The 72,089-nt window shown below is 38.4% G+C and overlaps 4 protein-coding genes and 2 non-coding genes across 6 annotated transcripts; 1 reads left to right on the plus strand and 5 right to left on the minus strand.

The window, feature by feature from the left end:
- Nucleotides 1-8,168: 8,168 nt before the first annotated feature.
- Nucleotides 8,169-9,661, minus strand: LOC134328900 (histone H2A-like). Its single transcript, XM_063010137.1, has 2 exons — nt 9,279-9,661; nt 8,169-8,376 (listed from the first exon to the last, which is right to left on the minus strand). The coding sequence occupies exons 1-2, from the start codon at nt 9,659-9,661 to the stop codon at nt 8,184-8,186; spliced, it is 576 nt and encodes a 191-aa protein (XP_062866207.1). The 3' UTR covers nt 8,169-8,183.
- A 614-nt stretch (nt 9,662-10,275) lies between these two features.
- LOC134328839 (histone H1-like) lies at nt 10,276-10,942 on the minus strand. The gene has a single exon (XM_063010069.1). The coding sequence runs from the start codon at nt 10,891-10,893 to the stop codon at nt 10,276-10,278; it is 618 nt and encodes a 205-aa protein (XP_062866139.1). The 5' UTR covers nt 10,894-10,942.
- A 21,652-nt stretch (nt 10,943-32,594) lies between these two features.
- LOC134329690 (5S ribosomal RNA) lies at nt 32,595-32,713 on the minus strand. The gene has a single exon (XR_010014914.1). It is a non-coding gene; the product is annotated as a 5S ribosomal RNA (ribosomal RNA).
- A 663-nt stretch (nt 32,714-33,376) lies between these two features.
- On the minus strand, nt 33,377-33,495 carry LOC134329680 (5S ribosomal RNA). The gene has a single exon (XR_010014904.1). It is a non-coding gene; the product is annotated as a 5S ribosomal RNA (ribosomal RNA).
- A 6,609-nt stretch (nt 33,496-40,104) lies between these two features.
- On the minus strand, nt 40,105-45,611 carry LOC134328420 (uncharacterized). The gene is made up of 5 exons (XM_063009516.1): nt 45,425-45,611; nt 45,173-45,297; nt 44,886-44,909; nt 41,786-41,945; nt 40,105-40,650 (listed from the first exon to the last, which is right to left on the minus strand). The coding sequence occupies exons 1-5, from the start codon at nt 45,609-45,611 to the stop codon at nt 40,508-40,510; spliced, it is 639 nt and encodes a 212-aa protein (XP_062865586.1). The 3' UTR covers nt 40,105-40,507.
- Nucleotides 45,612-69,025: 23,414 nt separating this feature from the next.
- On the plus strand, nt 69,026-69,643 carry LOC134328855 (histone H1-like). Its single transcript, XM_063010087.1, has one exon. The coding sequence runs from the start codon at nt 69,026-69,028 to the stop codon at nt 69,641-69,643; it is 618 nt and encodes a 205-aa protein (XP_062866157.1).
- The last annotated feature ends 2,446 nt before the right edge of the window (nt 69,644-72,089 follow it).

Raw genomic sequence — 72,089 nt, forward strand, 5'->3', positions numbered from 1 at the left:
ATGGTAGTTCAAATAAGAAAATTTAGAGTAAAATTGGAGTAAATTAAACAAAATGTTTTAAAACCTTTCAGGGTTTGTGGAAGTAGCATTAGAAACATGTTAGGGTAAATAAATGTACATGTAAAGCACCTGCATCAGTGTAAGAGTCTTTATGAAAGTAAATAAAATGTCAGGGTAAATACATAATACGTAAATGGACAATGCTTGTGCTTGTTGATTCGTGTGTGTGTGAGCACTCAGCCACGCCCGGTCTCACTCTACACGATTAAACTCTTGCTGTATGCAGATGATCTGGTCCTTCTGTCCCCCAGCGCTCAGGGTCTCCAGCACAAACTGGACCTGCTGCAGCAGTACTGTCAGACCTGGGCCCTGACAGTCAACCTCAAAAAGACCAAGATTATGACCTTCCAGAAAAGAGCCAGATCTCAGGGAACCAAACACACATTTCAATTAGGACATCATGACATTGAGCACACTAAAGATTATACTTACCTCGGACTAAACATCAGTTCCACAGGAAACTTTAACCCGGCAGTAAATGAACTGAGAGAAAAAGCTCGCAGGGCGTCTACGCCATAAAACGTCAAACATTTGTGGAAATTCCGATTTGAATCTGGCTTAAAATTTTTGAATCAATAATTGAACCGATTGCTCTATATGGCAGTGAAGTTTGGGGTTCGCTTACACACCATCAATTCCATAATTGGGACAAACATCCATTAGAGACCCTGCACACAGAGTTCTGTAAAAGCATCCTAAAAGTGCACAGACACACCACGAACAATGCGTGCAGGGCAGAATTACGCCGATTTCTTCTTATTATAAACATACAGAGAAGAGCAATCAACTTCTGGAACCATCTAAACGAGAGCGACCCCCAAACTTATCATTATAAAGCCCTGAAACACCAAGAGCTGAGCAAACATACCAGTCCCCTCATCCAACTGGTCCTGAGTCACTACACCCACACACCACTAACACACACCGACACACTAATAACACACACTGATACACCACTAACACACACCGACACACTAATAACACACACTGATACACCACTAACACACACTGATACACCACTAACACACACCGACTCTAATAACACACACAGATACACCACTAACACACACAGACACACTACTAACACACACAGACACTCTAATAACACACACAGATACACCACTAACACACACAGACAAACTACTAACACACACAGACACTCTAATAACACACACAGATACACCACTAACACACACAGACACATTACTAACACACACTGATACACCACTAACACACACAGACACATTACTAACACACACTGATACAGCACTAACACACACAGACACTCTAATAACACACACTGATACACCACTAACACACACAGACACACCAATAACACACACAGATACACCACTAACACACACAGACACTCTAATAACACACACTGATACACCACTAACACACACAGATACACCACTAACACACAAAGACACTCTAATAACACACACAGATACACCACTAACACACACTGATACACCACTAACACACACAGACACTCTAATAACACACACTGATACACCACTAACACACACAGACACTCTAATAACACACACTGATACACCACTAACACACACAGACACACTACTAACACACACAGATACACCACTAACACACACTGATACACCACTAACACACACAGACACTCTAATAACATACACAGATACACCACTATCACACACAGACACTCTAATAACACACACTGATACACCACTAACACACACAGACACTTTAATAACACACACTGATACACCACTAACACACACTGATACACCACTAACACACACCGACTCTAATAACACACACAGATACACCACTAACACACACAGACACACTACTAACACACACAGACACTCTAATAACACACACAGATACACCACTAACACACACAGACAAACTACTAACACACACAGACACTCTAATAACACACACAGATACACCACTAACACACACAGACACATTACTAACACACACTGATACACCACTAACACACACAGACACATTACTAACACACACTGATACAGCACTAACACACACAGACACTCTAATAACACACACTGATACACCACTAACACACACAGACACACCAATAACACACACAGATACACCACTAACACACACAGACACTCTAATAACACACACTGATACACCACTAACACACACAGATACACCACTAACACACAAAGACACTCTAATAACACACACAGATACACCACTAACACACACTGATACACCACTAACACACACAGACACTCTAATAACACACACTGATACACCACTAACACACACAGACACTCTAATAACACACACTGATACACCACTAACACACACAGACACACTACTAACACACACAGATACACCACTAACACACACTGATACACCACTAACACACACAGACACTCTAATAACATACACAGATACACCACTATCACACACAGACACTCTAATAACACACACAGATACACCACTAACACACACAGACACTTTAATAACACACACTGATACATCACTAACACACACAGACACACCACTAACACACACTGATACACCACTAACACACACAGACACTTTAATAATACACACTGATACATCACTAACACACACAGATACACCACTAACACACACAGATACACCACTAACACACACAGACACTCTAATAACACACACTGATACACCACTAACACACACGGACACTCTAATAACACACACTGATACACCACTAACACACACAGACACACTACTAACACACACAGATACACCACTAACACACACTGATACACCACTAACACACACAGACACTCTAATAACATACACAGATACACCACTAACACACACAGACACTCTAATAACACACACTGATACACCACTAACACACACAGACACTTTAATAACACACACTGATACATCACTAACACACACAGATACACCACTAACACACACTGATACACCACTAACACACACAGACACTCTAATAACATACACAGATACACCACTAACACACACAGACACACTAATTACACACACTGATACACCACTAACACACACAGACACTCTAATAACACACACTGATACACCACTAACACACACTGATACACCACTAACACACACCGACACTCTAATAACACACACAGATACACCACTAACACACACTGATACACCACTAACACACACAGACACTCTAATAACACACACTGATACACCACTAACACACACAGACACTCTAATAACACACACAGATACACCACTAACACACACAGACACACTACTAACACACACAGACACTCTAATAACACACACAGACACTCTAATAACACACACAGATACACCACTAACACACACAGACACACCACTAACACACAAAGACACTCTAATAACACACACAGATACACCACTAACACACACTGATACACCACTAACACACACAGACACTCTAATAACACACACTGATACCCCACTAACACACACAGACACTCTAATAACACACACTGATACACCACTAACGCACACTGATACACCACTAACACACACAGACACACTACTAACACACACAGATACACCACTAACACACACAGACACACTACTAACACACACAGACACTCTAATAACACACACTGATACACCACTAACACACACAGACACACTACTAACACACACAGACACTCTAATAACACACACCGACACTCTAATAACACACACAGATACACCACTAACACACACAGACACACCACTAACACACACAGACACTCTAATAACACACACTGATACACCACTAACACACACAGACACTCTAATAACACACACAGATACACCACTAACACACACAGACACACTACTAACACACACAGACACTCTAATAACACACACAGACACTCTAATAACACACACAGATACACCACTAACACACACAGACACACCACTTACACACACAGATACACCACTAACACACACAGACACTCTAATAACACACACTGTTACACCACTAACACACACAGATACACCACTAACACACACAGATACACCACTAACACACAAAGACACTCTAATAACACACACAGATACACCACTAACACACACAGACACTCTAATAACACACACTGATACCCCACTAACACACACAGACACTCTAATAACACACACTGATACACCACTAACGCACACTGATACACCACTAACACACACAGACACACTACTAACACACACAGATACACCACTAACACACACAGATACACCACTAACACACACAGACACACTACTAACACACACAGACACACTACTAACACACACAGATACACCACTAACACACACAGACACACTACTAACACACACAGATACACCACTAACACACACTGATACACCACTAACACACACAGACACTCTAATAACATACACAGATACACCACTAACACACACAGACACTCTAATAACACACACTGATACACCACTAACACACACAGACACTCTAATAACACACACTGATACACCACTAACACACACAGACACACCACTAACACACACTGATACACCACTAACACACACAGACACACTAATTACACACACTGATACACCACTAACACACACAGACACTCTGATAACACACACTGATACACCACTAACACAAACAGACACTCTAATAACACACACTGATACACCACTAACACACACAGACACTCTAATAACACACACAGATACACCACTAACACACACAGACACACTACTAACACACACAGACACTCTAATAACACACACAGATACACCACTAACACACATAGATACACCACTAACACACACATACACACTAAAAACACACAGACACACTAATAACACACACAAACACGTTACTAACACACACCAACACACCACTAACACAATAAAGACTCAGGAGCAGGAGAAATCTGCTAACACAATTAGAATAAACCAAATTACACAAACACCCAACAAAAATATCTGAATTATTGGGAAACTAAACTCAAAGTAAAATGCAGTGTTATTTGGCCCTAAACAGACACTACAGTGCAGCAGATTATCTGAGCACAGTATCCGACCCTAAATTAAGAAACACCCTGACGAGGTACAGACTGAGAGCACACGACCTGGCTTTAGAGACGGGGCGACACACCCGGTCCTGGCTGCCCCGGGAGGAGAGGTTGTGTCAGCACTGCACTCTCAGTACAGTAGAGACGGAGCTGCACTTCCTCACCCAGTGTACCAAGTACCACCACATCCACGCCCAATCTTCCCTAAATTTAATACCGTCATCCCCAACTTTACCTCCCTCCCAGACCCCGACAAACTGCCCCACCTACTGGGGGAGCACAGAGAGAGCTGCACACTAGCAGCACTCTATACACACACCTGCCACTAGGTGAGGGACAGTGGGTGACCATGTCCCATACACACACACACAAACTGATTGTTATTACTACCTCTTTACTGTAAATATTATAATTTTTATTGTTATTGTTTTGCACTGTTTTTATTAATATTTTATTCTATTTAAAATAATATTTTATTCTATTGTATTCTATTTTGCACATGTAACTGTTTTGTATATATTTGTTCTTATAGGGCAGTTGTAGCCTAGGGGTTAAGGTACTGGACCAGTAATCAGAAGGTTGCTGGTTCAAACTCCACCACTGCCAGGTTGCCACTGTTAGTCCCTTGAGCAAGGCCCTTAACCCTCAATTGCTTAGATTGTATACTGTCACAACTGTAAGTCGCTTTGGATAAAAGCCTCTGCTAAATGCCATAAATGTAAATGTTTTTATTATTTCTCTGTAACTTGCTTTGGCAATACGGATGTCCTTATTTGTCATGCCAATAAAGCTTCTTTTGAGTTTGAGTGTGTGTGTGTGTGTGTGTGTGTGTGTGTGTGTGTGTGTGTGTGTGTGTGTGTGTGAGTGAGTGAGTGACTGAGTGACTGAGGGAGAGAGCGAGAGAGAGAGAGAGAGAGAGAGAGAGAGAGAGAGAGAGAGAGAGAGAGAGTGAGAGAGCGAGAGAGAGTAAAATAGTAAGTGTAAAATAATAATAATAATAATAATAATAATATGACTAATGGATATTGCCTAACCTATAGGCAATCACACTAATAAGTAAAATATGAGTAAAATACTGTGCCACCTGTACTGCTAGAGTCATCTATGTTTTGTTAAATTGAGTGTAAGGGCCATGAATGAGTAAATAACTAAATAAATACATAAAAAAATTAATACCTTAAACAACAAAAAAAAATGTGTAAAACAGTGTTCAGATTATTCTGGAATAAATAATAGTGATGCAAGTCTGTATAAGTTACATCTGTGTTAAAAATGTGTCTGTATATTTCACTTAAAATAGAGGGGGGAACAGTGTCTGTCAGAATTTGGACCCATTCTGTCAAAAGAGCATTTGTATGGCTTCAAATTGATGTTGGTCAGGAGAGCCTCAATCCATATTACCAAAAACTTTAATTCCTCAGCTGTGCAGTGCGATTTCGGTCAGGTCTCTGTGCAGGACACTGGAGTTTTTTGAAGCCGAGCTTCTCTTTATGTGTTTGTGGACTTTGTGCACAGAGGTTTAGTCCTGCTGGAACAGGACAGGGTCTTCCCCTTTAATCTAATTCAGTCATGGTTTTAATCTAACTCGCTTATGACACTTGTTAACACTTATTAGCTATGGTGGCGGCTGAAACACATGAATTTCCAAATTACAACAGGCATCATTGTGAATATGGTTGTTTTATCACCATTATTACTATTACCGCTATTATGGTTAACATTAAATATTCTGCTTATTCCTTATGCCTTCATACAACGTGTTTGCATACTACCAATGTACAGCCATACTGTAGATTACACTACAATCAGTTAATACGATATCTGTGTAAAATACATTAAAACATTGTCCCTGAAGGCTTCAGTGTCTATCTAACTATCCATCAACCAATCAATCAAAGAGTTATGAGGATTTTATCAAGTAAATCTTACTAGTTTGTTTTTTCAGTGTCACATGATGAACAGTTTCTGGGTGTTGGTAAGAGAGAAGAATTCAGGGTGAAGTTTTTGAAATTGGTTTGTAGTAGACCTTTTGTATGTTGAGTGTATTTTGGACAATATGTTAAGAAGTGCAGCTCAGTCTCTGTGGTGTTGGTGTTGCACTGTGTACACACTCCTGGTTCTGTGGGGTCCAGAATTTCTTGTAGTGTCCGGTCTCGATGGCCAGCTTGTGTGCGCTGAGTCTGTATTTTGTCAGTGTGGTTCTGTGTTTGATGTCAGTCACTGTACTCAGGTAATCTGCTACAGTGTGCTGTCAATTTAGGGCCGAATAACACCGCATTTTACTCTGTGCTTGTATTTGGCTTCTCCAATAGCTGATGCAGTGTGGTTTTGTGTTTGTGCAGTGGCTGTTGTTGTTTAAATACACATACATACACATACACACAAACACACAAACACACAAATAGATTTAGTTTGTGTGTTGTCACAGTGTAACCACGAGATGGAAGCCACGCTTCACTAATTGTGTATTGGTTCTCCAAAACATTATAATTAGTTACTAGTACTACTACTACTATCACCAATAATACTATTATTACAACAACTATAATAGAAAAAAAAAATCATAATGAGTAATTATGATTATTTACAGTTAATATTTTACAGTATGTCTTCTAAAATGCCTGTAATTACCCAGTGTTAATTATCTATAATATTTTTTTCATTATTGATAATGATACATTATTCTGAATAATTATTATTGATTATTAATCGTTTATTCTTTCATTTTTTTGGCATTAGTAGCCTACTCATAACGACTATATTACTCTTACTAACTTAATGCTTTATAGAACCCCATAAACATACACCACTATAAACATTATTAATCATGTGTTATAAGACACCACCTGCCAATCTTTAATCAGCTGTACTTATGTAACCTTGTTTATAATTGTTGTAAGAACATGTCGTAAGGTACATCTCTACACACACACACACAACTGTTTTTTCTAATATTCATAACTCTGATAAATTTAACTTTGGAACCGACACACATAAATAAATGAAAAAGTTATGAAAAGTGCCCATTTCAGTGGAAGCATGTAAGTGGCTCTTAAAAGAGCCTTTGGGGATAACTGGATGGAGTGGGTTCGTTTAAGCACGCTCTCCGCGAATACGGCGGGCCAGCTGGATGTCCTTAGGCATGATGGTCACCCTCTTGGCATGGATGGCGCACAGGTTGGTGTCCTCGAACAGACCGACCAGGTAAGCCTCACTGGCCTCCTGCAGAGCCATGACGGCAGAACTCTGGAAGCGCAGGTCGGTCTTAAAGTCCTGAGCGATCTCTCTAACCAGGCGCTGGAAGGGCAGCTTGCGGATGAGCAGCTCAGTGGACTTCTGATAACGGCGGATTTCACGCAGAGCCACGGTACCTGGCCTGTAACGGTGAGGTTTCTTCACACCGCCAGTAGCCGGGGCGCTCTTGCGGGCAGCCTTAGTGGCGAGCTGCTTCCTCGGCGCCTTACCACCGGTGGATTTACGAGCGGTCTGCTTGGTTCTTGCCATCGCGTCTGGAACTCCGTACTTCACGAACTGTAGAACAGAATATGTTAGCCCGCCCAACACGCTCTATTTATGTACCAGAGCCGCTCCGCGCTCATTGGGCGTCTTGATGACGCACTTTTCTCATTGGACGATCATGCTTACGTCAAATGTCGCTTACTGGTCGGCGTTCTGCCGCTGCCTCGTTTCAGAAAACATAATATTTCCTCTATGCTGTTGGCGGGATTTATAATACTTTCCTTTGTTTCTTTGTGCTTTTAAAACACAGCCTACAATCGCACTTAAAGTATATACCTTTTGCAAAATATATATTATTGATTATTTCGTTCATTTTGCTTATTATTATTGTTAACATTATTATTTTTGTTCCATGTGTATTACACAAACACGTTTGTTGCACCACTTTTAATCGTCTATACTGTTGGTTTTGCTACTGCAAGAGATCTGTAACTTCACTTGTGTATACATGCAGTACATAGTGATATATGTAAAGATAGCTAGAGAAAAAAATTTATTGTAAATATTGATTTGTTAATTTTAACGTGATAAATCATGTGTTTTACACCGTGTGAATCTATGAAACGATATTACATTTATTTACACATTATCTGGGGAAATTGCACTTTTTCTGTGGAAATGGGTGGCTTTTAAAAGAGCCTTTTGGTTAGAACACGAGAGCGACTTTACTTGGCCTTGGCTGCTTTCTCGGTCTTCTTGGGTAACAGAACAGCCTGGATGTTAGGCAGCACACCGCCCTGAGCGATGGTTACACCTCCAAGCAGTCTGTTCAACTCCTCGTCGTTACGCACGGCCAACTGCAGATGACGAGGGATGATACGAGACTTCTTGTCATCTCTGGCGGCGTTACCAGCCAACTCGAGGATCTCAGCGGTCAGATACTCCAGCACGGCAGCCAAGTAGACAGGAGCACCAGCTCCCACACGCTCGGCGTAATTACCCTTACGTAGCAGTCTGTGAACACGGCCCACAGGGAACTGAAGGCCGGCACGGGATGAACGAGTCTTGGCCTTAGCTCTAGTCTTACCACCGGTCTTCCCGCGTCCACTCATTTTGATGATCAGATGCGTTCGTGGAACAAAACTGAAGTAAACTAGAAGAGAGCTCGAAGCGGTAAGATATAGGCAAACTGGCCTCTCTCCTATTGGCTTAGAGCGACGGCACAGCTGAGCCAATCCTAAACGCGCCGTCATGTCTCAGAGAAACACATACACGCCCCCTCACATATTGCCCCGCCCCTCCTCCCCTCTTTTCTCCTCCGTTCTCCCGCCCGTGTAATGTATGATACAGAAAAGCTTCTCTTAAGAAACAATTACATTATATTATGTCACAATAACATTTACACTAACAATTACATTATGTAAGGAGCTCATATACGTGAGTGCACATACATATACACATTTATACGGACAGTTTTAAGGGGATGTGTGACAAAATCATTACACATAAAACAGGACCAGACATACTTAGTGTTTTTAACTCCTTGCTTATTACTCTCTCCACAAAATATGTATGTATGGATGGTTGCATGTATGAACAGTTGTATGTTCGCATGCATGCTTATATGTATGTATGTGTTTAGGAAACGCGACTCTTTATGGGAAGATATAGGTGGCTCTTAAAAGAGCCGTTTTAAGAAAACAAATATAATAAAACAGGAACATGTTTACTTCTTCTTGGGTGCAGCTTTTTTGGCCTTGGCCACTTTGGGCTTAGCGGTCTTGGGTTTGGCTGCCTTGGCTTTTTTAGGACTCTTGGCTGCCTTCTTGGGGGTCGCCGGCTTCTTAGCTTTCTTGGGGCTCTTGGTGGCTTTCTTAGCGGCAGCAGCGGGTTTCTTGACCTTCTTGGGGGACTTCTTAGCTGCGGGCTTCTTGGCTGTTACCTTCTTGGGCTTCTTTGCAGCGGCGGGTTTCTTTGCGGCCTTTTTCACTTTAGGAGCGGCGGCTTTTTTGGCCGCGGGCTTCTTCGCCTCGGTCTGCTTCTTGTTGAGCTTGAAAGATCCTGAGGCGCCGGTGCCCTTGGTCTGCACCAGGGTTCCCTTGGTCACCAGGCTTTTGACGGTGAGTTTGACGCGGGAGTTGTTCTTCTCCACGTCGTATCCACCTGCAGACAGAGCTTTCTTCAGGGCGGCCAGGGACACGCCGCTCCTCTCCTTGGAAGCGGAAACAGCTTTGACGATCAGCTCGCCGACGCTGGGACCCGCTTTCTTGGGTTTGGTCGCGGTCTTCTTTTTAGGAGCCTTGGCGGGGGCCGAGCTGGCCGGTGCTGGAGCTTCTTCTACCATCGTTGTTGGAGCTAAAACGGCGCTAAGAAAGAGCGAGTGAAGCGCTGTGCTCTGTTGTACAGAGACTCCTCCCTCTTACGAGAGGGGGCGGGGCTTTATAGCACACATGAGAACTGTGTAGACTCAACTCGCCCAGCGCACCGTCTGTGTGCTTCCGTGACACATGCGCACTTGTGTTTTCTCATGGCAAATAGTGATTAAAATACAAGTCCTGATATAAAATGCGAGGTAATAAAGTGCACGTCGGCCGAACATAAGTTCTCTCGTTCATGTAAAAGCCCGCAAAGGGAACCTAACGATGCTCTGTTTCCTTGTGTTCTGCTAAAACAGCACACCGCTCCTGATGCGTAAAGCGACGCAGCGCACATTTCACATCTTATTACACGTAAAAATATGCTGAGGAAACCCGATCTTCTTGTAGACACAGACTGAAAAGAGCAAACCAGACCTTGGTGTTTTCCACATGTATTTATAAGCGGATGTGAGCTTCCTTTTCTACTAGAAAAATAGGCTGTTTAGTGCGAAGTAAAACACAGCTACCAAGCAGGACTAGGTCGAGTCCAGGGTGCTTAACTGTCATGTAGCTGAAAGAACAAATGTAAGAAAATAATAACCATAACAATTTAGAATAATAATGGTGATAATAAGAAGAATATTTTAATACACTAACATTCATTTCAGTTAAATCTACATATTTGTGCTGTAAGATCTACAGAACATCACCGTGTCAGCTTTAAGTTCACATATACTGACACATTTCTAAAACAACACATGGCTCCAACATTCACATTCCACTGATCTTTCTAACACTTACAAAACAGATTCAAGTCTATTTTAGTTATTTATCTGATACATCTCTTTTATAAAGATGCACTTTTTAATGTTTAACTCAGAAATAGCTTTAACACAGCTAACACCGACACATAAAATGTCTTATTTCACTTATTTGTTTTTTATTGATACACAGCTAAGATCACTTTCACTTTAACCAAGATGTGTCTGACTTTGAAATATGTTTATGAAACGTTATGCTTTAGCAGAATATGACTTATAACTTCCCATTTCTCACAATACAGTGAAATATACAAACACATTTTTAACACAGATGTCACTTATAAAGACTTTATAAGTCAGTATTGTTCAGCACAGAAGAATCTGAAAACTTATTTACTCAATTTGTATTTATTTATTTGTTTAATATATTCATTGTTTATGTAGTTAATCACTCATTCATGACCCTAACACCCAATTTATAATAATAATAATAATACATTTTATTTCATAGGCGCCTTTCTGACACCCAAGGACACCTTACAATCACCACAACAATAAAATACAAAGAAACAAACAAGCAGCAATTAAAACAGTTAAAACTATGACACAGCAAAAGCACCAATCAGGTGTTATAGGCTGTCCTAAACAGGTTAGTCTTAAGTGAGGATTTGAACTGTTGGAGAGAGCTTATGTTCCGTAATTCAGATGGCAGAGAATTCCAAACTCGGGGAGCAGAGCAACTAAAAGCTCTGCTCCCCATGGTGGTGAGACGGGCAGAGGGTACAGTAAAGTGAATAGAGGAGGAAGATCTGAGAGAACGAGAGGGAGTAGCAACAGTGAGAAGATTAGGGAGATAAGTTGGAGCGAGATTATGGATGGCCTTGAAAGTGAGAAGAAGGATTTTGTAATCGATGCGGAACTTGACCGGGAGCCAGTGGAGCTGTGACAGAACAGGAGTGATATGGTGGAAAGAAGGGGTTCTAGTGATAATACGGGCAGCTGAGTTTTGGACCAGTTGAAGCTTATGGAGAGATTTGTGTGGAAGACCGAAAAGGAGAGAATTACAATAGTCTAGACGGGAAGTGACAAGGCTATGAACAAGAATGGCAGTGGTATGTGGAGTAAGAGATGGGCGAAGACGACTGATATTACGTAGGTGGAAATAAGCAGACCTGGTAATGTTATTGATATGGGCTTGGAATGATAGTGTCGAGGATGACACCCAAACTCTTTACCAGAGTTGAGGGGATAACAGAAAAATTGTCAATGTCAATAGACAGACTGTTGGTTTTGGATAATGTTGTTTTAGTACCAACGAGGAGAACCTCAGTTTTATCACTGTTTAATTTTAGGAGATTTGCCGAAAACCAGGATTTTATTTCTGTTAAACAATCAGTAGTGGTGGTGCGTGGGATGTTGAGAGTGGGTTTGCAGGAGAAATAGAGCTGGGTGTCATCCGCATAACAGTGGAAGCTAATGTGGTGTTTACGAAAGATGTGGCCAAGGGGAAGGAGGTAAATGATGAAAAGAAGGGGCCCCAAGACAGAGCCCTGGGGCACACCTGAAGCAACAGGAGAGGGCTGAGATGTAAATGTTTTAAGCTGAATAAACTGAGTGCGACAAGAGAGATATGATTTGAACCAGCTTAGGGGAGTCTGAGTGATACCAATGGAAGAAAGTCTATTGAGGAGGGTGGTGTGACAGATGGTGTCAAATGCTGCACTTAGGTCTAGTAGGATAAGGATGGAGAGTGAACCGGAATCAGCTGCCATGAGGAGGTCATTGGTGACTTTTATCAGAGCAGTTTCTGTGCTATGGAGAGGGCGGAAACCAGACTGGAACTGTTCATACAGGTTGTTATAGGATAAGTAAGTATGTAGTTGAGATGCTACTATTTTTTCTAGAATTTTGGAAATGAAGGGTAGATTAGAAATTGGCCGTAGATTATTGAAATTAGTTGGATCTGCACCAGGTTTTTTCAGAATCGGAATTATTACTGCAGTTTTGAAAGAAGCAGGAACAGTTCCAGTGGAAAGAGAGGAATGGATAATGGAAGAAATGATAGGAACCAGTGAGGGAAGACAGGTTTTTACTAATACTGAGGGGATGGGGTCTAACTGACAAGTAGATGGCTTAAGCTTCCGGATGATGTCTGAGATTTCAGAGGTGGAAGGGAGATGAAAGAGAGAGAAAGAATGAGCGGGAGGAGAGAAATCAGAGGTAATCCTGGAAGTTGGTTGTAAACTAAGATGATGGTGAATTGTACTGATTTTTTCATTAAAGAATGACATTAGTGAGTTACAAAAGTCAACTGAATGCAGGTGAGATGGAAGAGAGTCCGGGGCTTGAGTAATACTTTTGTACAATGAAAATAGTGACTTAAAATTACCTTCGTTTGAATGGATTATGTCAGTGTAATAATTGGATTTACTTTGTGAAATACAATCCTTGTAGTGTAGCATATGATCTTTGTACATGTCTTTATGAACAGAAAGTCCAGTTTTCCTTTGGAGCCGCTCAAGTTGCCGTCCTTTAGCCTTCATGAGCCGGAGTTCGGGCGTAAACCAGGGGGCTGGATGGGAGAATGAAACGGACTTAATTTTTAGTGGAGCCAGGGAGTCGAGTACAGAATGAAGCCCAGTATTGTAGTGTGATACCAGGTCATCAAGGGTGGTTAGATTATGATTGTCCATTGTGGAGTTAATACTGGAAGAGAGAGAATCCAAATTAATGTCCTTAATATTGCGGAAAGAAATGAGACGGGGGAATTTATTGATAGACAGAGAGAGACAGACATTAAATGAAAGGAAGAAATGGTCAGATATGGGGAGTTCATTAGCGGTACTGTCTAGAGGAGATAACCCTGAACAGCAAATTAAATCCAGGATGTGACCCTTGCTGTGAGTGGGAAAGTTGATATACTGCTGAAGTCCAAAACCCTCAATACAACTTATGAAATCTTTGGTAAGAGGGTTATTAATATTGTCCATATGAATATTAAAATCACCCAGCACAATGTTATTTGGTGAAAGGGTGGACAGGTGTGTGAGCAGAGTGGCAAAGTCATTTAAAAATTCTCTGTTTGGTTTTGGTGGACGATAGATGACAGTAATGATGGTGGGAATAGATCCAGACAGCTTACACACGGTCGATTCGAAGGAGGAGAAGGTAGGGATAGACACCGACGAGACTTTCCACTTCTTGTGGTGAATTATCGCGAGACCTCCTCCCCGACTGGTGACACGTGGTTGGGAGATGTAAACAAACCCCGGAGGAGTTGATTCATTAAGTTGTGTAAAGTCACTTGGTTGTTGCCAAGTTTCGGTTAAACAGAGAAAGTCCAACTTACGGTCCGTGATGAGATCTTGGATGAGATGTCCCTTGCTCGTGAGTGAGCGGATGTTGAGCAGACCGAAGTTGACAATGGAGTTTTCGCATTTAGCCGGGGTGTTAGCCGACCGGGCTAGGCAGGCTAGCACACTGTGGTCAGCAACCCGACCGGTGTTGCGCTGAGGACGACGAAAAGTAGACCAGAATGATTTTATTGCTTTCGACGAGTCTTCCTGAACATTCCGACGAGACCCGCGGTGAATATATCTCCGGCGAGGCAGGAATGCTATATCCGGGTGTAGCCGTAATAAATCCGGTGGAGGTGCAGACAGGTGGAAACGCAACCGGAGAAGCTCAGCAGCAGAGTACTGAAGCAGGCCCATCACAGGTTGGTGAATAAATGCCAGCAGAGTCCAGACAAACACCGACCAGATATGGATCCTTTCGGTTAGCATTTTAGGTGAAACCGCAGGGCAGCTTGGACAGGTAAACACAGGTAGAAGCGGTTCAAGTCCGTATGGCTAAATCGCTAATCTTGCTAATACCACCAAAAGAAAGCTTTACCTGCCCAGATTAGAACAATTGCATAGTCCAGAGAAACGCCAGTTTTAAAAGTTTAAGATAAAACTTAGTTAAGCGACGATAAAACTTGGATTACCGGCGAGCAGCGGCAGCAAGTCGCGCCAGCGTTCACTCGTTCGCCTCGTTCGTGGTATAAGTGGATTATCCAACAAGGCGCAGATATTTTCTGATTAAAAATAAATAAATAGAGCGACAGGAGTGGTAGTGATCACAGGAGTGTATAAAAATATGAAAAAGAATGAAAAATACAATAAAAATACGATAAAATACGGTAGGGGTAGCGGCAGCCAAATGCGCCAGCGTCCACCATCACCATGACAACGGGATATCAAAATTTATCATAACATTAATGGCTCTAGCAGTCCAGGTGAACCATATCCACCTATTTTACTTACATTTTGTACTCTCTCTCTCACACACACACACACCTGCAAAAGCTAGAAACAAACACAAGCGTTGTCCATTTATATATTACACATTCCTAAACACAATTTTACCCTCATGTTTTATTCACCCTACACCTCCTTATAGTACATTGTAATAAGGTTTATGGTTGCACAGAAGCCCTGCTGAATTTCTTTTTTTAACATGTTTAAAACTGCAAAATTATTAAAATTATTCTTTAGTTACAGAAAAAATCATGTGTAATCAAAACAAATCGATTGTGGACCGATTTACTGAGGAAAAACGACAGTGGCCAAGAAGTGCAGAACAAATTAACATTTTAGAAAACAAAATTACAAAAAAAAAAAAAAAAATTACAAGAGCTGAAACACTTTTACCAATGCCGAAACAAATTTACAAACGGCCGATCTGACGGAAAGGGTAGGTACAATACACAGGAAGTGCTCGTTGCTTACCTGCTGCCAATCAAACTGTTTCTCAGGGATGAAGTGAATGGAGTTTGTGATGGTAACACTAAACAATAGTGATGTGCAGATGAAGCCTCATTAAAGCTTTTAAAGTTTTTCCTGATTGTGCTGAAAATACCTGAGTGGGGGAGGAGGGGGGTGGTTAGGGTTGCACCTATAAAAAATATTACGTGTCTTACACCGTCATGAGAACATTTTCAAAATGTTGTATTTAGGGTGTTTAACAAATATTATTTTCATTCTTTATAATAATAAGTCAGAACCATATTTTAGGCAAAACAACACACTCTGCCCACTGCGCTACTCATACAGCGGTGTATTAAACAGGTTGTTATGCTGATAAACCTGCTCACACACACCGTTACTAAGAATTAAAGCGAATACTACTTAATATAATAACCAAACGCTTTCTAATTCCCACAGTAGCAGCAGTATCCTTCTGTTTCATACAAAGCTCGTCCTGTATCAGTTCAATACGGAACGTGGCGTTTAGTCTCCAAATAAAGATCGATTCTGTATTTTACGGGGCGGTTGGTAACCCTACACTAAAAAGAAATGTGTTAAAAACGACACACACTGTGTGGAATTTCAACACATGTGAGGAGTGTGCTCAGGGACGACACATACTATATGTTGATTTAAACACAGTAAATGTGTCATCCAGTTTTTGCACACCCACCGTGTTAGGATAATTAACACACACAATGTGTTGTTCTTACACAATGTGTGTTGATTATGTGTAATCAAGAAAATGGGTAAAATAAAGACTAATACAAATGTAGCCATTTTATTTTACTGTATAATATTACAAATGTTTAAATAACATTCTTTTTTGTGACAAGTAATAAATTAAAACAAGATTACAAACAGTTTAACGGTAAATGTACAAAATATATCTTCCTTGAACTTTTATTTTTCATTCTTAAAGATGGTTGCAAGATCTCGTAAAACGTCTGTTTCTCTGTCCTAAAAGAAAGACAGAAATATCATTACAAGGTTCTGTGTTTCTCTCTCAGAGAGTCTTGTGTAATCACATTACAAAATAATAACTGAATTATACATTTACAACATTTAATATTTTGAATAACATTCTGATTAGTCAACCAACCAAATAAGTAATCAGAACACAACTAATATTCCTCCAAATTTGTCATGTCTCTAATTATTCACATAGGCTGTTTAGCAAATTATTAAACAAGTCACCTGAAAACTACAGTTACAGCATACAAGCTAAAATGTTTCCTTTACCAGAATAAAGTAAATCGGATGATGAATTTTGGAAGAGTTGTGCTTTACCCTAAATATATCCACCACTACCAGCTTTAATGCTAATAACAATAAGCAATGTTGCTAACGATTCGATTTAAAGAACCGATTCTTCCGAAACGATTCTGTACTTCCGAACCGACTGCATTAGCGCCTCTTAAGCACTAATGAATCAATCGATTAAGTTTTTCGATTCGTTTAAACGGATGATTTAAAAGAACCGATTCAGTAAAACGAACTGAGCTAAACTAAGCTAAAAAAATGTTAAAATGATTAAAATTCGCTTCTCATAATGAGATTTAACTTAAATAATGTTACTACATAATCACATAGTCTCAAAAGGTCAGTTAAGTAAGTTACCTTGAGAACACTGAAAACACAGAGGGTTGCTATGGTAACCTTATCCACGGTCATTCTGTTGTGGCGCCATTTTGACCAAACTAAAAGTCCAATTTACGGTTAGCCAGTTAGCTAACGATAAATAATACCAATACACTGTAAGCCCGGACTTTATATTTAATCAAACATTTTTAGTACAACATACATAAATTATTTACGTTTTTTTGCTCTACTATAAAATGCAGAGTACATTGTACTAATTTGAGTACACATTTAAATGTGCTAAAAGATTTAAGTTTACTAAACAAAAAAAAATACTTTTCTATCAGATTAACTTTAGCTTTAACTAAAGTTAAGTTAAGGTAATAAAACAGAAAAACGCCACCATTTACATGTAAGTCGCCTTTTGTCAGCTTGCTGTTGGTGAATCAGGCAGCCATTTGTTTTAACTTTTGTTACCTGTTGTTGCAAATTACTTTTTACTTTTCATTGAAGGCTTTTTGCAAAAGTAAACTTGTCTTCCTGAAATGTCTTTTGTGAAGTGGAACCTTTGTTAAACTAAGTGGACAAACATTTTCTTCCTCATGATGCTATTTTTGAGTAGCATGTACACCAGTCTGATGGGGCTTTTTCATCTTCCGTCTAATTTTGGTAAGTGTTGTACTTTACTTAACAATTTTGTTTAAAATAAATGATCTTAATGTTGACACTAAATAAATAATCAAACAGCGCTGCTTTATTTGCCGTATTTAGGCTACATGCTAGCATGTTAGCATGCTAGCCTTCATACGAAGCAAAGAGTGTGCTGGCTTGCTTTATTTTAATCCTTAAATTAATGCTATTAATGTTGATTTTAATACTTCTGTTTCTTGTTTCTTTTTGTTGCTTTACAGGTTCATGGTTACTGTGAGGAGCTGTTTGTGTTTCATCAGAACTTTATATACAGCTTGTGCAGTTTTAAAGATGTTTTCTTGACATGTTGTATTTTAAGTAAATACTTCTGAAGTGAAATAAAGAAAAATAATTTTATAACTGTGTCTGTTTTTCTATAAACATTTGTAATTCATATTTAAAATGTAATTAACATGAAAACTAAGAAGAAATCAATAGTTTTTTCCATTGAGCTCAAGATAAGTAGAATTATTGGGAAAAGCAGTTGGTATAACAAAAAAAAGAAAGTTTAATCAACTTGCCTTTTAGGTGTAATAACTTAATGTTTTAAGTTATGCTAACTCAAGTTTTCATTATACATTACTTAACTTTTTTAAGGCAACCGGTTTCCTCAAATTTTTTAAGTAGATTGAACTTATCCGGGCTTACAGTGTAAAAAGAAAGACTAGTCAGGTTTAACAGAACATTTATTACTGAATAGGAACAGAAAAGCAAACTTAGGTTTATATTAATGTAATTCAGTGCCTCCTTTTTTACTTAACTAAGTCTATTGTAAGTTAAAACAGGTCACAAGGTTAAAACCTACTTTTTAAAGCTTTGCTTGACTTCATAAAACACACAACAAAACACTGATAAACATGAACTAAATAATCATTAATAAAACATACTCAATACTAGACTATTCTGAAACCCCACTGCTTTTGCATCTTACCAATAAGGATGAGTCCTGCTCCTTTCCTTGCATGGTCCAAAAAGAGGGAATCAACCATGAAACACAGATTTACTTGATAGGAGAAATGTGACTGGTTAATGCATATTTTTATTTATTAATTTTTTTTAATCTTCCATGGGGAAAAAAAAATCTATGTTTCTAGTCAGAAATGCCATTATTTTGTCCAACAAATGTAATTAAAATTGAATAAATATATATTTTTAAACATTGTATTTTCTCACAGTTCTACACATAAATGTGTAGACTAACTATTGGAGTTACTTTACGTGTCTGTGTAAAAAGTGGCCAGAAATGACACAAAACATGTTACAGATCGCAGGACACAGTAGTTGTGTAGAAAAAATGACACATTACTTATTAGAGTGTAGTTTTACTGTCTCTTATATAGTCAGTGAGATAAAAGCACCAAAGCTTTGAATCAGTCCCGCACATTCCTGCTGGTTTAATACAAGCTCCGATACACTGAGTCCAGTGTTACAAAAGTGAAACAAGCTTCAAAGTCTCGGTATCAAATGTTCCGTCCCTAATAAACAATGTTCTGTCCATTTTGTGTAAATTATTTCAGCCAATTGACCCGCTTTTATTTTTCTTGTGGGAATTCCTTAGATGTTTAGAGAAGCGGACGGTAGATAGAGATGAACAGGCCACGTCTAAACATCTGCACAAACAATCTAAGGACTTCAAGACTACAAGAAAAACAACTGGATAAAATGATTTCCACAAAATAGACAAAACATTGCTTAGTGTTACCATCACAAACTCCGTTCACTTTACCCCTGAGAAACAGTTTGATTGGCAGCAGGTAAGCAACAAGCACTTCCTGTGTATTGTACCTACCATTTCCGTCAGATCGGCCGTTTGTAAATTTGTCTCGGCATTGGTAAAAGTGTTTCAGCTCTCGTAAATTTGTTTTTGTTTTTTTTGTAATTTTATTTTCCAAAATGTTAATTTGTTTTGCACTTCTCGGCCACCGTACAAGGTACTAAACTAATCAAAATACAATGTTTTTCCTGCCTCTCTCTCTACTGTTACCAGGAGAAAACAAAAAACAAACAACAAAAAAGGGCTTCACCCCCTACTCTGCTTTTAAGTTTGATTAAAATATTAATAAAAAATTACATGACTAAGTTAAACTTTTAACTACCAGAGAAGATACAAAACACGACAAAAAAAACTTTGGCGGTGTGTCTGGTTGGTGGCGCAGGAGGGGAAGAGATGACTCCCGCTCAGCCAAAACAAAGTACATGCTCGGAGTTTCTCAGGAATGGAGTTCCAGAGTTTGGGACCAGATATACTAAAAGCCCTGTCACATAGAACAAAGCCTGAAAGGGGGAACAACAAGTACGTTTTCATCTAATGACCGAAGTGAACCGAGTAGGTGAGTATGGATGAAGTAAATCAGTGAGATATGTAAGTGCTTGGCCATGAAAGGCTTTAAAAACCAACAAAAGAACCTAATATTGAATGTGGTATTGGATGGGTAGCCAGTGGAGCTGTTTAAGTGAAGGAGTTATGTGATCACGTGATCTTGTATGTGTTAGGACCTTCGCGGCTGAATTTTGTACATGCTGTAGCCTCTTTAGCCCAGAGACAGGGAGCCCATAAAGAACAGCATTACAATAGTCCATTACAATAGTTTCAATTGAAGAGAATTAAATAAAGAAGCGCAGTCTAGTTCTTAAGGTGAAAATATCCAGTTTTAGCAACATTTTTTATGTGAAATTCAAAAGAAAGAGTGGAGTCTAGAATGACAGCAAGATTGTGGACCTGAGACAGGGAAGAATTAGTCAAATCTGGGAATTTTAACATATCATATTACTTTTTACAATTCTCCAAAAGTGCCACCAGAGGGAAGCAACACAATTTTTTTTTTACCACGGTCAAAAGAAATCTGGTGGTCACAAATAAACATAAGGCCAAAATTACAGTGGTCTGTCTACCTGCATATGCTCATAACATAGCCGTGTAGCTGTATTTAATTAACCAGAGCTTTCATACGTATATGATTTAAGTATACACTCTATCTTTATCCTGACATTCTTTTCTTTGTTTTTTATTTCTGGCGGTCTCCTGCTGTTTTTAACTGGAAGCCTCGCCCTCAGTCACTCCACCCTATCACTCATTGGTTGCAGTGTAAAACAGGCTGCAACCAATCAGAAGCCACTTGTACTGCAAAAAGACAGAAAGAGTGAACAACCAAACACAAATACATGAAAACAGAAAAAAAAAAAACGTGTCCCTCAGGCACGTAACAATATCATATCAGTATTTTTTTTTCTTCAATTCTCCAAAAGTGCCACAAGAGGGCGAAATGACAAGATTTTTTTTCAGCTAGGTCACATGATCTCATTTTACCATAATATTATATAATAAAAAATAATATTAGTTTTTATAACAAATATCCAAAACTGATACAAGAGGGCGACATTAAAATTTTTTTTTTGACTGACCACAAATAATCACAAGGCTAAAATTACAGTGGTCTGTCTACCTGCATGTGCTCATAACATAACCTTGTAGCTGTATTTACTTAACCAGTGCTTTAAAAGTATTCACTCTATCTTTGTCTTGACTTTCTTTTCTTTCTTTTTTTTTATTTGTGGTGGTCGTCTGCTGCTTTTTTACTGAAAGTCCCGCCCCCTGTCACTCGATCATATCTCTCATTGGATGCAGTGGAGAAAACGCTGCAACCAATCAGCAGACACTTGTACTGCAAAAATACAGAAAGACAGAAAGAGAGAACAACCAATCACAAATACTGTACATGAAAACAGACAAAAAAACACGTGTCCCTCAGGCACGTAACAATATCATCTCGCAAATTTGTTTTTTACAGTTCTCCAAAAGTGCCACAACAGGGCGACATTAAAAAGATTTGTTTTACCATGGTCACAAGATCTCATATTACCACATCATATTACTTTGTTGCAATTCTTTAAAAGTGCCACAACAGGGCGACATTAAAATGTTTTTTTTTTTTTTTACCCGTTCGGTCACATGAACTTATTTTACCACATCATGTTAATTTGTTTTACAGTTTTCCAAAACTACCACAAAGCAGCGACATTACAAGGTTTTTTTTTTTTTACCATGGTCAAAAGACCTCATATTACTACATAATATTACTTTTATTGCAATTCTTCAAAAGTGCCACAAGAGGGCGACATTACACTTTTTTTATTATGGTCACAAGAAAACTGGCCACAAATAATCAATTAATCAAATAATGAAATTATACACTCTAGCTTTGTCTTTACATTTTCAGTATTTAGCAGACACTTTTATCCAAAGCGACTTATATTTTGCAGTCTAAGCAATTGAGGGTTAAGGGCCTTGCTCAAAAGCCCAACGGTGGCAGCCTGGCAGTGATGAGGTTTGAGCAATCAACCTTCTGCTTGCTAGCCCAGTAGCTTAACCGCTAGGCTACAACTGCCCTTGACATTGTTTTCTTTTTTTGTTTATACTGAAAGTCCCGCCCCCAGTCACTCCACCATGTCTGTAATAGGTTGCAGTAGTGGACAGGAGCGACATTACAAAGATTTTTGTTTATTATGGTCACAAGATCTCATATTAACACAACATATTATTTTATTGCAATTCTCCAAAAGTGCCAAAAGAGGGAGACATTACAAGATTTTTTTTTCCATGGTCACAAGATCTAAGTTTAAATATCATGTTAATTTGTTTTACAGTTTTTTAAAACACTGCCACAAAAGGGCGACATTACAATGATTTTTTGCTTTACCATGGTCAACAGACCTCATATTACCATATCATATTAGCTTTTATAACAATTCTTTAAAAGTGCCAAAAGAGGGCGACATTTCTTTTTTTTTTTTTCTTTTTTTTTTTACCGTGGTCACAAGAAAACTGGCCACAAATAATCACAAGGCTAAAATTACAGTGGTCTGTCTTCCTGCATGTACTCATAACATAACCTTGTAGTTGTATTTACTCAACCAGTGCTTTAAAAGTATAGACTCTATGTTTGTCTTGTCTTTGTTTTTGGCTTAATTTATTTGCATTGTGATTTTTTTAATTCGTGTTGTGGCTTAATTTATTTGCGTTGTGACTTTTTATTTGCGTTGTGACTTGTTTTATTTGTGTTGTGGCTTATATCTATCTATCTATCATCTATCTTTTTAGCAATTCTCCAAAAGTGCCACAAGAGGGCGACATTACAAGATTTTTTTTGTACCATGCTCACAAGAAAACTGGTGGCCACAAATAAACACAAGGCCAAAATTACAGTGGTCTGTCTACCTGCATGTGTTCTTAACATAGCCTGTAGCTGTATTTACTTAACCAGTGCTTTAAAAGTATACATTGTAACTGGTTGCAGTAGAGAGCAGGCTGCAACCAATCAGCAGCCACTTGTACTGCTAATGTTTAGTCACTTCACCATCGGCCTTTCCCAAATCGTTCCCTCCTCACTAACACTCCACTACAGAGTCACACTCCATATGAAGTCACACTGTGCTGTTAAGGGAGCTTCCAATTAAGGGGAGGGTCTAAATTCAGGAGTGAAATCTGGGACGCCCTCTTTGCTTTCGAGTGGAATAAGGAAGCTGCCGTCACCATGGCTACAGATAGATGCTTTTCTTGCCTTGCCGTCATGTCTTGCGCTCCGTTATCATTTCAGCATCTCCAAGCGGAAATACGAGCTCAGGAGACGCAAGCACCTGCTACTTTATAATTAGTACAAATGTATAGTTATGTTTTCATTCTCCAAAAAATGGTGTTACAGTTTTTCTCAATTGCTTTGGTGCATTTCTCTGATCAGAATTAAAATTCTCATAACTGTTAGTTCAGCCTCCACAAGATTTAGTCATTTGTGCACATCATAGTAGCAGTTTCTCATCCCTTCCAACAAATTACAAATGCTTTTGGACATGCATCAATTGCTTCCATACAATTCTCTGCAGTACTGTGTATGTTGTATGTTCCAATTCAGTTCCAATATGTACTGCAATATTGTTTACAGTTGTGCACAGCTCTACCCAAAGGGTGTTTCTTATGTTTGTTGTAAATAAGTTTGTACTTTGCTATAGCACAATGCTGTGAACAAATTAGAATTGCAAAGAGCATATTCAGTAAAAATGTGAAACATACATATTGAGTGTCTTGTACCCATTTACCTCACTAAATACAGTAATGTGTAACTTAACTGTAGATTTCAGATGGGTGTGCTAATAGTGTATAGTGCTGTCTTGAGCATTTTCAGGTAGTGTCACCATGATCTGACTTTTTTGCACTGGAAAACACTTACAGAGTGAACTGTCATAATGAAAACATGACAAAGCCATTTGACTATTTTGTTCATAAACAATGGAGTCAGGACTTTTTATTTTGATGACACTGACACTTTCATTGAAATGAATACTTGCTTTTGAGGAATGAACTTTTCATTTTGAGCAAGTGACATGCTTTTGCAAGTTATCAACTAGGTTTTGCAGTTTGTACTAATTGTTTTGAGAAATGCACTTACTGTTGTTCAAATGTTAATAGTGATGTGAGAAATGCACCAAAGCCACTGAGAAAAAAACTGTAAATATGATAATAATGTTAGTGGTAGTATTGTTGGGGTAAAATAATTTTGCCATTTATGAAGTTTAAGTTCACCGATCACAGATTTCATTACTTTCTTTAAAAAGACTGAAGAAGACTGTGCCTACATTTTCCCTAACACCTTATGAGGATAGTTTAATATAATATTTTACATTTGTAAGGTGTTTCCTCCATTCACCTTTCCTAGCTGCACTTCTGTGGAGTGTGGTGGTTGAGTGTGCTCTTGTGTTCACTCGCTGTTGAAGGGTTTTACAGTTCACTTCCCCTCCGTCCTAATTACTTTGGAACAGCCCTTAATGTGGTGAGCACTCCACGTGAACGCTCAAACGGAGGTGGAGTGGAGAGACGGAGTGAGTAGGGAGCGGATTGGGATTGGGAGCATATCTGTTATTGGTTGCAGTGGAGAACAGGCTGCAACCAATCAGCAGCCACTTGTACTGCAAAATGACAGAAAGAGAGAACAACCAAACACGACATTACAAGAATTTTTTACCAACATGGTCACATGTTTTCATTTTACCATTTCATGTTATTTTTTTTACAATTCTCCAAAAGTCTTCTAAGAGGGCGACATTAGAAATATTTTTTTCTATTATGGTCACAAGACATATAATATATTGCCTTAAGTATTCACTCACCTGCCTTCACACCTATATGAACTTGAGTGATGTATCATTCTTAATTCATAGGGTTTAAAATGATGTACCCTTAGCAGCTATAACAGCTTCAACTCTTCTAGGAAGTCTTTCCACAAGGTTTAGGAATGTGTTTATGGGAATTTTGACCATTCTTTCAGAAGCGCATTTGTGAGGTCAGATACTGATGTTGGACGAGAAGGCCTGGCTCGCAGTCTCAGCTCTAATTCATCCCAAAGGTGTTCTATCGAATTGAGGTCAGGAATCTGTGAAGACCAGTCGAGTTATTGCACACCAAACTCTAGAGTCCACGTCTTTATGCATTATCTCTGGTGCACAGTCATGTCGGAACAGGAAGGGGCCATCACCAAACTGGGAACACAAAGTTGGGAGCATGAAATTGTCCACAATCTCTTGGTATGCTGAAGCATTAAGGTTTCCTTTCACTGGAACTAAGGGGCCGAGACCAACTCCTGAAAAACAACCCCACACCATGATCCCCCCCTCCACCACACTTTACACTTGGCACAATGCAGTCAGACAGGTACCATTCTCCTGGCAACTGCCAAACCCAGACTCGTCCATCGGGTTGCCAGACAGAGAAGCGTGATTCATCACTCTAGAGAACACGTCTCCACTGCTCTAGAGTCCAGTGGCGGTGTGCTCTACACCACTGCATCCGACGCGTGGCATTATGCTTGGTGTTGTAAGGCTTGGATGCATTCCATGAAGCTCTCTACACACTGTTCTTGAGCTAATCTGAAGGCCACATGAAGTTTGGAGGTCTGAATTGATTGGCTCTGCAGAAAGTTGGCGACCTCTGCACACTGTGCCTCAGCATCCGCTCTCTGTCATTTTACATGGACTAGCACTTTGTGGCTGAGTTGCTGTCATCCCCAATCGCTTCCACTTTGTTTTAATACCACCGACAGTCGATTGTGGAACATTTAGTAGCGAGGACATTTCACGACTGGACTTGTTGCACAGGTGGCATCTTATTACAGTACCATGCTGGAATTCACTGAGCTCCTGAGACCCATTCTTTCACTAATGTTTGTAGAAGCAGTCTGCATGCCTAGGTGCTTGATTTTATACACCTGTGGCCATGGAAGTGATTGGAACACCTGAATTCAATTATTTGGATGGGTGAGTGAATACGTTTGGCAATATAGTGTTTTAACATTCCAGATTACTTTTTTTTACAATTCTCCAAAAGTGCCAAAAGAGGTCAACATCACAAGATTTTTTTTACCCTTGTTAACAAGATCTCATATTGCCATATCATAACTAATTTTTAACAGTTCTTTAAAAGTGCCACAAGAAGGCAACATCACAATTTTTTCAACATGATCACAAGATCTCGTATTATATCATATTACTTTTTTTTTTTACAATTCTCCAAAAGTTCCACAAGAGGAGGTTTGCATGTTCTCCCTTTGTCTGCATGGTTTTCCTCCAGATGCTAAGTTTTTTTTCCCACAGTCCAAAGACATAAAAGTGCCACAAGAGGGCAACATCTCAAATATTTATTTTTTTTACCATGGTCACATGATCTCATATTACCATATCTGTTACATGTACATGGTTAGCCATGGTTTAAAGGTAGAGTAATTGCTGGTACATAACTCAGTGAAGAGGTGTAAAAATAAGCAGAAAACCAGATTCATACCCAGCTAAATCAACTTCACTTAGCAGGTCTTTAAATGTTACAGGTTTTTACAAACAAAGTGTATTAATTAGAGAACACAAATGTACACACTGGAACTTAAAATCCAACAAAGCTCCCACTCACAAAGTGAACTGTAGACAGTGCCAAATAAAACAAATAAGAAAAACAGCTAAACTGCCTAATCAGGCCTAAACTAACTAACAAAGAAAAAAAAATACAAGGGGAAGCACCCACTTTTTACCTAATAGGCTAAACATAATAATACCTACGTGTATGAATGTATGGCTGCCTTCTTTCCTGTTCACAATGGGGAAAGTGGGTAAGGAAGAAGGAGAAAAATGAACAATCTTTACAAAACTGATGGCAAAACAAACACAAAGACAAAATTACAGTGGTTTGTTTGTTTGTTTATTAGGATTTTAATGTCTTGTTTTACACTTTGGTTACATTCATGACAGGAACGGTAGTAACTCATTACACAAGGTTCATCATTTCACAAGGTTATATTAAACACAGTCTTGGACAATTTAGTGTCTTTAATTCTCCTCACTTGCACGTCTTCGAACTGTGGGAGGAAACCGGAGCATCCGGTGGAAACCAACACGGACACGGGGAGAACATGCAAACTCCACACAGAAAGGACCCTAACATCCCTACCTGGGAATCAAACACAGGACCTTCTTGCTATGAGACGAAAGTGCTACCCACTTAGCCACCTGACTATCTGCAAGGGCTCTTAACATAGCCTTGTAGCGGTCTATACTTAACCAGAGCTTTTAAAGTTTACAGGCAACAGTTTACAGTCTGTCTCTGTCTTGGCATCTTTGATGTGCTACATGACCACCTTCCCATTGGAAAAACTTGCCCTTGATCCAATATGGGGGCTTTCAAGATGGCAGCCATGTTCCAGACATAGCCTAAAAGCAGAGGTGGAAAGAGTACTAAAATATTGTACTCAAGTAAAAGTACTATTACTTTAATGATTTTTTACTTAAGTACGAGTAAAATTACTAGTCTAAAAATCAACTCAAGTAAAAAGTAACTCATTTAAAATGTACTCAGAGTAAACGTTACTTCGTTACTTTTTTAACAGAAGGAGGAACATTATTTTCTAACAGAAGTTGATAGATGGATGATACAGCAGATCACACACAGCTCACCAGCCATGCAGCATATCAGCAGTTCATGTGTGGATTTAACCTCTACACACCTAACACACTGCAACTGCTGTTATCAATTCAAAACCGCATTATTTCTGTTTATCCTCAATAGAAGGGTTAGGTGGTTACGGTTGCACCTATAAAAAATATAACGGGTCTTACACCGTCATAGGAACATGATCAAAATCCAAAACAAACCAGCAGAATCTCACAATCACATTTATGCTTAAATAAATGCTCAAAAATAATAAACATAAAAAATCACAATATTTCATAATGCTTTACTATCGTAGCCAACCGTAAGCAGCAGCAGAACCGCGACCCAGATCAGTCACACAGCAACAGAAAATCATAACCACTTATCTGCTTACCTGATCTACATATCCATGTGTTGTTCCATTAGGGATATAATCCACTTTATATAAAACCATCTTGTATGTTTCCAGAATATATAAATCCATACCCAACTGTCTTATCCACCGAACTAATGAAAACTAGATTTGTTCTCTCGGATTTCCCGGTAAAAAGCTTAAATTGGTGATTCGTTCACTAAACTGTCATTTATAGAACAACCAATGAAGAAAGAGATTGAAATTCCACCCAGAATGTGAAGCTCTGATTGCTTTATACATCTGAATCTCTTCACTAAATGAACCGATTCATGGAGTTGTTTATGCACAACATCATAATGAAACAGAGTGAGTCGTTTCTGACTAGTTAACTCAGTGATTCAGTTCGCAAGCCCGACTCTAAAGAACACAAATGCGTAAATGCTCAGCGGGCCGGATCAAACAGTTTAATGTCGAGTTTTATTATTGTTTTCTTTTTATTTTATTTTTTTTCTCAGTAACGGATGTTATTTAAAATGAAGCGAATTACAATTCTTAATACAAAACATACTTAAGTAAAAGTAAAATTACAGGTTGTAAAATCTACTTTAAAAAGTACAAGTACACAAAAAAACTGCTCAATTACAGTAACACGAGTAAATGTAATTCGTTACTTTCCACCTCTGGAAATAAACTATAAACTTGTTTAATGATGTTAAATCTGATTGGTTCATGGCACGTATGTTTTAAAGCAGAAACAAACACAGGCACATCTACACAAGAGAGGATTTTTCTGACACCTTCTCTTCCCTGTAGTGTTTTTATGTGTTAGCAGTCCGAGGGATGCAAAGTGTAAGTTTTTTAATACATTTTAGACTGGGGTGACTCGAGATTTTGAATACTTTTAAAGTACTGTTGAGGAATTTAGAGGAACAGATCATCACAAGAAGGTAATAAAAAGGTAATTAAGAAAGAAACTTAGATAGACAGATAGATAGATAAGTATATATATATATATATATATATATATATATAAAGTATAAGTATATATATATATATATATATATATATATATATATATATATATATATATATATATATATATATACAGTGGGGTCAAAAAGTATTTAGTCAGCCACTGATTGTGCAGGTTCTCCTACTTAGAAAGATGAGAGAGGTCTGTAATTTTCATCAGGTACACTTCAACTATGAGAGACAAAATGAGAAGAAAAAAAATCCAGGAAATCACATTGTAGGATTTTTAAAGAATTTATTTGTAAATTATGGTGGAAAATAAGTATTTGGTCAATAATAAACAAGCAAGATTTTTTGGCTCTCACAGACCTGTAACTTCTTCTTTAAGAAGCTCTTCTGTCCTCCACTCATTACCTGTATTAATGGCACCTGTTTGACCTCGTTATCTGTATAAAAGACACCTGTCCACAGCCTCAAACAGTCAGACTCCAAACTCAACCATGGCCAAGACCAAAGAGCTGTCGAAGGACACCAGGAAGAAAATTGTAGACCTGCACCAGGCTGGGAAGAGTGAATCTACAATAGGCAAGCAGGTTGGTGTGAATAAATCAACTGTGGGAGCAATTGTAAGAAAATGGAAGACATACAAGACCGTTGATAATCTCCCTTTGGGTCAAGATCTCATCCCGTGGGGTCAAAATGATCATGAGAACGGTGAGCAAAATATCCCAGAACTACACGGAGGGACCTGATGAATGACCTGCAGAGAGCTGGGGCCAAAGTAACAAAGGCTACCATCAGTAACACACTACGCCGAGAGGGACTCAAATCCTGCAGTGCCAGGCGTGTCCCCCTGCTTAAGCCAGTATGTGTCCAGGCCCGTCTGAAGTTTGCCAGAGAGCATATGGATGATCCAGAAGAGGATTGGGAGAATATCATGTGGTCAGATGAAACCAAAATTGAATTTTTTGGTAAAAACTCAACTCGTCGTGTTTGGAGGAAGAAGAATGCTGAGTAAACACCTGTGAAGCATGGGGGTGGAAACATCATGCTTTGGGGCTGTTTTTCTGCAAAGGGGACAGGACGACTGATCCGTGTTAAGGGAAGAATGAACGTGGCCATGTATCGTGAGATTTTAAGCCAAAACCTCCTTCCATCAGTGAGAGCATTGAAGATGGAACGTGGCTGGGTCTTCTAGCATGACAATGATCCCAAACACACCGCTCGGGCAACGAAGGAGTGGCTCCGTAAAAAGCATTTCAAGGTTCTGGAGTGGCCTAGCCAGTCTCCAGACCTCAACCCCAGAGAAAATTTGTGGAGTCCGTGTTACCCAGCAACAGCCCCAAACATCACTGCTCTAGAGGAGATCTGCATGGAGGAATGGGCCAAAATACCAGCTACAGTGTGTGCAAACCTGGTGAAGACTTACAGGAAACGTTTGACCGCTGTCATTGCCAACAAAGGTTATGTTACAAAGTATTGAGTTGAACTTTTGTTATTGACCAAATACTTATTTTCCACCATAATTTACAAATAAATTCTTTAAAAATCCTACAATGTGATTTCCTGGATTTTTTTTTATTTTGTCTCTCATAGTTGAAGTGTACCTATGATGAAAATTACAGACCTCTCTCATCTTTCTAAGTAGGAGAACTTACACAATCAGTGGCTGACTAAATACTTTATGGCCCCACTGTATATATATTACACATTCCTAAACACAATTTTACCCTCATGTTTTATTCACCCTATACACCTCCTCCTACACTGCTGCAGGTGTTTTAGATGTATTTTTTTATCCTAACGTGTCTCTAATGCTACTTTCACAAGCACTGACAGGTTTCTAAAGCTATTTGTTTAATTAATTTCAACTAATTCGCTTTCCCCTGATTTCTGTGGTCATTTAGTTTCTTGTTCTGAATGATTTTCATTCTGATTCGTTGTTCTTTTGCGTGCAGCTCCGAACGATAGTACAGATTCGTGGTTTTTTTGCGTGGGGTAAAAAAGTGGTTGTCCAGAGCTATTTTTGGATAGGCAGCGTTCACATAAAAAGCTTGTTGATACAAACGTTAAAGAGACCGGTGTTTTAGATCAGCTTCAGCACTGGACACATAATTAGCCGTTTGCACTATTTCTTAGGCTAAATTGACCGTTTCATGATTGAGCTATGCCAAACCTGTAAAGAACATGCTTATCAGGTGGATTTTTACAGTGGTTCTTTTTCTTTTTTTGTAGATCAATTTGAAATGATCATTTTTTTCTTCTGTTTTGGTTGAACCAAGTGTCTTTTTGCTTTTTTTGAGGCAAATGTCTGCGTGGTGGTTTTGATGTTGCAGAATAGCGGGTTTGTGTTCGGTGAGGTTTGTGCTGGTGTGATGAGTAGACGAGTGGAGTCACCGTGAGTTTGAACGGTGTGTGATTGCTTTTTTGATGTTCGTGTTTAATAAAAAATAAATCAAATGTTTCTTTTTTTCATTGCTTCATATTCATTTTGAAATATCCCCTAATCATTTCTTTTTTGAAAACTGTTAAAGTGTACTCCTTTGGCAGGAGGTTGAAGTAAAGATGTGTGAGGAAAAGCTTACAGCACTTGGTATTCCCAGGCGGTCTCCCATCCAAGTACTAACCAGGCCCGACCCTGCTTAGCTTCCGAGATCAGACGAGATCGGGCGTTCTCAGGGTGGTGTGGCCGTAAGCGAAAGATACTGCAAATAGTTTCCCTTTTAAAGAAGTCCGTCATTCAGCCTTTCACTTCAGTGTGTTTAGATTATTTGTTGTGTTTTTTGTCATTTTAGACATCATTTCTTTTCCTGTAAAAATGTTTATAGGTTAAAGCGTAACAGCATAAACACCACCGTCTATAAATGAATGAATTGCTTTGGTCCTCCACTTGAGATTTTTATGTAAACAGACACAACAACAAATAATTAAAAAGACAGTATTAATAAATAAATAAATAATAACAATAATGTCACAAATCTATACCACATCTTCAAGATGTAACTTATTTCTAGCACCACTAGATGGGGATGATGTCTGGACATAATTTTGAACTTCATTTTTAAAGTCACTAAAATGCTAAAGATCCTAATTTGGTTTTTCAGTACAGTTATTAATAAATGCAATTCAGGGAAACGGTTACATTTTTAAAGCAGGAAAATAAAGTTATTTGTTTAGCTTTTTAAAGTTATATTGACAAAATAATTTCCTTTTGTACAGCCAGGATGGATAAGTGTTTTACTCTACTCAGAATGAAAGTGTCAGCTGGCCTTTTTCTTCTCGTATTGCTTTGATGATGAAGAAAGAAAGAAAATTTTCGGCTCCTTTGGCAGGAGGTTGAAGTAAAGATGTGTGAGGAAAAGCTTACAGCACCTGGTATTCCCAGGCGGTCTCCCATCCAAGTACTAACCAGGCCCGACTCTGCTTAGCTTCCGAGATCAGACGAGATCGGGCGTTCTCAGGGTGGTGTGGCCGTAAGCGAAAGATACTGCAAATAGTTTCCCTTTTATAGTCGTCCATCATTCAGTCTTTCACTTCAGTATGTTTAGATTATTTGTTGTCGTGTTTTTTGTTATTTTAGACATCATTTCTTTTCCTGTAAAACTGTTTATAGGTTAAAGCGTAACAGCATAAACACCACCGTCTATAAATGAATGAATTGCTTTGGTCCTACACTTGAGACTTTTGTTTAAGTAAACAGCGCCTTAAATATGACGAGCTTGATTAGTTTATAAAGGCTCCCCCGTCCCAAGTGTTTTTGTAAAATGTTGCAGGTATACTTCTTTATACATTTCTGCACATAACTCATGTATTGTGTCTCTTATTTGTTTATTTTCTGTAACTATTTTTCCATCTTTATTCATAATAGATTCAATAAATGATATTTTCTTTCTTTGTATAAAATTAGAGACTATTTGTGTTGCATTTAGAGTTTCTTCAGAATCAATACCAAGTTGCATTTGTAGATTTTTTAACGGGTCATCGTTAAACATTTTGAGCTCATTTTTAATTGTTTTTAATTCATTTTCTTCTTGTTCACATAAATCACTTTTAAGTTTTAATTCGATGTATTTTTTCATCAGAGAATCATATTTTTAGTTTTTTTCTATATTTATTTGTTTACTTTTAACTTTGCATATTTTTTTCATTCTAATCTTAAATACCTCCCATAATTCATTCTCACCACTAGTTAAAACATCTAATGATTTGATTTTTATCATTTCATTGTTTATGTCCATAATTACTTGTGAATTTTTTTAAATTTGTGTATTTAATTTCCAATAACTTATTACATCATTACATTTTAATTTTAAGACTCCAATTACCATTAAATGATCGGTCTCTAGCAAAAGTTTAGCATTATATGTTGTTACGTCAAAATTTATATTTATATATATTCTATCATTTCTAGTTTTACACGTGTTATCAAATCTTGTAAAATCTATTTTGTCTGGGTAAATAGTTCTAAAAATATCAAACATTTCATGATTTTCCATTATCTCCTTTAATACAATACCTTTTTTATATATTTTATTTTCCTTAAGAGTTATCTTATCTTTTTTATCTGTAATAGTGTTAAAGTCGCCACATAGAATTATTGGTAATTTAATACATAGAAGAGGTTTCAATGAATTAAATAATTGAATCTTTTTAGCCCTGCTTTGAGCTGTATATACATTTATTATTCTCATTTTAATTCCATATAAAAAACAATCCAAATACATAAGTCTACCAGGAATTACTTCACGTAGTCTAACTACTTACACATTAAACGTGTAAAATAAAATCCCTATACCATCAGCTTTACTCTCACCAATAGAAAAGAAAGATTTTCCACACACCCAAGATTGCTCTGTGACATTCATATCAGAAATACTAGACAAACGTGTTTCCTGAATGCTTAAAATATCTAGGTTTTCTTTACTTAATTTATTTATTTTTTCTAATTTTTTAGCAGTTGATTGAATACTTCTAACATTTAATGTAGCGACTTTAATATTACTAACCGGCATTGTTCAAAAGGTTTTGTTTGTTTGTTTGTTTGTTTTTTTAAAGCGATCTTTTACTTTTCGCTTTTTTATTTACACTTTTTCATTTACACTTTTTTTCTGACGATTCTGTACTTTTACGTCTTTTTTTTGGCTGTATAACTGTAGGTTGTTCCTGTGTCCCTGTATTTAATACATTTTCTAAAGAAGATAAAAAAGTTTCACCCTTATCTTTAGAGTCTTTTCCGGCGTCTTCTTCCGCCACTTCTTGTGTTCCGCTCCTTGCTTGAGTCGGATGTTCGTTGGGTTGTTTGGTGAGAGATGTCGGGTCTTCACTGCTTGTATCCGTGCCAGAAGATTCTGATGAATCGTCGGTGCTGGATTCACTCGAGTCTCCACTAGATGATTCACTGCTGTTGCTGGAACTTTCAACGCCATCATCATGTTTCGTTTCTTCTCCAAGCTTCTCTTCATTCGTTTCTTTTTCCTTTGCAGTCACGTTAGAGTCGTTTTCAATTACGTGCTTTACATTTACTTGTCCAGCTTTTGCTTTGTTACTATAAGATTTTGGACATCCAAAGTACGTATGGCCTTGTCCACCACATAGATTACATGTCTCACTGTTAGTACATTGTTTTCCCTTATGTCCAAAGTCACCACACTTCCAACACTTGAGTTTAGTGCAATCTTTAACTTGATGTTCATATGAATTACATATATAGCATTGTTGCGATTGTCCTTGATAGGTTATTTTTCCATTGTAGGGTCCCATTGATATTGAATTTGGAATCTGTATTAAACTTCCATTCGGACTCGTTTTCATTTTAACTTTGTAACGCCGTACTCTATACCAAAGTCCAAACTGATCAAGTGGTTTGAAAACAGGTTGAATAATTACACAATATCTTGAGATGTACTGTTCTATATCTTCATCGGAAACTCTTCCTGTCCAAAATTTAACGTGTATATTTTTGATGTTTACTGGAGTTGCACAATCCAGCTCCCAATCCTTCCAGAACCCTTGGCTTCCTCCATTGTTGAAGACTTGCACAAAGTGTTGTAATGCACGCTCTTGATGAAAAATCAGTTCATAATCTTTTTTGTTAGGAAGTGAAATGAATGAGTATATGTCAGCGACGTTTAGCCATTGACTTTGCATTAGGTGAGCACCGATAGTTGATCTGTTTGGAGCTTCATCTTGGCCTACATACCGGATTCTGGCCCAAAATTTCCCCATTTGAGAGGTAGAAGGTTCAGCTGGTACCATAGTGGCCTTTATCCAGGGATTTCTCCCAGTTTTGATGAAGAAAAGTGTTAAAGAAACAGCGTAATGCCGCCCTTCCCTCTTCCGGACATCGTTACTGCTCTCGTCGAGATGAAGTGAGTCAAGAAGCTGAGCGTCTCTTTGCCTCTATGGGGCTGCATAGGCAGGACTTCGAAACTCGCCGGTCATTGGATAAATGCCACGATTTTGTCCCGCCCCCGGACGCTGAGCGTCTCTGGGGGTGAATGAGCTGTGGGCGGGTCTGGACGCTGAGCTTCTGCAAGATGATTGGAGGATCCGTCGAAAGGCTGAATCCCGTTTTGATTGACAGCTGTCGCTGGGAGCTTCAGTACCATCACGGATTTTGCGAGTGAAGTCGGAAGACAAACTGCAACCCATTTCATGCCATTTTCTTGAAAACTAACAAAGGGGAGAATTTATACATTTATATATAAATAAATTGACAAATTTTATGATATAAGCCTACAATGAGCTTCCCCTCTTTGAAAGACCAGCAGCCGCCACTGATTATATATATATATATATATATATATATATATATATATATATATATATATATATACAGTGTATCACAAAAGTGAGTACACCCCTCACATTTCTGCAGATATTTAAGTATATCTTTTCATGGGACAACACTGACAAAATGACACTTTGACACAATGAAAAGTAGTCTGTGTGCAGCTTATATAACAGTGTAAATTTATTCTTCCCTCAAAATAACTCAATATACAGCCATTAATGTCTAAACCACCGGCAACAAAAGTGAGTACACCCCTTAGTGAAAGTTCCTGAAGTGTCAATATTTTGTGTGGCCACCATTATTTCCCAGAACTGCCTTAACTCTCCTGGGCATGGAGTTTACCAGAGCTTCACAGGTTGCCACTGGAATGCTTTTCCACTCCTCCATGACGACATCACGGAGCTGGCGGATGTTCGAGACTTTGCGCTCCTCCACCTTCCGCTTGAGGATGCCCCAAAGATGTTCTATTGGGTTTAGGTCTGGAGACATGCTTGGCCAGTCCATCACCTTTACCCTCAGCCTCTTCAATAAAGCAGTGGTCGTCTTAGAGGTGTGTTTGGGGTCATTATCATGCTGGAACACTGCCCTGCGACCCAGTTTCCGGAGGGAGGGGATCATGCTCTGCTCGGTATTTCACAGTACATATTGGAGTTCATGTGTCCCTCAATGAAATGTAACTCCCCAACACCTGCTGCACTCATGCAGCCCCAGACCATGGCATCCCCACCACCATGCTTGACTGTAGGCATGACACACTTATCTTTGTACTCCTCACCTGATTGCCGCCACACATGCTTGAGACCATCTGAACCAAACAAATTAATCTTGGTCTCATCAGACCATAGGACATGGTTCCAGTAATCCATGTCCTTTGTTGACATGTCTTCAGCAAACTGTTTGCGGGCTTTCTTGTGTAGAGACTTCAGAAGAGGCTTCCTTCTGGGGTGACAGCCATGCAGACCAATTTGATGTAGTGTGCGGCGTATGGTCTGAGCACTGACAGGCTGACCCCCCACCTTTTCAATCTCTGCAGCAATGCTGACAGCACTCCTGCGCCTATCTTTCAAAGACAGCAGTTGGATGTGACGCTAAGCACGTGCACTCAGCTTTTTTGGACGACCAACGCGAGGTCTGTTTTGAGTGGACTCTGCTCTTTTAAAACGCTGGATGATCTTGGCCACTGTGCTGCAGCTCAGTTTCAGGGTGTTGGCAATCTTCTTGTAGCCTTGGCCATCTTCATGTAGCGCAACAAATTCGTCTTTTAAGATCCTCAGAGAGTTCTTTGCCATGAGGTGCCATGTTGGAACTTTCAGTGACCAGTATGAGAGAGTGTGAGAGCTGTACTACTAAATTGAACACACCTGCTCCCTATGCACACCTGAGACCTAGTAACACTAACAAATCACATGACATTTTGGAGGGAAAATGACAAGCAGTGCTCAATTTGGACATTTAGGGGTGTAGTCTCTTAGGGGTGTACTCACTTTTGTTGCCGGTGGTTTAGACATTAATGGCTGTATATTGAGTTATTTTGAGGGAAGAATAAATTTACACTGTTATATAAGCTGCACACAGACTACTTTTCATTGTGTCAAAGTGTCATTTTGTCAGTGTTGTCCCATGAAAAGATATACTTAAATATCTGCAGAAATGTGAGGGGTGTACTCACTTTTGTGATACACTGTATATATTACATACTACACATGTCCCTCAGTCACTATCCATGGCTTAATGGTCCGAATTGCAGTGTCCAAAACCAGTATATTTTTTACCTATGCGATATATTGGAATTGGGAATGTCAGATCTCAGGTTTGGAGCGAGGTAGGACTTCCAAATCTGCGTTCCTCTCTAAGTCTCCACCTCCCCAACCTATGGTGCAAGTTTGAAAAAGATCAGAGAAACAAAGAAAAAAATTGGACCAAAAAATCTCTAAGGGTTTTGGTCATATTATACTGGTTTTGGACCAAATAAAAATAAAAATAAACTTATCCCATTTCCAATATAATAAAGGCATGACAAATATACAGCTTTTGGACAGTGAAAAGTCATCCCATTTGCAATATATTGAATACTTGAGTGGGGTCCCATAAGCAGCATACAGTAGTGAAGGCCCAAATGCTTATTTTTCACACTTCCCAAGGGTCTACAGACACGAAACACATGAGTCATTCTATAATTTGGGGTACATTCCATGTCCAATGATAATAATTATATGTATTCTAACTATTTTCTTTAAAAATGTCATATTTTACCTATTAATGGAAAACATGTTGTAATATCACAAAAACATTATGTGCATCCTATGCTTCATTTAGCTTGAAATTTGTCATGATGTTCCTAAATGAACAGTTTTTGCTGTGTCCGTTTTTTAAGTTGAGGATGCCTTGGTTTCAAAATAATGAATAAAATTATTAAGGGCAACAACATCTATTTTTTTATTTATTTCAATAGTTTAAATACTAAAGAAAAATAATATTTTTTAAATTGAGTTTCTCTTTTAAATATATTTATTTATTATTGTCCGCAAAAGTTCTGTCAACTATGTTACTAACAGAACTCCACTCAGCAACTCAAAAATGGTTTGTTCTAAAACTATGTGACCAGCATTACATGATATCATTTTTCTCTGTAGAGGGCATATTGAAGAAACTGTGGTGAATGTTCTCTTATTTAAAAAAATATTTTATCTATAATAGAACATTGTCAATGAGTATATTAATTGACCGTCAACTATGTTACATACATTGTTATGGTTAAAATTTTTTTAATAATTTTAATTCAAATGTATATTCAAATTAGACATTATTCTGTTCAAGAAATGACATGTGGTCAGCCAGGCAAAGTCTACCACTGAAGTTATGGGTCAAAATAGGGAAATTGTCAACTATGTTACCTGTCAACTAAGTTACCTAGTAGTCTACATCTACTTGCTCTTTTAAATAAAATAAAAAATAATTATGTTTACCCAGCTAGCCTTGTAATTGTGGCCCACTTCCGGCGCAGCTCCTGTCAGCCGAGTCTGCCGCATCTGGTTCAGTGCCGGCAGCCCGTGTCGGCTCTGACTCTTTTTGAATGACTGCCCAGAATGGGGCCAAATACACTGACCCAAATCCAGATGCCAGATCTCCACCGACTCTCCCATAACTGGGCCGGAATCGCCCCCAAAACACTACGATACCATTTATTTACCGTTTTCTTCTCCTTTCACATCCTCATAGATAAAATAGTACATTTATACTACAGATTAACTACAGATTGTGCAGCAGAAAGTATTTTATTAAGATGATTGCAGCAAGTAGTATAAATATGACCAATTATAAAAGTGAACCAAAATGACTATATGAATATTATATATATATATATATATATATATATATATATACAAAATAACATATAATTACATATAAAAATAATAATTATAAAAGTGAACAATATTGTAAATATAAATACTAGACTACGCATACACAATACTACTAAACATACTACTACTACTACTACATCTACTATGTAACTAATAGAACTACGCGAACTAATAACGCCCGCTTTCCCCGCGACCCTGAACAGGATAAGCGGATAAGAGAATGAATGAATGAATGAATAAAAGCAAACATAGAAAACTTACAACATACAAAATATAGGAAACATTTATACTATGCTATACATACATAATAGTACTATACATAAGATGTACAGTTCTTCACATTTCGTTTGGTCTTGCTTTTTCCAGTCTTTTTTTTCTGCCGCCATCTCGGTCTCCTGCGAGTTGCAGCCATCTTTTTATATATTTTTCTATTTCTTCATCGACTGCTTTGCTGCAGAATGAATTTTGTCTCACTGCACCTGCAGAAGTATAGGGGTTGGGATAGGGATTAACAGACTGAAAGCCTATTATTAAGTTTTAGTAAATCTGCTAGTTTATTGCAGTAAATAACCTAAAATAGAAAATCTTTGCAGTTTAGATTCTGTATTTTTTGTTAGCTATTTAGAGACATTCTGTTTATGTTATTCTGTACATCTAATAGCCCTATCTACCAGATGGAAGTCTACCATTTATTTCAGCTCAGTGTCTGTCTAATTCACATTCATGTCTGAGTTTATGAACATGGTGCATGGTGCTGATCTTTTACAGGCCAATGAATTTGCAAATTTTATTAATCTACTTACTGTTCATGTTTACTGCAATGTCAGAGAGAAAACTCAAGTATAACAAGTATACTAACAAGTATAAAGTCTTTACATAAACATTTGTATTGTAATAAAAAAATAAATAACAGTACCTTCAAATGGCCTTAGGCTCAAATGACCTACTGTTTATAGCAACTTTGACAAGCTGCAGCCTACTTAAATTGCAGGTTGTAGTCTAGTTGTTGCAAAAGCACTATCTGTCATCCTCATATCTATCTATGTAAGCAGATATTATTTGGGCCAGTATCGATTCTCAACACAACTGACTGGTCTTCAAACTGGTCCCCAGGGGCCTGCAGACAGTCCACATTTTTGCTCCATCCTTATGCACTGTAAGTTAGGTTGAAACAAAAACAAGGACCATCTGGGTGCCCTGAGGACTGGTTTGAAAACCACTGTGCTACAGCACTGCTGCTTTGATGCGAGTTATTTTTTTGAGGTTGACACAAATCTTGTGTTTAAAATATTATTAAGGTAAAATCCTAGGTCCTCTAGTTCTTTCAGTTCTCTTTGTAATTATAAGCACCAAAAGTACTGTAACTTGTTTTATGCTGTCTATTTGCTGTCTACAACATTAGATACATCTGAGATTGTATGATAATGCTGTTCCTGGATTTCCGCTTCTCTGCACATCTTTGATTTTTCTTTTCTAACAAAATTTCAAAATGTAATTAGATGAATCAAGTATACTGAGATCCATGAATGCCAAAATGTGCAGAAAAGTGGAGTCTGCATATCAGGATTGAGAATCAAAACACGGTCCTTACTGAATCATCAGTAGTTTACTTACTGAGAATAACCTTCTTTATGATAAGGCTCTCCATTTTTTGTTTATTGTTTGCACCACGCCAGTTGATGGTTTTGGCCAAAGAGTTTGTGAGAACTTTGGCCATTATTCTCCAAACACTCTCTTTAGTTGACATCCCTCCTGCCAGGCCTAGGAATGCAATCTGCAAAGCAGAAAAGGCATGAAGTCATGGGTCTGAAATGGCTCCAATGCAATTTAACATCAGCATGATGCTTTAAATATTTTGCAACATTCAGTCTGCTCTATAAACAGGCATATAATGTGGTCAAAATACTTTCAAAGTCCCACACCTATGATTTCAGCATATTTACTTAAATAAATACAGTTACTGATTAACCACTTAATTCATTTTTCTATGTCTGTCCAACATTTATGTCCTTACTGTGACACTGGTTAAATAAACATAAATAAAGTCAAATAAACCTACTTTTGATTAAAAAATAAGTTAGTCAACAAGCTAACCCTTGGATTTTTCATCCATGAAGTGCGGTCTCAGTGTAAAAAGTCCTTAAGCTTACCACACACTACACACTCAGCTAAATGCACTGACATACAATAAATTTATTTTAAAAAATCCATTCACCCATCCAACACCCATGAATTCAGGTGTTTCAATCACTTCCATGGCCACAGGTGTATAAAACCGAGCACCTCGGCATGCAGACTGCTTCTACACACATTTGTGAAAGAATGGGTCGCTCTCAGGAGCTCAGTGAATTCCAGCGTGGTACCATGATGCCACTTGTGCAACAAGTCTAGTGGTGAAATTTCCTCACTACTAAATATCCCACAGTCGACTGTCAGTAATATTATAACAAAGTGGAATGACAGCAACTCAGCCATAAAGTGTTAGGCCACGTAAAATGACAGGGCGGGTCAGCGGATGCTGAGGCACATAGTGCACAGAGGTCACCGATTTTCTGCAGAGTCAATCGCTACAGACTTCCAAACTTCATGTGGCCTTCAGATTAGCTCAAGAACAGTGTGTAGAGAGCTTTATGGAATGGGCTTCCATGGCTGAGCAGTGATTGGAACACCTGAATTCAATATTTTGAATGAGTGAGTGAATACTTTTGACAATATAGTGGTTAGGTGGTTCCAGATTTCTATCTATCAATCTGATTCCATGCAGTAACATTTTCTCTTTATCAACAAAATGTTTGGTCAGTAATAATTTTTTGTTTACACATCAGATGCTTTAGGTTTTAAAGTTTAACATGACTTTGGTTTTAAGTATTACTTAATGACTTATTGCATAATATATGAAACAAGTTAGAGGCTTACCAGTTTCTACTTTAGTTCAGGATCAGAGGAAAGTCTCTGCTCCAAACTTGTTAGGTCTTGTAGTGATTGAAGAGGCAAGGAAATTGTCCCAACATCTGGAGGTTCACATGTGGGCAGTCCTGAGGAATTTTTTGAATGGAGAAGCTGAAGAATTGTTGTATTTTGTTGTTTAATAGTCTCCAATGCAACAAGGACCTCTCGAAGTATTGCTAAAAACTTGCAAAAAGCAGCCAAGACATACTGTGATTAGAATGTGATTAGATCACTTAAAACATATTCCTGTTGGTTAGGAATTGATATTCACTACATTCAGAAGACAATGTAGAAGAAAATGCAATTTGAATGCTTAGACGTTTAAATGTTCATTCAGACAAGATTTAGACTGTAACATCTTTTAATGTCGTGTAAAAGTAATCTAGCTAAATTACATCCAAAATGCATGCTAAAGAAAATGTACATGTTCTGCAACTATTAAAATGTTAAATAGTTCTAAGCATATTTAATCAAAATATCAAAATCCAGATGTTAGAGAGATATAGAGAGTTGTTAAGAAGATATCTCAAGAAGACTTGAAACTGTGGCTTTAAATGAAGTCACCTTTAGGAAATATCCCTGTGTTAATTAAGGTGTGCTGATCACCTCCACATTGACATTGTGAAAATAATTTTATTCATGAAGCCGAGTCTTCCCTGTTGCCTTTTTCCCTGCTCCACCCTGGCTCCTCCCCCTAATCTGTTCTCTTGACTATCCATGAGAACCTAATGTTTCCAGCTACTTGTCTGTTCATCTTTATAAACCCCCTCTTGTGACTTTGTCCTTGTTCAGCATTGTTTTGTGATGGATGTGTTTGTTAGTCCTCGAGTCATGTTATCTTGTAAATACATTTGTCTTCTAAACTAGCCTTGTTCATGTTTTGTTTTCTAAGTTATTTGGAGTTTTGTCTCCCTGTTTTTCTCCTTTGTTTTCACTGATTCTTCGACTAAGGCCTTATAAAACCGAGTCGCAAATGCATACATCTCATGGTTGCCAACCATTTAAAAATAAATTTAGTCCATTTCAATTGCTCATTACACTTTAAAATGTGATAAACAAACAAAAAAAACCCGAAAATATTTAGGTATGGCACTGTATATATTTCTTTCTAAGGGTCGGCTTTCATGCCTTCTCCCCTTCATCGATTTAAGGACCAAGATGTTTCCTCTGTAACAGAATTATTGTGGAAAAATTGCCACTACATTCATGTGATCCTTCTTAGCTTAAACCAGCCTTTCTTTTGAAACTTTTTTTAAATGTTTTTGTCATGTTAAAATAACTAGTGATAAACATTTTTTAAGACTGTGAAAGCACTGCCTCAATTTAGAGCTCTAAAATATTTACATAAAAATTAACAATGCCATCTTGAAATTTTTCCTAATTATTTACTAATTATTGATCAATTTTATTTAATTTATTAAATATTTGTTACATTACATTTCACACATGCATGCACACACCTTTTAAAATAGGCTTTTAGGCTATTACTGTATTATTGTAAGAAACCAAAAGAAAGAACTGATTAATGATTTACCACTTACGGTCACATGTGGGCTGCAGGGATGTGGTGGACATGGACGCTTGATGTTGACTAGCCAATAGGCCTAGTGCGTCTACGTTTAGTGTGATAAAGCCATCTGAGCATTGTGGTGTTGGGCTAGGTTCACTGAAAATGTTTTCTGGGGTGCTTATTTTTGGTGCTGGTGGCAGAGCTGCAGGTTTCTTCCTAACAGTGGACCCTTCTTCTTCATCCTCCTCACTCTCAGAAAGCCAGTATCTGTTTTTGCCCCTGGATTGAAAAAGTACAGTATAATTGGTTTTTAACAATTATGACACAAGAACACAAACCCACAAAGACACGGGGAAGGACATGCAGACTCCACACAGAAAGTACCTTTTTAGCACATGAGAAACTGCCCAATATACTACTTTACAGAAATATGGCTAAATATGTTTTGTGTAACAACAACTAGCTATAGTGATTAAGATTTCCTAAGAACTTAATGTGCATAACACAAACAAAGAAATCTTGAACTTGAGCCATCCCCTTACTTTCGTAATTGTTTGATAATACCTTCCTTTCCTTTTTAGGTAGGCAGGACGGTCATCTTCATACTCCGTTGCTGACTCATTGACCAGGGCTCTTGGCATTTTGGCCTTGCATTCGGCATAGGTGTCTGTAGAATAAGTTTGATAACTTTAGATTTTATGGTTAAGGGGAAAAAATTTACTATTTACAAGGTAATACAAGGTTACACAGATGTGTACTTGATAAAGCATGCCAAATAATATCCACAGTCTTACCTTTAGTGCATTTTATAATAACATCAAAACAATTCCATGATGGATCTGGTGGCTCCTGCCGCATAACTGCCCTGTCACAACGAAGCCTATCCTTGTAAGGACACCAATAACTCATGCCATCATGAACCCATGATGATGGCACAATTTCTGTTTCATTTGAATGAATAAAGTCCACGATGTGAAACATTCTGCATGGGGCACAAAGATAATCACACCAGAAGTTAGGCGTGATACAAACTGACTGCTTACTATAATGTTTTTTTGGCTGGAAAGATTTTTATACATAATAGGCCTTATTTATCAAATTCATTAACTTATGAACTAGTCTGTGTCTGATTCATGAAACTGATTTATACTACATTGAAACAAACAATTACCTGAAAGGAGCAATTAAAGGAAAACATTCATCAATATCAGGTTAATGGCATGCCTCCATGAATTTTATTCCCAGGCATAGATTATTACTCTTTTACCTGTAGCAGAGGGGTTCTCTAGGGGATACAAATCTGACATGATTGTGAGTTACTGGCCAAACTCACTTGGAGCGCAACTTAGATAATGTAATAATCTTGGATAATATGAATCTAAATGCCAAACCAACATTTGCTTCCTAGCGTCCTAGTGTTATACACACAATATTTGTCCAAAATATAATTCTTAATCTATTTTCAGATGTTGAAATGCAGTAAATTTAGATTCAAAGTCCACTTTGGCTAAATGATTTAGCAAAGTGGAGGAGAGCTGTCTTGTGCTGGAAGATCAGCATCTAGTCTTATAACTTTTAGTCACAGTAGGCTTTAATCACATACAATTTCTATGTATTTTTGTGTATCAATTTCTGTAAATTGAAATACTCGTTAAAGGGTGCTGAGGACCCTGCAGTAGATCTAAGGGTGTCAGTAAACAAAGGTCACCGGTGGAGGTAGAGGCAAAAAGAAAGGCCAAGCAGGAAGTAACCCCACTGTATGTTTTATTGGGTACAATTACACACTGATTCAGGAAACTCTGAGAACAGCTAAACTGTATGCACAAAAAACTCATATTTAGCAGATTAAGAACTAGATGGAAAATGGTTATGCCTAAAATGTTAGTTATAACACGCAAATAAATATTATTATTATTATTATTATTATTAATAATAATAATAATAATAATAATCATTACACTTATTTGTGTGTTTTTATGGATTTTAAACTCTTTAAAACAATCTGAAGCAACCGGAAAATTACTTTGCAGTTAACCATGAGGCCATGAACACCATGAATAAAATGCACAAAACAGAATAAAAAAAACTTCCATTTATGAAACCAAATATTACCATAGACTTAATACTCATTATGTATTTAATATAATCATAAAATTATTGCTGTAAATAGAAAGCAATGCATTAACATGACAGTATACATACTGTATACTATACTATATACATACATATAATATAGGTGTAACATCTACCACCAACCTTGAAAAATAATCAAAACAAAGACAGAAAAGGGGACAATAAGGACTGTAACTGTGTAAAGGAGTGCAGGAGAAAAAGAAGGTATGGATGTCTGCAAGAAAGACAGAGGGTGTGCAAAAAATAACATCAGGATCCTTGGTAATAAACCATGCTAATATTAACTAATCACTTTCTGATGTATGACCTACTAAATATGTAAACAATGAAAAGCAAAAGTAAATTGGATTATATAATACTAAATCCCTAACAGAATGCAAAAAGAGAAAATAATCAGAAAAAATACTATATTGTTTTACAATTCAATTTTCTGTGTATGTACATTTTATTACATATTGTCTGACGTTTGAGAACTTTAAGTAAGATGAAGTATTGGCATGCCAATAAGTTTGTCTGTGACTGGCATGACAATGTATTTTGTAATTTTTTCATCAACCTTGGCACAAACTAACTCTGCTGACAAACCTCCAAGACAGAAAACTCCTAGCTCACTTGAGTCCACTGGATAGGTGTAAAAGCTTGACACTGAAGTAAAAGCATTATAAACAACATGTGGCACTTCCTCATATAAGATTATAGTTCTGACTAAACCAATGCTGTCATTTACCTTGACACAGTTATCCCCTCTTGAAACTGCAATTTTACATTTTGGAAAATAAATTTCCTTAAATTCTTGAACTGGGCCATTTACAGAGGGTGGTAGAGGACCTCCGGAGTGGGATTCTTTTCATCTGGGGATAACATGTGTCTTGAATGACTTTCAGATTAGAGTCAAGTTCTGATTTGCGTCTTACAATTTGTGCACATGTTAACTGAGGTCTTCGAATTAACTTCTTCAGCTGTCCTAGATCATTTTCATATGGAAACCCAGAGATGGAGTCAAGTTCTCCATGCAGCTTTACATCGTCACTTAGGTGTATAAGACCATGAACATTATAAACTACATGTTCCTTACCATAATGTTGGCTAAAATGTTCAACAAATGCTACTAAGAGAGTTTTAGCAAAATCACACATTTGTCCACTAGGGGTGGGGGATGCAAGAATGGACATTGCAACTGACAGCAGCATGAAATTCTGATATACAGATTCATTCAAAATGTCAATAAGAACCACTGGTCCTGTGTATAGCAAAAACTGTCTAAACTCAGTGACCTTCCATCTGTTTTGCTCCTCAACAGCTCTTGGCTTTCTTGCAAATTCTGCAGGAATGTACCCATACAAAGCACAAAGCTTTTTAGATAATTGTGATGTTAAATGACCTGACAAACGGCTTTTTAGTGGACCTATACTTCCTGTCCAGAGTTCAAGTAATTTTCTCATTACCCCTAAGCAGATAAGATGCATGTAGTCATGAGGGAATGCAGAAACAATGCTAATTCCAGTATCACAAAGGGGGGATGTTTCTTTATGATGGTCCTCATCTGACTGCAAAATAAAACTAGCATCAGTTCTTAAGGAGCAATTCATTTCTGGAAAGGTCATCTTATAGTTAACACGCTCACCATGAACAACACATTTATCACACCCAGCGTAGCCAGTGTGAGATTTGATACCCTTGATAAAGGCACGGGCTGGAGCATCACATATTACTGAGGTCACAGTAAGGAACAACCTCTTTCCTTTCACTGTGAAACCTGATTTCAGTACTTTTATCTCGTCTACCAAATCCTTAAGGTATGCAGCTAGTGAATTTGGCTTGGAAATTCCACTGAAAACAGCTATCAAGAAGGGTTGTTTCATTATGAGACCCTGAAATAACCCTAAAATAGGCCACAATTGTTCACCTGAAGATTTGAAGAGGGGAAGACCATCAAAATTCAATTGTAATTTCAGTGTGTGCCGATCTGGTATTTTGTCCCACAGTCTTTCATACATTCTAGAAACATAATTCAAAATTCCAAAATAATGAAAAGTGCCCCCAACAACCTTCTCAATGTTGTAACTTCTCCTAGTATTGAGAAGAGTTCTGGCATCATTTGGTAAATCTAGATGGTGAATTCTCAAAATGGAAAGCAGTGCTGTTAGTGCCACTAGGGTTACACCAAATTCAAGTGCCCAGTCAACTAAACAGGTCTTCAGACATTTACCCTCATGTTCCTCAGTTTTTTCATTTGCACCTGAATCCTCTTCATCACTAAAATCATGTTCACTATCATCAAAAAGATAACCAACAAATTCATTGCTGTTGTCTGATGAATCCTCTATTTTATCTAGGTCAGAAACCTCCATTTTATCTCCTGAAGAGGCATCCATTTCAACATTCACCTCTGTATAACAATTAGACTGAGAGGAGTTCAAAATATGTCTTTTCTCGTCCTGGACTGCTTGTAGCAATTTTGTGACCTTGGCTGATGATCTACGCCAGATGTTAGATGCTGCAGAGTAGTGTTCATAGTTTTCACTCATGTCGGAGATGTGAATAAGAGCAATGGAAGCCAATGGTGAAGACTACACATAAGCAAATGTGGCTCAGTGGTGGTAGTGGACACTTGAATATCTACAAAAAATACAGGGGACAGCCTTTGGGTTATAAAATTATATATGATCAGCCATAACATTAAAACCACCTCCTTGTATGTATACTCTTTTTCTATCAGCTCCACTAACCATAGTAGCTTAGTAGCTCTACAGTTGCAGACTGTTATCCATCATTTCCTCTGCATACTTTGTTAGCCCCCTTTTACCTTATTCTTAATTGGTCAGGACCTCTACAGGACCACCTCAGAGGAAGTATTATGGGTGGTGGATCATTCTCAGCACTGCAGTGACACTAACGTGGTGGTGGTGTGCTAGTGTGTGTTGTGCTGGTTTAAAAGGATCACACACAGCAGTGTTGCTGGACTTTTTAAAGTTAGTCCACTTACAGTCCACTCTATTATACACACCTGCTTTGTTGGTCCACCTTGTGGATGTGCAGTCAGAGATGGTAGGTCGTCTGTTGCCAGAGGTGGAAAAAGTACTAAAATATTGTACTCAAGTAAAAGTATTACTTTTATGAATTTTTACTTAAGTATGAGTAAAATTACCAGTCTAAAAATCTACTCAAGTAAAAAGTAACTAATTTAAAATGTACTCAGAGTAAACGTTACTTTTTTAACAGGAGAGGGTGACAAGTGGATATAAATCTCACAATATATATTTTTTTTTTATTTATTTTTTTTAAATTTAAAAGAAAAAAATGATACAACATTTAAAACATTTAGGGATGTGTAATGTGTCATTTTAGTACAGACCAGTCCATAAAACTTTTTCAAACTGTATAACCACTAGTTTGTATACTTTTGACAACATCTTTTTTTCTCATGCAAGTGTTGTTTGAATTAGATGATTGTTCATCATTGATATTAATATCGGGGCTGTATTATAGTTACAGTAGCGCCTCTCGCTGCCTGAACAAAAGAATTAAGAGCCATTTTTTTGAACGGCTCTTTAAAAGGAACCGAGCCAAAAGATCCGACTCCCCATCGCAGAATTTACTGCAGCAGTTTCCCAGACGCGATTTCTTTAAAGCGTTTATAAAACATACTTAAGTAAAAGTAAAATTACTGGTTGTAAAATCTACTTTAAAAAGTACAAGTACACAAAAAACTACTTAATTACAGTAACGCGAGTAAATGTAATTCGTTACTTTCCACCTCTGTCTGTTGCTTATTATTGTATTATTATTATTATTATTATTTTATTATTATTATTATTATTAGTAGTAGTAGTAGTATTATTATTATTATTAGTAGTAGTAGTAGTAGTAGTATTGTTCTTGTTGCTTATTGTAGCTTTTAAGTTAACGTTATCCACGGTATTCAATGAGCTTCAATTATTTAGCAGCTGTTGTCTAATGCTAGAAACTGTTAGCCTTTTAGCTAACGTTACCTGAAGTGTTTCAGTTCAGACTACCAGTTAACCTGAAACTCACTAGATAACATTACCTAACAGTTTCCATTTCCAAATTGCTCTCTATCTTAATCCAAAACTCATTAATATACTTTCTGCTTACATTTTACTAAGTAAAAAGTTGTTAAGATTAAACGTTTATTTACCTCACACGAACGAACGATTCCTCTTTTTCAACGGCTCGCGTCGCACTGTTGCTATGGTGACGCTGTTCTGCCGGCGCTGAATCAGAGACTGGACGCTGGGCCACAGCCGGACAACCAGCGTCGGCGCGCACGCGTTTCTACGAGCACCAGCCAAACCCGGCTGTGGTAACAACTGGGCCGGATCTGGTTACACTGATTCTGGCCGATTCTGACACTCGGCCGACTGTGCCGATAGAAAAGTGGGAACTGGGCCAGATGATTGTGCTAGCTGGGTTTATGGTAGCCACTGCTGGTAGACAGCCAATCACAGGTAACTCCTGTCTAGCATAAGTGAGTAGTTTGACTTCAGGTTCCCTGAGTGAGCAATTAGCAAAATACTGCTTGTACAATGCTTCTGGAAGAATAGATACAGAAGCTCCAGTATCTACAATTAATTCTAAAGCATGGGAATTTCCTGATGGTGCTTCAATATTAACAGTGCAGGTGATCTTATCATATGCTGCTGCCACATGTCTAACATCATCTACGTAGAGCACGGCTAACTCTGGAACAACAACTTCCCTCACTTCACTTACAGCTGATTTACATACCTTGGCGAAATGTCCTTTTTTTCCACAATTGTTGCATGAAGCAGCTGGACAGTTTTTATCATTCGCCAGGTGTTTTGAAGATCCACATCTAAAGCATTTACGTTGCTGCTGGTTAGTATTTGTATGTTTGTGGTGGTCTTGTGCCTCGTGTTTTTGTGCTGGAAATTTACCTGAACGTGGTCCTCTTTTACCTCTGTAATGAGCATTTGTTGCACCAACAGCCTGTACTGATGCAGTGTGAACTGGTTTAACTGAAGAGAGCAATGTGGCGTTTTTAGCTGCTGCCTCTACCTGGCATGCAAGTGTCTGAGCGTTGTCCAGTGTGAGATTTTCTTCCAGTAATAACTTGTCTCGTACAGCACTGAGATAAGTGTTAGAAATTAATTGGTCACGTATCATCTCACTTTCCATTTGCCCAAAAGCACACGGTGCTGCTAAAGCTCTGAGAGCTGCCACATACTGAGACGCAGTTTCATCAGCTCGCTGAACACGCTGTCTGAAAGTGTGTCTGCACGCCACTACGTTTACTTTCGGCACAAAGTGCTTCTCGAGAGCAGTCATTGCCTCGGCAAATGTCGTACCTTGCTCCGGCAGAGTGTAGAACAAACGCTGTCCCTCCGTACCCAGACAATGAAGTAAAACCGCACGTTGTCTCGCATCTGGCCATGCATCTCCGGTAGCGTTTATAACTAACATGTAGTTATCGAAAATTTCTTCGCCATGTAACGAACGGTATTGGCGGCTCACCAACGTGATGTAGAAAAGGCGGCGGGCTTGTTTACAGTTTAATGGCTTTTACTCAACTCTTTTCCAACAGCTTCTATTCCATACATACACATACACATCTCCTATTCTTCTCCTTTCACTTTCTCTCTATCACATAATCTCACTGAGCCTATGGCGTCACATCAATGTCAAAACTATCGCGCGCAACTTTTAACATTTCGCGTGTGTAAATATCCCTCTCGCGAGCACAAAAAGAGGAATTGCGTGCACACTGATCATAAAATCGCTCTCAAACTGTCTTTTTCACTCTCGAATGTTGTTTTTCTGCTCGATTTCATTGTTGTGCGTGCGCGCGCGCGAAAGCAAATTGCGCTCGGCTGCTCTTTCTGCGCGAGAGAAGATTTTGCGCTCGCGTTTTCAAATGGGTGGTTTTGACAGTTTGGGGGCGGAGTCAGGGCCGGCTCTATGCACGCCTTACTTCCGGGTTCTCGTGTACGGGACAGATCAACTTCCGGTATTCAGACGCCGGTTGTCAACAAGCAGATATTGTGGCTCTCTCTTTTACACTTGTTGTCTTCAAGATTAACCTCGTCTGACGGTGAACGATTTTAAATGTACAACACCAGCTACATTGACAAATATGAAGGTAAGTACGTTTGCAAGCATTTCCTTATAACCATGCAGGTAGGCTAGTTGTAAACTGGTTAGTGGTTGTTTTGCTAGACTAGACAAACACTACATCTAGCTTGACAGACCAGTATTGAGATTTATGTTTTAGTTAGCTTTGAAGCATACCATTACAATTTAATTTTGATGCATCTTCTCTTTGCACAGTGTCAGGTATATGTATATATAATGTATGTGTGTGTGTTCAGTTCCCAGGTGGAGCGGTCTGGGTTCTTTCTGTGTGGAGTTTGCATGTTCTCCCTGTATCCATGTGGATTTCCTCCGGGTGCTCCTCCGTGTTTCCTCCCACAGTCCAGAAGTGTGTAAGTGAGGTGAATTGGAGACACTAAATTGTCCATGACTGTTTGATATTAATTATTTATTATATTAATATAATTTATATTAATTAATTAATTGATAATTAATTGATATTGATGAATTGAACTGATGAATCTTGTCTAAGGAGTAACTACCGTTTCTGTCATGAATGTAACCAAAGTGTAAAACATGACTTTAAATTCCTAATAAAACAAACTTAACATATCTGACTGAATATATTACCAATTTACCCTCAATCTTTTCATTAAGTGTAAAAAGTTTTGTTTGCCAATATATTAATGAGTTATATTTTATTTATTATCAAATGTTATGTCAGACCTTTAAATTTTCATGTCATTTAATTAATTTGATGTTACAGTATTAACATGTCTTTCTCCAAAAAAAACATTTTTGTAGTAAATGTGAGGGTGAACTTGATTTTTTATTTTTTTTTTATGTTTCTTACGGCAGGTTATCAAGACATAATCATTACAGAATTTATCAGTGTCAAGCTGGCAGCAATATGCTGTTCAATTCAAAACCTTGTATCATGTTACAAAAGAGAAAAAACTGACTTTCATTTAAAGTTAAATGTAAAAAGATTTTATTTCAAGTCTTTAACACCATTCAAGTGGTCTATTCATCATGAAATGAATGCTAAACAACTGCCAGATTCACAAAACATGAGAAACGGCAAAGGTGGAGATAAACTGTTTTACACACTCAATATGGACAAGTATTGAAACACCAGCTCATTTATTGTTTCTTCTGATATCGATCCATCCATCCATCTATCACTGATCAGCCATAACATTAAAACCACCTCCTTGTTTCTACACTCACTGTCCATTTTATCAGCTCCACTTACCATATAGAAGCACTTTGTAGTTCTACAATTACTGACTGTAATCTGTTTCTTTGCATGCATTGTTAGCCCCCCTTTCACCCTGTTCTTAATAATCAGGACCCCCACAGAGCAGGTATTATTTAGGTGGTGGATCATTCTCAGCACTGCAGTGACACTGACATGGTGGTGGTGTGTTAGTGTGTGTTGTGCTGGTATGAGTAAATAAGACGATAAATACAGCGCCCGGTGGGCAGCGTCCTGTGACCACTGATGAAGGTCTAGAAGATGACCAACTCAAACAGCAGCAATAGATGAGCGAAGGTGGACCAACTAGGTAGAAGTGTCTAATAAAGTGGACAGTAAGTGGACATGATATTAAAAAACTCCAGCAGCGCTGCTGTATCTGATCCACTCATACCAGCACAACACACACTAACACACCACCACCATGGCAGTGTCACGGCAGTGCTGAGAATCATCCACCACCTAAATAATACCTGCTCTGTGGGGGTCCTGATTATTAAGAACAGAAAGGAGGCTAACACAGTATAGAGAGAAACAGATGAACTACAGTCTGTAATTGTAGAACTGATAAAATAATCAAAGAGTGTAGATATAAAAGATGTTTACATAATAAAGAGGCTTTTGTTGGTTTTTATGCTTTTGTTTAACACAGAAATAGAGTATAAACTATAATATATATTTACAATATTTAAATGTACACGTTATTTAAAAAAAAAAATTGCAGATAAAGGCGAGTGTTTAGCTTCATGCCTTGTCAAGTGGTCCAATCCGATAGTTCACATGCAGGCAAAACACAGTAAACAGAAATGGACATAGCGATCACCGTGTCGAACAACTTATGCTCTTTTACCCGTCGTATGCAGCGTTCAACATGAACCCTGAGAATGTTCTGATCCACCTCGATCTTGTGTTTGAAAACGCAAACTCTACATATTCACCGCTATACGACATGTTGCGTTTAGAACTTTGCTGGGGGTTCTCACAAAACAGAAGCTAGACTGTCCGACTAAGGCTAAACGGAAACACGTCACAGAGCTTGCATGCATAGAGCCAATAGCATTCGCTGATAGAGCCGGCCCTGACTCCGCCCCCAAACTGTCAAAACCGCCCATTTGATAACGCGAGCGCAAAATCTTCTCTCGCGCAGAAAGAGCAGCCGAGCGTAATTTGCTTTCGCGCGCGCGCACAACAATGAAATCGAGCAGAAAAACAACATTCGAGAGTGAAAAAGACAGTTTGAGAGCGATTTTATGATCAGTGCGCACGCAATTCCTCTTTTTGTGCTCGCGAGTTTCACATTTGCACTCGCGATAGTTTTGACATTGATGTGACGCCATAGTTAACTAGTCAGAAACGACTCACTCTGTTTCATTATGATGTTGTGCATAAACAACTCCATGAATCGGTTCATTTAGTGAAGAGATTCAGATGTATAAAGCAATCAGAGCTTCACATTCTGGGTGGAATTTCAATCTCTTTCTTCATTGGTTGTTCTATAAATGACAGTTTAGTGAACGAATCACCAATTTTAGCTTTTTACCGGGAAATCCGAGAGAATAAATCTAGTTTTAATTAGTTCGGTGGATAAGACAGTTGGGTATGGATTTATATATTCTGGAAACATACAAGATGGTTTTATATAAAGTGGATTATATCCCTAATGGAACAACACATGGATATGTAGATCAGGTAAGCAGATAAGTGGTTATGATTTTCTGTTGCTGTGTGACTGATCTGGGTCGCGGTTCTGCTGCTGCTTACGGTTGGCTACGATAGTAAAGCATTATGAAATATTGTGATTTTTTATGTTCATTATTTTTGAGTATTTATTTAAGCATAAATGTGATTGTGAGATTCTGCTGGTTTGTTTTGGATTTTGATCATGTTCCTATGACGGTGTAAGACCCATTATATTTTTTATAGGTGCAACCGTAACCACCTAACCCTTCTATTGAGGATAAACAGAAATAATGCTGTTTTGAATTGACAACAGCAGTTGCAGTGTGTTAGGTGTGTAGAGGTTAAATCCACACATGAACTGCTGATATGCTGCATGGCTGGTGAGCTGTGTGTGATCTGCTGTATCATCCATCTATCAACTTCTGTTAGAAAATAATGTTCCTCCTTCTGTTAAAAAAGTAACTAAGTAACGTTTACTCTGAGTACATTTTAAATGAGTTACTTTGTACTTGAGTTGATTTTTAGACTAGTAATTTTACTCGTACTTAAGTAAAAAATCATTAAAGTAATAGTACTTTTACTTGAGTACAATATTTTAGTACTCTTTCCACCTCTGCTTTTAGGCTATGTCTGGAACATGGCTGCCATCTTGAAAGCCCCCATATTGGATCAAGGGCAAGTTTTTCCAATGGGAAGGTGGTCATGTAGCACATCAAAGATGCCAAGACAGAGACAGACTGTAAACTGTTGCCTGTAAACTTTAAAAGCTCTGGTTAAGTATAGACCGCTACAAGGCTATGTTAAGAGCCCTTGCAGATAGTCAGGTGGCTAAGTGGGTAGCACTTTCGTCTCATAGCAAGAAGGTCCTGTGTTTGATTCCCAGGTAGGGATGTTAGGGTCCTTTCTGTGTGGAGTTTGCATGTTCTCCCCGTGTCCGTGTTGGTTTCCACCGGATGCTCCGGTTTCCTCCCACAGTTCGAAGACGTGCAAGTGAGGAGAATTAAAGACACTAAATTGTCCAAGACTGTGTTTAATATAACATTGTGAAATGATGAACCTTGTGTAATGAGTAACTACCGTTCCTGTCATGAATGTAACCAAAGTGTAAAACAAGACGTTAAAATCCTAATAAACAAACAAACAAACCACTGTAATTTTGGCTTTGTGTTTGTTTTTGCCATCAGTTTTGTAAAGATTGTTCATTTTTCTCCTTCTTCCTTACCCACTTTCCCCATTGTGAACAGGAAAGAAGGCAGCCATACATTCATACACGTAGGTATTATTATGTTTAGCCTATTAGGTAAAAAGTGGGTGCTTCCCCTTGTATTTTTTTTCTTTGTTAGTTAGTTTAGGCCTGATTAGGCAGTTTACCTGTTTTTCTTATTTGTTTTATTTGGCACCGTCTACAGTTCACTTTGTGAGTGGGAGCTTTGTTGGATTTTAAGTTCCAGTGTGTACATTTGTGTTCTCTAATTAATACACTTTGTTTGTAAAAACCTGTAACATTTAAAGACCTGCTAAGTGAAGTTGATTTAGCTGGGTATGAATCTGGTTTTCTGCTTATTTTTACACCTCTTCACTGAGTTATGTACCAGCAATTACTGTACCTTTAAACCATGGCTAACCATGTACATGTAACAGATATGGTAATATGAGATCATGTGACCATGGTAAAAAAAAAAAATATTTGAGATGTTGCCCTCTTGTGGCACTTTTATGTCTTTGGACTGTGGGAAAAAAAACTTAGCATCTGGAGGAAAACCATGCAGACAAAGGGAGAACATGCAAACCTCCTCTTGTGGAACTTTTGGAGAATTGTAAAAAAAAAAGTAATATGATATAATACGAGATCTTGTGATCATGTTGAAAAAAATCTGATGTTGCCTTCTTGTGGGACTTTTAAAGAACTGTTAAAAATGAGTTATGATATGGCAATATGAGATCTTGTTAACAAGGGTAAAAAAAATCTTGTGATGTTGCCCTCTTTTGGCACTTTTGGAGAATTGTAAAAAAAAGTAATCTGGAATGTTAAAACACTATATTGCCAAACGCATTCACTCACCCATCCAAATAATTGAATTCAGGTGTTCCAATCACTTCCATGGCCACAGGTGAATAAAATCAAGCACCTAGGCATGCAGACTGCTTCTACAAACATTAGTGAAAGAATGGGTCTCAGGAGCTCAGTGAATTCCAGCATGGTACTGTAATAAGATGCCACCTGTGCAACAAGTCCAGTCGTGAAATGTCCTCGCTACTAAATATTCCACAATCGACTGTCGGTGGTATTAAAACAAAGTGGAAGCAATTGGGGATGACAGCAACTCAGCCACAAAGTGCTAGTCCATGTAAAATGACAGAGAGCGGATGCTGAGGCACAGTGCGCAGAGGTTGCCAACTTTCTGCAGAGCCAATCAATACAGACCTCCAAACTTCATGTGGCCTTCAGATTAGCTCAAGATGTAGAGCACACCGCCACTGGACTCTAGAGTTTGGTGTGCAATAACTCGACTGGTCTTCACAGAGTCCTGACCTCAACTCGATAGAACACCTTTGGGATGAATTAGAGCTGAGACTGCGAGCCAGGCCTTCTCGTCCAACATCAGTATCTGACCTCACAAATGCGCTTCTGAAAGAATGGTCAAAATTCCCATAAACACACTCCTAAACCTTGTGGAAAGCCTTCCTTGAAGAGTTGAAGCTGTTATAGCTGCTAAGGGTGGGCCGACATCATATTAAACCCTATGGATTAAGAATGATACGTCACTCAAGTTCATATACAGTGTATCACAAAAGTGAGTACACCCCTCACATTTCTGCAGATATTTAAGTATATCTTTTCATGGGACAACACTGACAAAATGACACTTTGACACAATGAAAAGTAGTCTGTGTGCAGCTTATATAACAGTGTAAATTTACTCTTCCCTCAAAATAACTCAATATACAGCCATTAATGTCTAAACCACCGGCAACAAAAGTGAGTACACCCCTAAGAGACTACACCCCTAAATGTCCAAATTGAGCACTGCTTGTCATTTTCCCTCCAAAATGTCATGTGATTTGTTAGTGTTACTAGGTCTCAGGTGTGCATAGGGAGCAGGTGTGTTCAATTTAGTAGTACAGCTCTCACACTCTCTCATACTGGTCACTGAAAGTTCCAACATGGCACCTCATGGCAAAGAACTCTCTGAGGATCTTAAAAGACGAATTGTTGCGCTACATGAAGATGGCCAAGGCTACAAGAAGATTGCCAACACCCTGAAACTGAGCTGCAGCACAGTGGCCAAGATCATCCAGCGTTTTAAAAGAGCAGGGTCCACTCAGAACAGACCTCGCGTTGGTCGTCCAAAGAAGCTGAGTGCACGTGCTCAGCGTCACATCCAACTGCTGTCTTTGAAAGATAGGTGCAGGAGTGCTGTCAGCATTGCTGCAGAGATTGAAAAGGTGGGGGGTCAGCCTGTCAGTGCTCAGACCATACGCCGCACACTACATCAAATTGGTCTGCATGGCTGTCACCCCAGAAGGAAGCCTCTTCTGAAGTCTCTACACAAGAAAGCCTGCAAACAGTTTGCTGAAGACATGTCAACAAAGGACATGGATTACTGGAACCATGTCCTATGGTCTGATGAGACCAAGATTAATTTGTTTGGTTCAGATGGTCTCAAGCATGTGTGGCGGCAATCAGGTGAGGAGTACAAAGATAAGTGCGTCATGCCTACAGTCAAGCATGGTGGTGGGAATGCCATGGTCTGGGGCTGCATGAGTGCAGCAGGTGTTGTGGAGTTACATTTCATTGAGGGACACATGAACTCCAATATGTACTGTGAAATACTGAAGCAGAGCATGATCCCCTCCCTCCGGAAACTGGGTCGCAGGGCAGTGTTCCAGCATGATAATGACCCCAAACACACCTCTAAGACGACCACTGCTTTACTGAAGAGGCTGAGGGTAAAGGTGATGGACTGGCCAAGCATGTCTCCAGACCTAAACCCAATAGAACATCTTTGGGGCATCCTCAAGCGGAAGGTGGAGGAGCGCAAAGTCTCGAATATCCGCCAGCTCCGTGATGTCGTCATGGAGGAGTGGAAAAGCATTCCAGTGGCAACCTGTGAAGCTCTGGTAAACTCCATGCCCAGGAGAGTTAAGGCAGTTCTGGGAAATAATGGTGGCCACACAAAATATTGACACTTCAGGAACTTTCACTAAGGGGTGTACTCACTTTTGTTGCCGGTGGTTTAGACATTAATGGCTGTATATTGAGTTATTTTGAGGGAAGAATAAATTTACACTGTTATATAAGCTGCACACAGACTACTTTTCATTGTGTCAAAGTGTCATTTTGTCAGTGTTGTCCCATGAAAAGATATACTTAAATATCTGCAGAAATGTGAGGGGTATACTCACTTTTGTGATACACTGTAGGTGTGAAGGCAGGTGAGTGAATACTTAAGGCAATATAGTATATGTCTTGTGACCATAATAGAAAAAATCTTTGTAATGTCGCCCTCTTAGAACACTTTTGGAGAATTGTTAAAAAAAATAACATGAAATGGTAAAATGAAAACATGTGACCATGTTGGTAAAAAATTCTTGTAATGTCGTGTTTGGTTGTTCTCTCTTTCTGTCATTTTGCAGTACAAGTGGCTGCTGATTGGTTGCAGCCTGTTCTCCACTGCAACCAATAACAGATATGTCCCCAATCCCAATCCGCTCCCTACTCACTCCGCCCTCTCCACTCCACCTCCGTTTGCTCGTTCACGTGGAGTGCTCGCCACATTGCAGACCTGAATTGGAACATACAACATACGCAGTACTGTAAATCATTCTTGCACATCCAGACGTTCCTGTCTGTCTGGCCACATATTTTCATCGACATTACAGCGAATATCATCCCTGGCAATGCAGTAAGGAAAGTATCTCCTTAAGTAGCAAATCCACCCTCTGCAGGACTCTGCTGTGATGTCATTACATGCTGCATCCATGGCCACTAGCAGGGCCATTTGGGTATGTGGATGCCGGTCATATACCTTCCACCTCCAGGCAGAGAAAAACTCCTCTATTGGATTAAGGAATGAGGAGTAGGGAGGGAAATATTCCACCAGCATCCTTTCATGTGCTGCAAACCACTGTCTGACCAAATCTGAGTGGTGAAAACGCATATAATCCCATAATACAACATACTTGTTCAGATGGTCTCCATTTAGACCCCTCTCATTCTCATGGATTATGTCCCAGTAAAAAGTGTCTAAAAAAAGTCAGCAAATGTTTTGGTAAGATTTGCTTGACTGATCTTGAGAAATAGTTCAACATTTTTGTATGTAATGATTTAAGCAATGAAATGAGGACTATTAGTTTAATAGGGAATGACTATTCAGCATTCATAAGTATTTATGAATTCATAAGTATAGTTCATTTTGACAGACATGACATAAGCAAATGATAATGTTATAAAACAGCAGAGAATTGTATGGAAGCAATTGATGCATGTCCAAAAGCATTTGTAATTTGTTGGAAGGAATGAGAAACTGCTACTATGATGTGCACAAATGACTAAATCTTGTGGAGGCTGAACTAACAGTTATGAGAATTTTAATTCTGATCAGAGAAATGCACCAAAGCAATTGAGAAAAACTGTAACACCATTTTTTGGAGAATTAAAACATAACTATACATTTGTACTAATTATAAAGTAGCAGGTGCTTGCGTCTCCTAAGCTCGTATTTCCGTTTGGAGATGCTGAAATGATAACGAAGCGCAAGACATGACGGCAAGGCGAGAAAAGCATCTATCTGTAGCCATGGTGACGACAGCTTCCTTATTCCGCTCGAAAGCAAAGAGGGCGTCCCAGATTTCACTCCTGAATTTAGACCCTCCCCTTAATTGGAAGCTCCCTTCACAGCACAGTGTGACTTCATATGGAGTGTGACTCTGTAGGGGAGTGTTAGTGAGGAGAGAACGGTTTGGGAAAGGCCGATGGTGAAGTGACTAAACATTAGCAGTACAAGTGGCTGCTGATTGGTTGCAGCCTGTTCTCTACTGCAACCAATTACAATGTATACTTTTAAAGTACTGGTTAAGTAAATACAGCTACAGGCTATGTTAAGAACACATGCAGGTAGACAGACCACTGTAATTTTGGCCTTGTGTTTATTTGTGGCCACCAGTTTTCTTGTGAGCATGGTACAAAAAAAATCTTGTAATGTCGCCCTCTTGTGGCACTTTTGGAGAATTGCTAAAAAGATAGATGATAGATAGATAGATATAAGCCACAACACAAATAAAAAAAGTCACAACGCAAATAAAAAGTCACAACGCAAATAAATTAAGCCACAACACGAATTAAAAAAAATGACAATGCAAATAAATTAAGCCACAACGCAAATAAAACTAGTCACAACGCAAATAAAAAAAGAAGTCACAACGCAAATAAATTAAGCCAAAGACAAAGACAAGACAAACATAGAGTCTATACTTATAAAGCACTGGTTGAGTAAATACAGCTACAAGGTTATGTTATGAGCACATGTAGGTAGACAGACCACTGTAATTTTAGCCTTGTGATTATTTGTGGACACCAGTTTTCATGTGACTATGGTTAAAAAAAAATTAAAATGTCGCCCTCTTGTATCACTTTTGGAGATTTGTTATAAAAACTAATATTATTTTTTATTATATAATATTATGGTAAAATGAGATCATGTGACCTAGCTGGTAAAAAAATCTTATAATGTCGCCCTCTTGTGGCACTTTTGGAGAATTGAAAAATAAAAAAAATACTGATATGATATTGTTATGTGCCTGAGGGACACGTTTTTTTTTTTTCTGTTTTCATGTATTTGTGTTTGGTTGTTCTCTCTTTCTGTCTTTTTGCAGTACAAGTGGCTTCTGATTGGTTGCAGCCTGTTCTACACTGCAACCAATGAGTGATAGGGTGGAGTGACTGAGGGCGAGGCTTCCAGTTAAAAACAGCAGGAGACCGCCAGAAATAAAAAACAAAGAAAAGAATGTCAGGATAAAGATAGAGTGTATACTTAAATCATATACGTATGAAAGCTCTGGTTAATTAAATACAGCTACACGGCTATGTTATGAGCATATGCAGGTAGACAGACCACTGTAATTTTGGACTTATGTTTATTTGTGACCACCAGATTTCTTTTGACCGTGGTAAAAAAAAAAAATTGTGTTGCTTCCCTCTGGTGGAACCTTTGGAGAATTGTTAAAAGTAATATGATATGTTAAAATTCCCAGATTTTTACCAATTCTTCCCAGTCTCAGGTCCGCAATCTTGCTGTCATTCTAGACTCCACTCTTTCTTTTGAATCTCACATACAAAATGTTGCTAAAACTGCGTATTTTCACCTTAAGAACATCTCTAGACTGCGTTCCTTTATTTCATTCTCTTCAACTGAAACTCTTGTAATGGACTATTGTAATGCTGTTCTTTATGGGCTCCCTGTCTCCGGGCTGAAGAGGCTACAGCATGTACAAAATTCAGCCGCGAGGGTCCTAACACATACAAGATCACGTGATCACATAAGTCCTTCACTTAAACAGCTCCACTGGCTACCCATCCAATACCACATTCAATATAAGGTTCTTTTGTTGGTTTTTAAAGCCTTGCATGGCCAAGCACCTACATATCTCACTGATTTACTTAATTAATACTCACCTACTTGTTCACTTCGGTCATCAGATAAAAACTTACTTGTTGTCCCCCTTTCAGGCTTCGTTCTATGTGACAGGGATTTTAGTATATCTGATCCCAAACTCTGGAACTCCATTCCTGAGAAACTCCGAGCATGTACTTTGTTTTGGCTGAGCGGGAGTCATCTCTTCCCCTCCTGCGCCACCAACCAGACAAACCGCCAAAGTTTTTTTTGTCGTGTTGTATATCGTCTCTGGTAGTTTAACTTAGTCATGTAATATTTGAATCAAACTTAAAAGCAGAGTAGGGGGTCAAGCCCTTTTTTTGTTGTTTGTTTTTTGTTTTCTCCTGGTAACAGTAGAGAGAGAGGCAGGTAAAACATTGTATTTTGATTAGTTTAGTACCTTGTACTGTGGCCGAGAAGTGCAAAACAAATTAACATTTTAGAAAATAAAATTACAAAAAAAACAAAAACAAATTTACGAGAGCTGAAACACTTTTACCAATGCCGAGACACATTTACAAACAGCCGATCTGAAGAAAATGGTAGGTACAATACACAGGAAGTGCTTGTTGCTTACCTGCTGCCAATCAAACTGTTTCTCGGGGGTAAAGTGAACGGAGTTTGTGACGGTAACACTAAACAATGTTTTGTCTATTTTGTGGAAATCATTTTATCCAGTTGACCTGCTTTTGTTTTTCTTGTAGTCTTGAAGTCCTTAGATTGTTTGTGCAGATGTTTAGACGTGGCCTGTTCATCTCTATCTACCGTCCGCTTCTCTAAACATCTAAGGAATTCAACAAGAAAAATAAAAGCTGCCAACTGGCTGAAATAATTAACACAAAATGGACAGAACATTGTTTATTAGGGACGGAATATTTGATACCGAGACTTTAAAGCTTGTTTCACTTTTGTAACACTGGACTCAGTGTATCGGAGCTTGTATTAAACCAGCAGGAATGTGTGGGACTGATTCAAAGCTTTGGTGCTTTTATCTCACTGACTATATAAGAGACAGTCAAACTACACTCTAATAAGTAATGTGTCATTTTTTCTACACAACTACTGTGTCCTGCGATCTGTAACATGTTTTGTGTCATTTCTGGCCACTTTTTACACAGACACGTAAAGTAACTCCAATAGTTAGTCTACACATTTATGTGTAGAACTGTGAGAGAATACAACGTTTAAAAATATATATTTATTCAATTTTTAATTTTGATTTGGATAAAATAATGGCATTTCTGACTAGAAACATAGATTTTTTTTTTCCATGGAAGATTAAAAATAAATTAATTAATAAAAATATGCGTTAACCAGTCACATTTCTCCTATCAAGTATATCTGTGTTTCATGGTTGATTTCCTCTTTTTGGACCATGCAAGGAAAGGAGCAGGACTCATCCTTATTGGTAAGTTGCAAAAGCAGTGGGGTTTCAGAATAGTCTAGTATTGAGTATGTTTTATTAATGTTTATTTAGTTCATGTTTATCAGTGTTTTGTTGTGTGTTTTATGAAGTCAAGCAAAGCTATAAAAAGTAGGTTTTAACCCTGTGACCTGTTTTAACTTACAATAGACTTACAATTGACTTAGTTAAGTAAAAAAGGAGGCACTGAATTACATTAATATAAACCTAAGTTTGCTTTTCTGTTCCTATTCAGTAATAAATGTTCTGTTAAACCTGACTAGTCTTTCTTTTTATTGGTATTATTTATCGTTAGCTAACTGGCTAACCGTAAATTGGACTTTTAGTTTGGTCAAAATGGCGCCACAACAGCATGACCGTGGATAAGGTTACCATAGCAACCCTGTGTGTTTTCAGTGTTCTCAAGGTAACTTACTTAACTGACCTTTTGAGACTATGTGATTATGTAGTAACATTATTTAAGCTAAATCTCATTATGAGAAGCGAATTTTAATTATTTTAACATTTTTTTTAAGGTTAGTTTAGCTCAGTTCGTTTTACTGAATCGGTTCTTTTAAATCATCCGTTTAAACGAATCGAAAAACTGAATCGATTGATTCATTAGTGCTTAAGAGGCCCTAATGCAGTCGGTTCGGAAGTACAGAATCGTTTAGGAAGAATCGGTTCTTTAAATCGAATCGTTAGCAACATTTCTTATTGTTATTAGCATTAAAGCTGGTAGTGGTGGATATATTTAGGGTAAAGCACAACTCTTCCAAAATTCATCATCCGATTTACTTTATTCTGGTAAAGGAAACATTTTAGCTTGTATGCTGTAACTGTAGTTTTCAGGTGACTTGTTTAATAATTTGTTAAACAGCCTATGTGAATAATTAGAGACATCTGATGACAAATTTGGAGGAATATTAGTTGTGTTCTGATTACTTATTTGGTTGGTTGACTAATCAGAATGTTATTCAAAATATTAAATGTTGTAAATGTCTAATTCAGTTAATATTTTGTATTGTGATTACACAAGACTCTCTGAGAGAGAAACACAGAACCTTGTAATGATATTTCTGTCTTTCTTTTAGGACAGAGAAACAGACGTTTTACGAGTTTTTGCAACAATCTTTAAGAATGGAAAGAAGTTCAAGCAAGATATATTTTGTACCTTTACTGTTAAACTGTTTGTAATCTTGTTTTACTTGTCACAAAAAAAGAATGTTATTTAAACATTTGTAATATTATACAGTAAAATTAAATGGCTACATTTGTATTAGTCTTTATTTTACCCATTTTCTTGATTACACATAATCAACACACATTGTGTGAGAACTACACATTGTGTGTGTTAAGTACCCTAACACGGTGGGTGTGCAAAAACAGGATGATACATTTACTGTGTTTAAATCAACATATAGTATGTGTCGTCCCTGAGCACACTCCTCACATGTGTTGAAATTCCACACAGTGTGTGTCGTTTTTAACACATTTCTTTTTAGAGTGTAGGGTTACCAACCGCCCCGTAAAATACAGAATCGTTCTTTATTTGGAGACTAAACGTCACGTTCCGTATTGAACTGATACAGGATGAGCTTTGTATGAAACTGAAGGATACTGCTGCTACCGTGGGAATTAGAAAGCGTTTGGTTATTATATTAAGTAGTATTCGCTTTTATTCTTAGTAACGGTGTGTGTGAGCAGGTTTATCAGCATAACAACCTGTTTAATACACCGCTGTATGAGTAGCGCAGTGGGCTGAGTGTGTTGTTTTGCCTAAAATATGGTTCTGCCTTATTATTATAAAGAATGAAAATAATATTTGTTAAACACCCTAAATAAAACATTTTGATAATGTTCTCATGACGGTGTAAGACACCTTATATTTTTTATAGTTGCAACCCTAACCACCCCCTCCTCCCCCACTCAGGTATTTTCAGCACAATCAGGAAAAACTTCAGAAGCTTTAATGAGGCTTCATCTGCACATCACTATTGTTTAGCGTTACCATCACAAACTCTGTTCACTTCATCCCTGAGAAACAGTTTGATTGGCAGCAGGTAAGCAACAAGCACTTCCTGTGTATTGTACTTACCCTTTCCTTTCAGATCGGCCGTTTTTAAATTTGTTTCGGCATTGGTAAAAGTGTTTCAGCTCTTGTAAATTTGTTTTTGTTTTTGTAATTTTGTTTTCTAAAATGTTAATTTGTTTTGCACTTCTTGGCCACTGTAGTTTTTCTTCAGTAAATTGGTCCACAATCGATTTGATGTATTACACATGATTTTTTCTGTAACTAAAGTTTAATTTTAATAATTTTAAACATGTTAAAAAATAAATTCAACAGGGCTTCTATGCAACCCTAAACCCTATTACAATGTACTATAATCGCCATATTTGTCACATTTTTTTAATATTGTACAATTTGGTGGGACAGATAGCCATTAGAGACATGACAATGTAGCCAAAAAAATAACCCATACTAGGATATAAGACAGAGTGGGAGAATAGAGCAGTGTGTGATAAAAAAAATCATATTAGGTCAAATCAGTAAAATTGTAGTGAAATTGAAATAAAACAAACAAATAGCTCTAAAAATCTTTCAGTGCTTGTGAAAGTAGCATTAGAGACACGTTAGGATAAAAAAAAAATACATCTAAAACACCTGCAGTGGTGTAGGAGGAGGTGTAGGGTGAATAAAACATGAGGGTAAAATTGTGTTTAGGAATGTGTAATATATAAATGGACAACGCTTGTGTTTGTTGCTAGCTTTTGCAGGTTTGTGTGTGTGTGTGTGTGTGTGTGTGTTGTGTTTGGTTCTAGCTTTTGTGCGCGTGTGTGTGTGTGTGAGAGAGAGAGAGAGAGAGAGAGAGAGAGAGTAAAAAATGTAAGTAAAATAGGTAGATATGTCTCACCTGGACTGCTAGAGCCATTAATGTTATGTTAAATTGGGTGTTAGGGTCATGAATGAGTGATTAACTAAATAAACCATGAATACATTAAACAAATAAATAAATACAAATTGAGTAAATAAGTTTTCAGATTCTTCTGTGCTTAACAATACTGACTTATAAAGTCTTTATAAGTGACATCTGTGTTAAAAATGTGTTTGTATATTCCACTGTATTGTGAGAAATGGGACGTTATAAGTCATATTCTGCTAAAGCATAACGTTTCATAAACATATTTCAGTCAGACACATCTTGGTTAAAGTGAAAGTGATCTTAGCTGTGTATCAATAAAAACCAAATAAGTGAAAGAAGACATTGTATGTGTCGGTGTTAGCTGTGTTAAAGCTATTTCTGAGTTAAACATTAAAAAGTGCATCTTTATAAAAGAGATGTATCAGATAAATAACTAAAATAGACTTGAATCTGTTTTGTGAGTGTTAGAAAGATCAGTAGAATGTGAATGTTGGATCCATGTGTTGTTTTAGAAATGTGTCAGTATATGTGAACTTAAAGCTGATACGGTGATGTTCTGTAGATCTTACAGCACAAATATGTAGGAATGACTGAAATAAATGTTAGTGTATTAAAATATTCTTCTTATTATCACCATTATTATTCTAAATTGTTATATTTACTTTTTTCTTCCATTTGTTCTTTCAGCTACATGACAGTTAAGCACCCTGGACTCGACCTAGTCCTGCTTGGTAGCTGTGTTTTACTTCACACTAAACAGCCTATTTTTCTAGTAGAAAATGAAGCTCACATCCGCTTATAAATACATGTGGAAAACACCAAGGTCTGGTTTATCCTTTTCAGCCTGTGTCTACAAGAAGATCGGGTTTCCTCAGCATATTTTTACGTGTAATAAGATGTGAAATGTGCGCTGCGTCGCTTTACGCATCAGGAGCGGTGTGCTGTTTTAGCAGAACACAAGGAAACAGAGCATCGTTAGGTTCCCTTTGCGGGCTTTTACATGAACGAGAGAACTTATGTTCGGCCGACGTGCACTTTATTACCTCGCATTTTATATCAGGACTTGTATTTTAATCACTATTTGCCATGAGAAAACACAAGTGCGCATGTGTCACGGAAGCACACAGACGCTGCGCTGGCCGAGCTGAGTCTACACAGTTCTCATGTGTGCTATAAAGCCCCGCCCCCTCTCGTAAGAGGGAGGAGTCTCTGTACAACAGAGCACAGCGCTTCACTCGCTCTTTCTTAGCGCCGTTTTAGCTCCAACAACGATGGTAGAAGAAGCTCCAGCACCGGCCAGCTCGGCCCCCGCCAAGGCTCCTAAAAAGAAGACCGCGGCCAAACCCAAGAAAGCGGGTCTCAGCGTCGGCGAGCTGATCGTCAAAGCTGTTTCCGCTTCCAAGGAGAGGAGCGGCGTGTCCCTGGCCGCCCTGAAGAAAGCTCTGTCTGCAGGTGGATACGACGTGGAGAAGAACAACTCCCGCGTCAAACTCACCGTCAAAAGCCTGGTGACCAAGAACATCCTGGTGCAGACCAAGGGCACCGGCGCCTCAGGCTCTTTCAAGCTCAACAAGAAGCAGACCGAGGAGAAGAAACCCGCGGCCAAAAAAGCCGCCGCTCCTAAAGTGAAAAAAGCCGCAAAGAAACCCGCCGCTGCAAAGAAGCCCAAGAAGGTAACAGCCAAGAAGCCCGCAGCTAAGAAGTCCCCCAAGAAGGTCAAGAAACCCGCTGCTGCCGCTAAGAAAACCACCAAGAGCCCCAAGAAGGCTAAGAAGCCGGCGACCCCCAAGAAGGCAGCCAAGAGTCCTAAAAAAGCCAAGGCAGCCAAACCTAAGACCGCTAAGCCCAAAGCGGCCAAGGCCAAAAAAGCTGCACCCAAAAAGAAGTAAACTTGTTCCTGTTTTCTTATCTTCATTTTCTTAAAACGGCTCTTTTAAGAGCCACCTATATCTTCCCATAAAGAGTCGCGTTTCCTAAACACATATATACATATAAGCATGCATGCGAACTGTTCATACATGCAGCCATTCATACATACATATTTTGTGGAGAGTGATCAGCAAGGAGTTAAAAACACTAAGTATAACTGGTCCTGTTTTATGTATAATAATGATTTTGTCACACATCCCCATAAAACTGTGCGTATAAATGTGTATATGTATGTGCACTCACGTATATGAGCTCCTTACATAATGTAATTATTAGTGTAAATGTTATTGTGACATAATGTGTAATTGTTGCTTAAGAGAAGCTTTTCTGTATCATACATTACACGGGCGGGACAACGGAGGAGAAGAGAGGGGAGGAGGGGGGGGGCAGTATGTGAGGGGGCGTGTATGTGTTTCCCTGAGACATGACGGCGCGTTTATGATTGGCTCAGCTGTGCCTTCGCTCTAAGCCAATAGGAGAGAGGCCAGTTTTCCTATATCATACAGCTTCGAGCTTTCCCCCGGTTTACTTCAGGTTTGTTCCACGAACGCATCTGATCATCACAATGAGTGGACGAGGGAAGACCGGTGGTTAAGCTAACAACTCTTTCATATGTTAAACATCTGACAACGAAAGTTTTCCTGTGAAACAGCGACCAACAAACGGACATTAAAAGAACAAAGGACGCTAACACATGCTCCCGCGTGTGTCCTCCCCACCTGAGGTGGGGAGGCACTGGGTTCGACTGAGATACGCTGGTGAAAGCGATGCTCCTAACCGCACGGAGGTGGGAGCTCAGCTACTACTTAGCGACTGGATTAATGCTGCAGATGTTTATTCTTTCATTGCATCTCCAAACCGCAGAGACTTCGAAATATGTTTCCATCAATTACAGACTCTACAACGTTTCACGCAGATCTTCAACAGCGCCACTGGCACGGGTTTCTGGAAGAACTGGGAACTGATTTCTTCTGTCCCTAATGATATTAAATTCATAGTTGTTAAATTCTGGACTGGACGTGTTGCTGATGGCGATGTGGAACAATATATAAAGAGGTTTGGAGAAATCTTACAAGTTTACAAGCCCGTTGATCAATTTGGAATATGGTATGGCGTTCGCAAATTCAAAATTAGGATAAAAAAAACTCCTGATGGCAACACAATGACTATTCCAAATAACATCTCAATGGGGCCTTACAATGGCAGCATAACTTACCCGGGGCAAAGCAAGAGTTGCTACATCTGCTCCTCAACATTACATCATGTTAAAGACTGTGACATACTTAAGTGCTGGAAGTGCGGACAGCATGGTCATAAAGGAAAAGACTGCAAAAGCACAGAAATCTGTAATCTATGCAACAAAGAAGGTCACACTTTCTTCAATTGCCCTTACTCCTACAGTAACAAAATTAAAGGTTCTCAAAGCCAACAAAATCAATCTGTGCAAGTGATCAACCCTCCGTCTTCTCTAGAAACAAATCCGCTACAGGAAGTCTGCACACAAGAGCCTTTAACAACTATAATAGAAACCAACAATGAAGATAAGAAGCAACAAGAAAAGAACATCGAACCCGAGGGAAACAAAACATCGGACTCCGACACTTCTAACACATCGACCAGCTCTGATGAAACAGACTCTTCCTCCTCCACCACCACAGCAAGTGATGAACTCACGAGCCCTCCTGCTCCAACCAAGAAGACTTCGATTAAACCTTCGACTTTAAAGCCTCCATCTAATGATAATGTTCAAGGTAATATAGATATTTCAACAGAAAATGTTGTACAAAGCTCTACTCTTTCACCTAAATTAATAAAAAATAAAAGACGTAAAAGAAATTCTCCCCCTGACAGTAATTTAGGTAAAAGGACAAAAGAAAACACATGATTAACAAATAATAAAAAAAATAAATAAAAAAAGGTCCTTTACCCTATAATAAATATATGGATTTTGGTTGTTAGAATGTCACTTAACGTAATTTCAATTAATGTAAGAGGGATTCAATCGGAAAAAAATCAAATACAAAAAATTAATCAGTTAAAGCTTAAACGTTGTGACATAATATGTGCACAGGAATTAAGACTAGTTAGCTTAAACGACATGAATAAAGTACAAAAATTATGGTCACCGAGTAAATGTTTCTTGTCCATTGGAGAGAATAAAGCTGATGGAGTGGGAATATTTTTTAAACAACCTGTTGACATTATTAAAGTTAGACAAATAATCCCAGGTAGAATTCTTTTAGTTGACTGCTTTTTTCAAAATCAAAAAATCAGAGTAATTAACATATACACGCCGTCAGATCGCGCCGGTAAAATAAGAATTTTTCACAAAATGTCAGAATTATTAAATATTGGGTTTCCCGTAATCTTATGTGGGGACTTCAATACAATTACTGATTTAAAAGA

This window comes from Trichomycterus rosablanca, chromosome 15, assembly GCF_030014385.1.
Source record: "Trichomycterus rosablanca isolate fTriRos1 chromosome 15, fTriRos1.hap1, whole genome shotgun sequence".
Lineage (NCBI taxonomy): Eukaryota > Metazoa > Chordata > Actinopteri > Siluriformes > Trichomycteridae > Trichomycterus > Trichomycterus rosablanca.

Coding starts and splice junctions, on each gene's coding strand:
- LOC134328900 (XM_063010137.1), bottom strand. CDS start 9,661: ATGAGTGGACGCGGGAAGACCGGTGGTAAGACTAGAGCTAAGGCCAAG. Junction 8,377..9,278: donor GAGAAAGCAGCCAAGGCCAA/GTAAAGTCGCTC, acceptor GCGCCTGGTTAG/AGAGATCGCTCAGGACTTTA.
- LOC134328839 (XM_063010069.1), bottom strand. CDS start 10,893: ATGGTAGAAGAAGCTCCAGCACCGGCCAGCTCGGCCCCCGCCAAGGCT.
- LOC134328420 (XM_063009516.1), bottom strand. CDS start 45,611: ATGTTTCACATCGTGGACTTTATTCATTCAAATGAAACAGAAATTGTG. Junction 45,298..45,424: donor TATTATAAAATGCACTAAAG/GTAAGACTGTGG, acceptor CTTATTCTACAG/ACACCTATGCCGAATGCAAG. Junction 44,910..45,172: donor ATTATCAAACAATTACGAAA/GTAAGGGGATGG, acceptor TTTTCAATCCAG/GGGCAAAAACAGATACTGGC.
- LOC134328855 (XM_063010087.1), top strand. CDS start 69,026: ATGGTAGAAGAAGCTCCAGCACCGGCCAGCTCGGCCCCCGCCAAGGCT.